Below are 71,722 nucleotides of genomic sequence, written 5' to 3'. Positions count from 1 at the left end.
CCTGGTTCAAGGTGCACATAATGCTTTCAACATAACCTTACTTAGGGACTCCTGCATGAGTATGTGGGATGGACTGCAGAGAGTAGCTAGGAGTCTGTGACTTCCCTAAATAGGCAGGAAAAGGATCTTTGCAGATAGGTCTTCAAATTCAGACTGTCGTGGCATTTTGTTAGGATGTGTTTCAGCAGCCTCATTAACAGCTGTGATATTAAGGCACAGGGGTGCTGTCGTACATGCTCATCTAATGACATCAGTAGCACAAAAGGAGAGAAATTGAGCTTCCTCATCCATGGGTTCTTGCTGTAGTTTAGAATGTAACTCAAACTCTATTTCATCTAGAAAAATATTTGTCTTTTGTAGTTGCTTTTACTTTTAGACTGATAAACACACTGAACTGTGTGGTGATTTTGTTACCTAGACAAATATCTACAAGGGACAAGTATGAAACCACTAAACTGATTTTCACTTATGATTTTAAAACAAGATTTCACAGTCAGTCTCTGGAGGCAAGATCTAACCAAAGATCAATCCCAAGTCACTTGACGGTTTGGTATTAGCCTTAGGAGGTTTATTCTTCATAAAATAAAGCTCTATTTTGATACCAGATGTTAATGCCTTTATGCAAGCTGATCTCAGCTGATAGCATTACTGAAAAAGCTTTTAGCAGCTGGTAGAAATTGAAGCACTATCTCTATTTGTGTATAACTAATAAATACAGTAGACATTGTTTAAAGTATTTCTCAAACGAGATGGCTTGATACTCAATACTCACATAGGAAAGAAAAACTATTCACACTGACCTCCAGAGCAGAATAAAATGAGATGACTAGTGACAGAACAAGCTAGGTTCATGAAAACAATCTTTGAATATTATGGGTTGAATATAAAGAACGCACAGAACAGATAAAATCCAAAATGCGACACTGTATTTCTATTCACTGGGTATCAATGTGCCCCTTTTATTGGTTGTTCAGAATCCAAAGAAGTCGTGATTAGATGGCATGAGTGTTCCATTTTCAAAATAATAGATAAATAGCATGAAAGTCCTCTTAAGAGTTTAAGAAGAAATCCCCCCGCACTATTTCTGGTTCCTAGTAAACTTCGCTGTTCTTTGAGAAATACCATTCCTTCAAGATATCATGCAATTCTACATTTGCAAATGCCAGAAATACTCGGATGCCAACACCACTGAAAACCTCCTTCAATATATTAAATACTTCTCCTAACTACCCTTCTTGTCAAATATTATTCACTATTCATTTCCAATGACCTTTTTGCAGTGTTAGATCAGTCTATACTTTAAACAAGAAGAATCATAGTGTGAGGTTCTCCAATGAAATTTCATGAGATAATTATACAAGAAATTATGAACAGAACTTACCACTACTGTTTTGTGATCATCATCATTCTGTACTTTACTGCTTTTGTTATCGCTACCTTGAAAGGCCTCAAATGGCCCTTTTGAGACATTGCTGAATGCTGCACTTCCTCAGATTGAAAGAAGTCTTTTTTTCCCCCTTTTCTTCCTGGGCTTTTGCAGTCTGAGGTCCTGGCTGACATGAGCGGGGTCATATCATCCCAGTTAAGCACACTTGTAAGTGTTTACTGAAAAAAATACAGATGTAGTGTCCTGTTCAGTTTTCAAGAACAATGAATAGACACAATCCAGTTCCTGAGCAATTAGAAATATGTGTTAACATGAGCAAACTTACTTGAAAGGCATGGTAGGAAGTTACTATTCCAGTACACATGGAATACAAATTATCAGATTTTAATGCTCTAAATCTTCATTAAATCTAGCCCTGAGAAAACTGCAGAAACAGGAAGTTTGCCCAGGCTTCTTCACCCGTTTACTATGTAAGAGGTCTTACTAACTCCAGAATTCCAAGATGTGTTTCAGAAATAAGCTTACTAGTGACTTGATCTGTTATTGAGGTTATGCTCCCCAGTTTGTTTATTCACTGGGGTTCAGTGGGAGGAAGACTTGAACTGCATCTGATACGATGTCCTTATCACAACAGAATAAATCATGAGGTTTTCCACCACTGACAGGGACATAATGAAAATAGATCTGTCTTCTGACCTTGCTATCTCTTGTAGAGCAAGATATCTTCAGAAGAGATGAGAAACCACAGCTCATTTTTTTGGCATAACGTAATATATTTGATCACTAACCATGCCTTTCCCTTTAGCTACTATTTGGTCCTCCATTCTCATTTTTATCTGTTCTGCAGCATTTCATCTGTTCTCTGGGCCATGCACTGGTACACAGCATATTGTCCCATTAAAAGGATATAAAATACATATGTGTCTTCATGATGGGCATGTATTTGACCAAGTAAAGAGGACAAAGCTGTTAATTCTCTTATGCTATATTTTTTTTCCATGTATTGAATGCCTGTTTTGAAATATATTTGATTTGGAGGCAAAAATACTTAAGGAATAGAAATGCATTAATTTGATGATATAGTAATAAATCTAATATGAATCAGAAGTTCGAATCAGAAGACAGATCTATATGTTCTTATTTATATTATTTTAAACTCATCTGCATTTCACTTTTGAATTATTATTTTCCAATTTTATTGCTAAGTGATAAATCCTCTGATAAGCACTATGCAAAGCCAAGACAAATACATATTTGATTGACACAAGTTTTATTTTCTTGCATGAGATGATTCTCACAGGTGAAAAGAATTAGATTTTATGATTTATGCCTGAGGCACCGCTGGTTTAAAAGGGTTGTAAAATAGTCTGCTCACATTGAATAGTTAGAAGTGTACACTGCCACTATAGGACAGTAAGGTCACTAGCAAATGTTATCAATATTCATATTTGTTCTGGAAAAATATTTTTATTTATTTCTTTTAAGCCCAGGTCTTCATAAAAGCAGGTGCACTAGAAAAATATTCTTGAGGAAGCAGGTTTTACATGGGACTGTAGTCAGCTGGGCAGTCAGACCTGTTACTGTTTATCATGTTGCTATACAGTTCTGACAGCATCCTTATCTTGACCATAGACAACTCCAGGAAGTTTGTACCATGTTAACTGAGTGAATAATTGGTGCCCTGTCCACACCTTTTTGCAGATTTCAAGAGGCCAAGCTCCATGACCTAGTCTCTTCAAATTTCAGGCTTCTAGTTTAGCTGTACTTCCCATGCTACTGCAGAAAGGCTGATCTTGGGATTACAGCTGATGGACAAAGTTCTGGCTTGCTTGGCTTGGGTGGTGCCCAAAATAGGTTCAAAAAAGAGGACAATGACTGGGACATTACCTTTGAAAAGATTCAATGACGTTGGAGAGACTGGTGTTTGGAAATTCAGATGACTGCCAAGATTTTACCTTGTGCTTGGAGACAGCACTGACAGACCTTTCTTCTGCCTGATGATTTCTATTGTAAACACTTGCAAGCGGCTTTCATTTCCAGCTCCAAAGTGGGGGCAAGGTTTTAGGGAAATTTTACCCATTTGACTATGGCATCTCATTTTAGTCGCAGAACCTCAGAGAAGCTTTTTTCCAGACACCTCACAAAATGGTTTTCCCTCAGAAATTGCAGAGTACACTTTTGCTTAGAGATTATTAAAAAAAAAAAAAAGCACACAAGTATTTATTTTCCATCTGTTTGAATAACAACTTGTGATGGAGAAACATTTTTTTCTCTAAAAAATTGATAATTATTTGGAATTTTAATGTATCAGCACTATCAGCATTTTTCTTCAGATAACAATAAAAATAACCGCAGATTCAAGGGATGCGGTAAACACCACTGAAAACTTCTTTGTTTTGTGGATATGCTCACAGTGTCCTTTAAACCAAAACAATCATGTCTGATGCTGTTTCATGCCTTCCAACGAATGGATAAACTTAACTGAAACTCTTTAAGGATGATTCAAAGAGAGTTTCTCTTTAACATCCCATGAGGAACCATCAGTGTTGTCAAGCTGCATAAACTTACTAAACTGCATTTTAAGAATATTTAGATGTTTTAATTCCACTCTTCTCACTGAGCTGTTGCAGATTCCGATTGCCTGGTTGGGAGCCTGCTTCTTTTTTCTACTCTAAATACATGAATAGCATTTATCAACTTCAACTTAACTAATTGCATGCCTGTCCTGTTGTTACCTAACAAATACAGAGCATCTTTTATCTTCTCTCAAAATCAGCTATTCCCCTGAAGAATACAACTCTCCATACTTCTGCCTCAGTTCCTTTTTCTTGAACTTCTCTTGCCAGAACTGTATAGTATGCTCTAGATGAGGTTTCATTTGTGCCAATACAAGGACAACAATATTTCCCTATTTCTTCTTATTGCCCAGAGGATCACATTTATCCCTCACATTACCTATCATTCTGACAGCTCTCCTATTCATGCTTTGGCAGTCTGGTAACTCCAGCTCCACCTAGGTTAATGCCAGATGTTGCTTCTTTGCATTAGCAGTTTTCTTGAGACCAAATGGTTCTGATTTTGCATTTAGTACTACTGAATTTGATCTTGTTTCTATTTCTCAAGCCCTTAAGACATCCAGATTTATTCTGCATGATAAAGCAATCTATTTGTCTTGGAGATGCCTCCGATCTTTGCAACACTGCAGATAACCGTATCTCCATACTAATACCTATGCCATAATGCAGTCATGAGCACAATGAACAAGAATAGTCTTGCAATTTATCTTCAAGGAACTACATTAGTAAGGACCCATCAGTCTTTCAATCTTTGCCATCTTTGCCAGAGCCAGTTTTTTACTTACCCCTATAACCCTTCTTCTCCATTTCCAACAGCAGTGCCGCGTAGCACCATGCCATTTGTTTAACTGATGAGATAGCTAAAATCAACTACATTTCCTTTATATAGAAAACCAACTCAATTTGATACGTTTCATAAACAGATACTGACTTTTACCTGATTTACAAGTTAATTATTTTATTTTTAATTGAATGTTACATTAAGAAATATCATCTGTTATGTGTATTTCTCCAGCATGTATCAATTCAGACTGATGTGGCATTGGTGGCAACAGTAGCAACCTCCCTGTCTTCTCTTCCAGCAGCCTACACTTCCAAAAACTGAGATTATTTTCCTCCTGGCATTTTTAAGAGACTTGGGATGGGACTAGAGAAATCCTGCTATAGCATATATAATTTTTATTTTCTTATTTCACCTTGACTTAAGTTCATCTGTGCAGCTAACCTCATTAATCATTTACTTAATTTATTTATGGATATTCTTGGAAAATATAAAAAGCTTAGACAAATATCTTCTGTTTACTCCTTAATATTTTTTAAACCATATCAACTTGCAATTGCTCAGTCCAGGGTTATTTTCAAGAATGGGTTATTGTACAATACTTTTATTATTTCCAGACCCAAGGCTGATGTAGCAGCTCAGCTTGTTGATGCTGTATTGATGAAGAAGTGAGCTATAACACTTTGGAATAGATGCACTGTATGGTTACAGATAACCTGAATTCTTTCATCTGTATCTTAGAAATAAACATTTTTCATAATGATGAAATTCTTGAGAACATTTATTCTGTTATTAACTTCACTGTTACTCATCACTTTAATTTCTATGATTCCTTAAAAGCCTTATCCTTCATTACCCCACAACAACCACGCCTTCTATTCCATCATGTATTTGTTATCCTGAAAATGGTGGATGTCACACCTATCACTAGTTGTTCCAGTTTCTTCATTTTTGCTGCTTAAGACCCTCACTTTTCACAGAATCATACAGGTAACGATTGGAAGGGATCTCACGGGCCAGGTGCTCCAGCCTCTCCCTTGAAGCATGACCATAGCTGAGACTTGAAAACCTCCAAGGATGCCAATTCCGCTACCTCTGAACAATACAATGCTGCATGGGAATTATTCTCTCATTTCTTATTGTCCATCTTCCATTTCTCAAGCACATTCCTGCCTCTAAGCCCACTACCTGCTACACTGTTCTTCTTACACTTCAACTTTCTCCCAATTGATATTCTTTTATCTATGTTAATATATCAATTTTTCTGGCTTTTTTTCTACTTGTGCTAAAATTAGCGTGCAAATTACATCCTTCCCTTTTAATTTGTCCTATTTTAGTTTTTATCCACCCTGCCAGTCTTAATGCTAGAATGCTGCTTAAAATCCCTAACATGAATGACTCTTAGTGGCCAAACATTGTTGTATCTTTTCTACCCCATTCAACCCAACTATAACTGCTGAGGACATCTTCTCATAGCTTCTGCCTCCCCAGTGTGCTATTAGAGGAATTATATTGAGCACTGCCTATATTCCCTTTTCTGTAAGCATCTTTCCTAGGATATCAATCACCCACAAAGTCACTGAATTTTGTTGTAATAGGTGAACTTCCAGAACTTTCTTCTGGCTTCTGTCAGAACTACTTTAAATTTTACACCTGCACATTGGTTTTTATGCAGACAAATGATTCTGAAGAAATCACATGAAAGTTTGTCAGACTTTTTAATATCTGAAGGCTTTTAATAAAGAACTTCTCCCTACTGTCATCCATGAAGATTAAAACAAAGGTGCCAGGCAAGAACTTTTCATACTGGTCTTGGACAAACTGTAATGTAAAGTAATTTTATTTAAGACAAAGATTTTTTTTTCTTTCTTTTTTTTTAATCTCTGTTTTATCTTTTGATTAGGAAAATTAAATCAAGGACATTTGCTTACTTTTCAGAAGTGTGTAACTCGTAAAAAATCCTATCATCCAGAATAAATGGTATAACTCGCCAAAAGTCACATTAAATCTCAGTGAAGAAGTGAAGACAATTTTCTGCAGACATGCCCTGAATTCCCTGTGCTTCTCTTCCTATGCCATTGACTGATACACCATTTACCATTATACTTCAGAAGCTGTCATCCATGTCAATAATCTTGCTCTCATTTAACTCTTCATTTTACTTGTGACCAACTCTAGATTGCTTATAATTTCCTTTCTATAATGTCAGATATTTCCCTTGAACCCTAACTCTCCTGTATTTTACCTTCCTAATAAGGTAATTACTAGTGGCTATATATAAGCAACCAAAGACTGCCAAAGAAGAAATGTAAGATAGCTCTTTTCTGCAAAAGTCATAACATGGAACGCTGAATTCAATAAGAAGTTATGAGCCTCAAAGAATACACTTCCATTACCAGTCGTTGTGGTCAATATATGAATCGGAAGCATTATGACTGAGTGAGAAACTTATCCTTGACTTATCAGTAGACTATCTGACTAATTGGTATCCTTGAGGATTTTTATATCTCAGTAAGAACATTTTCTAGGATATGGGCAGCTTGATTTCATTCAATTTCACGCCACTTCAGCACATGATTAGATCAGATTTAAATGGATGGACTTTACCTATGACTGTTAGGAAGGACAAATCTAATTAACCTGATTGTCTTTCCATGTATTCTTTATCTTTTCTAAGTTCTAAGCTTTTATTGATTATCAGTGGCCACAAAATCCAGTTGGATAAAATATGCATATACTTTTTTTTGGGGCAATGATTATAAACCTAGATTAATCTAATTAAATTATTCAGAATAAAATAAAAAATAGAGGGATTAATCACCTAACTGGAACCCTTGGAACATTTCCCTCCTATTTCTGGATTTGGATATGCTGTGAATGAATAAACACCAAGTAAAAATACCTCAAAAAAAAAAAAAAAAGGCAATAAAATGTCTACAGAAGACGTCAGTCCTCTCTATTTAAACAACTTAATACCAAAAGTTAAAAATATTTCCACATATCCCTATCATGTAATCATCCATTCAGTTTTCTGTGACTGAACTTCTGTATGGCAGTACACAAAGAACATAGAAAGTTACTGATTTCAGAGTTTATCTGTACTACAAAGCACTTTTGAAAATTCAGCACCTGAGGTATGTGGTAAAAGATCAAGAATAATACATGTAATGTAATAAATGAGACCACTGAAACCTACCATGGTTAGGAGGACCTACTTGTTTGTGTAAAAACTGCCCAAAATCAAAGCTTCTCTCTGAAGCCTCCTCTAATTTTAATAAAGATTTCTATATATACCTGTGAAATATTTACTTTCTAGGTACTTTTGCAATGATCTTAAGAGTGCAGACGATACTGACAGACATGAACAAACATCTAAAGATGCTTGTGGCTGAAACTAAAGGCAGCTTCAGAGGTGCAGAGAACAAAATATGTGTTGCCCACACTGCTGTAGTTGTGAGAAAAGTTTTGTATGTGAACGAGGTGGAATTCCCCACATTGTGCCTGGTACTCTTACATCAGAGGAAGCCTTTTGCGTGTGTCACCTTCCAATAAAAGCAGAAAATTTCTTGGTGGTTCATTTTCATTCAGCCTGCAATCCTAATTATTTACCTGCAAACAGCTGTTATGCTGAATGAGTAGCAAAAATGTAACCCTGTTCATGAATAATTCTGCTGAAAAAGACTGGACCAGAAATCATAAAGTTACTAGTCTTCAGTTATTAGTGCAGTACCATGTCAAGTGTTACCCTTGCCAAACTGTGGTTTTTGCTCAGTTCATGTGTAACAGTGTTTCAGAAAGGGAATATTTCTTTGCACGCTTCTATACATACATACAGCTAACATTCTCTGCATCGCACACTGAACTTCTCCTTGGGAAAGCTCTCAGCTTTGGGATTTTGCCCCTTGTCCTCTTTTTATAACCTCACTGTAGCCTGCGATTATAAGAGAAAAGGAGCCTTTTACCAACAAGCTCAGTAGAGTGTTCAGTATTGATCCATATGCTGCCAAATACTTCTTCAAGCTTGCAAGAGGATGCTTATAAATCTTTCTTGCTGCAGTATTTCTAATAAGGCAGTACAGGTAGTCGAAAATTCACATCTATAATTCACCAAGTTCTTCCATTTGTTGATACGGTCTCTTGCTGCAGAATTCTAAAATCTTCCTAACCTGTCTTGCACTTATTAAAAGAACACTTGTCCAGATTTCTTTCCATTCTTGAGTTTCCAAAATTTTTAATGTCCTCAGTGGCTTGGACATTGCAAATAAAATACATTGGTAAGGCTGCTCTCTGATCCAAACACATGCCAAGCCTTGCGCCATACCACCAATCTTTAAAAAATATGTATAAATTTATCATAGTTCTTTTTATCATCTTAAGCTTACATTTGTGGCTTCTGTGTCTTAATAACACAGAGATATAACAAAATGCTGCAAGTTATGAAAATGCTGACACAAAATGCAACTGGAAGGAATTTGCACATTTTCTAAAAGGTTGTAGTTTGTTTTTTTCACTGGTTTGGCAGGCACTCAGTGATTAAAGGGGGTAATCCTTCCAGGAAGGGTGAGTAAATGGAAACTCCAGCTGTGAGGGCAAAGAAAGAAGACCATGTTTGATATTGCTACACACCATTGAGCAAAAATCACACACAAAAAAATATGGTAGAGAGAGACAGAAGACTTCTGTTTCTTTTTCTGAAAAATGTAATGGGCATTGACCCGATGTCCTTTATTGTTTCTTGAGATTTGGACAGCCAGATTGAGATAACCACAAACAAGAACCAAATTGTTCTTTACAACTTTGCATAAAAACTTATTTTAGCTTTGCGTTATACACTACTGATACAAATAATGGAGCTAGTTTGGCTCTGAGGAACAGCAATACTATCGACCTTGGAGGAATGTTCTCTTTTTTATTCGAAATAAATGAAAACTGTATAAAGATGTTAGCAACAGTATCTTCTTTCAAATCAAGAAAGGCAAAATAGATAAATCATTATCTAAACCTCAAGTGCCCCATGCTGCTCGGTGGTGAACACCACCTAAACAATATTACATCAGCTTCTGTTAAAATGATTGAGAAGTAAGGCCACCAGACTCTACAAAAGATTTCATGCTTCTCATGGTGATGCTTTTAAAAAGACAAAAAAAAGTTCAAATTTAAAACAACCTATAATGCAAAATACTGGTTCTATAAAATATTTATTATGGCTGTCAAGATTTGTTTAATAATAATTGTTGTTTATAAAATATTTCCATAGTGTCTGTAATGATGTTCTCAGTAATTAGTCTGAAACACCATAAAAGCCTCCTTCTTCTTCAGATAGTAAAACTGGCTTCAAATTACATATGAAGTTTTGCATACGATTTCATCTGAAAACACATAGTGAATAAGAAGGAAAGCAGCAATGGGGACTCTGGAGTTGTGGATTCCATTTCCAGCCCAGTTACGCTGCTGCTTGTGTGCCTACAATTAAGTTACTAACCTTTTTTACCCAAAACCTTCTTTGAACATCTAATAGTGATGTTGTGAGCATTAGTAAACTTGCACTGTGTCTGGAGAATCTCAGACAGAGCTAAGAACATTGAAAGCATTGCCTATTTTGTTTCATACATTTCTAAAATATGTGATTTTTTTTAGAGACATACTAAGGTGTTTTATGTTTGGATTGTTTGGGGTTTTTTTTCCTCCTAAAACTTCAAAGCAGGCTGTACTAGTACTAGTGGAAGTAGGTGTATATATTTGGGCCCAAAATGTCAAAATATATCCCTTTGCATTCATCATTTTTTAAATTAAGAGAGAACTGATCCTGATATTGCTACTGCCAATAATTCTCTGATAGGCTTATTAAATTTCCAGGGGTGTGTGTGTGTGTGTGTGTGTGTGTGTGTGTGTGTGTGTGTGAATAAAGAGATGTGTTAGTAACAGTTTCAGATGTTTGTGCTGATCTTGTTGGACTGCCAAAAAGGAGAAATGGGACTACATTGCTAATGAGGTACATAAGTCCTCAGCAATTACACTGATATTCTTCTAAACATCTGAACTATCAGTCATCTATGAAAGCAAACTGGTGCCTTGATGGTCCAGAAGAATCCCCTTACAACTGTTGGAAACCAAATCATTAATAACATGGGAATCAATTTCTGCTCTTCCCCTCTGCACAATCAGCAATATTATAGCAGAGGAGAATTGGGAAAGGGAGAAGCTAATAGCTGACACTTGATTTCTTAAGATATAATTTAATGTCTTCTCTAAAGTTAAAGTGAACAGTAGCATGGTCTGAATTGCTCAACAGAAGAGACTGTATAAAACACGAACTGACAACAGATGCAGAACAAAGGTGAAGGGAAAAGTCTAGAAAGGAAAAATTGATATAAACCAGAGGGGACTGTTTGGCTGCAAAGGGCCAAGTATGATGTTCTGTATTAACTTTTCTAAAGTAAGCACCTTTTAAACCATTAACTTTTTTTTTGGACAAACAGTGGTTTAGCATTGTATTTAAATGAAATTAAGGGAAATATGTGAAAGAAAATTTTGCTAAAAGGAAATACAAACTTAAGTGTTATGACTGACAGATAGCAAACCATACTCTAGAAATCAATGCGTTGCATGTGTATGTATTCAGTCCATCCTTAATTACAAATGTTAAGAAATGAATAAGCATTCCTGATGAAGACATGGATTTGCCAACTTAGGTCCGTTTAAAAAATACATGATCTTGAAGGCTGATAAATTTTTTTCACTTGTGACATTCCAGTTTGACAGTCTGAAACATCTGGTCTTTAATGTGTATTTACACATTTCAGTTGCATCTAGATAAATCTTGTGGACATATCAATATTTTATTTTTGTAATAAAATAATCTGGTAATGGTTAAACTTGATTTACAAAGTAAATCATATATATATATATGCAAAGCCTTAATTTTTGTTTAGCATAAATGTTCAGGTTTTTTATTGCACATTTGATCAGACACAGCAGACACACAGAGAGTCCCAATTCTGTGGAGCTTTTTACTTGAGTTTCCTCAACCTGTAGAAAAAATGGTCCCAAACCAGCAGGTAGTTCTTACACCTACTTCACAGCCACTTTAGTGAGAGATGAATGGCTGGGAAAAGAATTGGAAAATCAGTTTCTGCATCTTCAGTTTCAAAAGCGTTAGCTCGCTGAAAGGCTTAGTTTATGTGTAACTGTTATGCTATCACAATCCCAACTCTTCTTTTGCTCCCTCCCCGGCAACATACTTCATTACACATTCACTCGCCCGATGTCTTCGCGACTCTCTTCCCACCAATCTTCACTTTTAATCACCATAAGCCAGAAATGAGGGTGATTGTGGATGTTGATTCCAACATCTTTGGTCACAAAACTATGTCTTTCTTGCTGCTACAGAGTAGTTGAAGTTATCTGGGAATTATTAGGAACTGGAGCAGATGGCTTGCTATCCTGGAACCCTTGCTGCCAGAAGGGGGAACCTGCTGCACGTCCTTGAGAGAAACCCCGGAGTACAAACCACATGAGGCTACAGGAGCTAAAAGTCTAAGGTCTCAATCTTGAGGCCCACAGTCTGTTTTCTTCGATACCACTTCAGCCAAGTTATACTAGATTTACAGACTTCCAGCTCAGAACGGAAACATGCTCAGATAGCTATCTGGCACAGGTCATTAAAACAAACAAAAAAACCAGTGTTAAGACAAGGATCAGAAAGGGCTTTATACTACAAGGGCTTTAAACTAGATGAAGGTAGATTGAAATTAGATACCGGGAAGAAGGTCTTTACTGTGAGGGTGGTGAGGCACTGGAACAGGTTGCCCACAGTTGTGGATGCCCCATTCCTGGCAGTGTTCGAGGCCAGGTTGGACAGAGCCTTGGCCAACATGGTGTAGTGTGAGGTGTCCCTGCCCATGGCAGGGGGTTGGAACTAGATGAGCTTTAAGTTCCCTTCCAACCCAAACCATTATATAATTCTGTAATTGAATTATTATATGAACTAACCCTTTCCCAGACCTTGTAAATAGCCTATGCTACATGTTGCAGAGCGAGCAGGAAGCTTCTGCTTCATGCTATCCAACTCGGACATCGGACAATGTTGCTGATGTATCTGTACTTGATTAAAGCTCCCTGGCTTTAGTTTTAATGATTATTCCCCAACGATTTCAGAAACTTATGTCAAAGCTGCTACATGCTAATGTAGTACCATGCATGTCTGGGCACACAGAGCTGGTTTTCCCCTTTTACATCATAGAGAACCCAGTGCGGACGCGAGCCCAGCAGCAGAGATCGCAAAGCACAGCGCCGCACGAAGGGGTGGGTCGGGCCTCCTCCTCAGCGGCCTTGCCCCGGTAGACGGACTCCCGGCCCCCCCGGGACCGCTCCCGCAGCACCTCCCACCCAGGCCACGGGACGCCGGCCGGCGCTGCTGAGAACGTCTCGCCGCCGGGCCTACATTGCCCAGCAGGCCCCGCGGCTTGCTGGAAGTGACGCCTTGTGGTATCCGGTGAGCGTCCGTTGGTGGCGCTGGCGGCGGGTTGCGGGCAGCCGGGCCGGGAGTTTGAGGGGTGGGGTGGCTGTGTCTGTTGTGGTCGTCTCTTAGCTCCAGCTTCAGCTCCAGCTCCAGCTCTAGCTCTAACTGAGGCGCTTCTCTCCAAGCAGGTGCGGCCATGGCGGACTCCACGCATAATGGACGTATGCCGGGCGGGGCCGGTGGCGGAGCTGTGGTAAGGAGCCCCCGGCCAGGGTTTTGTGGGGAAGGGGACGGAGCAGGCCGCGGCGCCGGCCCGACTCTTGCAGGAAACATGAGGGCTCTGGGCCGGCCACGGCGCTTCTCCAGCAGCGCGGGCACCCCTTGTGGTGCCGGGAGGGTCCTGCGCCGATCGCAGTGTGCCCTGGACGAGCAGCGGGACAGCTCTTGCACTTGTGGAGAGCGTGATGTTGCTGCACAGCCGTTCTTGAAAACGTCTGTACCAAAACTAATTCCGTGTAGCTGTATTGTGCAATCAAGACAGGAGATAATGATATGAAGGCGCTTGCAGGTTACTAAGGGTAATTCCTGGTCATTTTCATTTTAATTTTCAATTTCTGATCCTGCCCTAGGAATGCAGAGGACAAGAGCAGTCTTCAAAAGCAGGTTCAAATTCGGAAGAAAGCCCCTTGAGATCTTTATGGTGAAGGGAAGCTGATGCTTTGACTCTTGGGTACCAAATAGCCAAAAGCATGCTGTGTTTCATTAGAGCCTTTCTGGTATGGACACTGTATTAGGACTGGAGAGGGCTGTCGTTAAGGAGAGCTCCACAACAGGAGAGATGCTGGGTTACTGTTAAAAGCTTTCTGTTTTTTGGAGGCCAAGAATATGTAGGCCAAAATGATGCTGTATTCCTTATGACATAGTTATGCCAACTGTGCCTGACCTCTTAATTTTTTGTTTCAGTAAGATTTGTGGAGATTTAGTTACAGGTGTGTGCAGTGTATTTTAAAAGGAACCTTGAAGCAATAGCAGCAAAAGTTAGTGAGATCTAAAGACTTTGCATGATAACATTTTTGAAGCTGGCAGTCTAGTGAGGGTGGTTTGTGTAGAAGAACTATTTCCACAAAAGATTTTACCACTGTATTTGCTTGTATATAAAGGAGCTCTGTGGTTCTGAGGAAGACTACCTATTGTTGTTCATGTTAGCAACATCATATTGAGTCAAGTATCAGAGAACACTTCAAGCTATGATTTGCTTCTATTCAGAATTGGAGACAGACTTTCAGTTTATTGCAGAAGGGAAGAATGTTCAGTGTATGCATATTAGGATAACAACTTCTGTGGGGTTGTTTTTTTTTCTTTTAATGTAGCAATTTCTGATGGCTAACAAGTTGGATACAGCAATGTGGATTTCCCGCTTGTTCACAGTTTACTGCTCAGCTTTATTTGTCCTGCCTCTTCTAGGGTATGTATAGTAATGTTATAAAATTGCATTAATAATTTACGAAGTAACTGCACCTCCTTTTCATAGAGTTATTTTTAATGTAAGGGTAAATTTCTATTGTTCAGCTTACTTGGATACTTTTTGTCAGAATTTATATTGGTTTAAACCACTTTTAGATGCGTTTGGAAAATGTGTTGATAAGCTGTAAAGTAGTGAGTGTCATCTGGATGTCTTCATGTGTAATGATGAAATAATATATTGTTTTACCTGTGGCACTTACAGTAAGTCAGTATTATCAGTTTTTAGTTGTATTTTGGTAACAGTGCTTATATACAATCATAGAAGTACTTCAGGTATTATGCAATTGTGATGCAAGTCTCAAGAGTGGAAGACTTCTGAGCTGGGGCTTGGTTTATATGGTAACATCTCCTCTGATGATTTGCAGGTTGCATGAAGCAGCGAGCTTTTATCAGCGTGCCTTGCTGGCAAATGCTCTCACTAGTGCCCTCCGACTACACCAAAGGCTACCCCACTTCCAGCTTAGCAGGGCGTTTCTGGCCCAGGCTTTGCTGGAGGACAGCTGCCACTACCTGTTGTACTCTCTTATCTTTGTGAATTCCTACCCTGTTACAAGTATCCTTTACTTGTGTGATCCTGGCAATGTCTTTAAACATCTTATACTTGATTCTCTTCATTACTTGTGCCATGATTTGAAAAACTAGTTTGAACTAGAATGTGTTTGCTATTCATAGAACATACTCTATGTAAAATGGGAGAGGCTTATGTTAATTGATCCATATTCAGGTTAATCACCTCTAACTAGTGCAATGCAGTCTCTGGCTACTTAGTTTTTTTTTTTTTCCTGAGACTTCAGTTTGGTGGATTTTACGACCAGCCTCAAGTGATACTTTGAGAAGTTGGTAACTTTATCATTTATTACCAGTACAGGGTTTATATATGATTCCTCAGTGTAAGTAGGACATGCATTATATAGAGAGGAAGTATTCAGCAGTAGTTTTTTCGGATAAGTTATTAAACAGAGTCTGCATAAAAGGATTCTGTGGCTTGTCAAAGGTCATATGCAAGAACTAATTTTTCTTTGTGCCACTCTTAAAAATGTCCCACTTTTAATGTCTCTGGCAGAGGAATGTCTGTGTTATTGCTCCCTAAAATCTGGATGTCTGGCAACTGCATTTTCTTTGGTAAAGAAATGCATTTCTTAATAATCTTATGACAACTTCTATTTGATAGATTTTAAGTAATAACCTCCTTTGTGTCTTTCATGCAGACAGAATGCATTTCAGTAGAAATGCGCTCGTGTATGTTGTACTTTTGCGTACACACACATTTTGAAGTTAATAAAGTGTAGCTAAGAGGTGTAAGAAGCAAAGGGAAGAGTTATAAATAATAAGCATTAGACACATGCATGTCTTAACACAGTATAGGTCATTCCAGCCAACCTGTTGTGAAGGGCCATCAATCTACGGCTTGTGTGTTAGCATAATGTGACAGAGAAATTAAGTACTTGTGCAGTCTATAATTTTCCTTATCGCTTGCTTCAGTGAGTATTTTTCCAGTTCTGCTGTTCTCTTTGCTTCATGCTGCTACATATACAAAGAAAGTTCTTGATGTAAGTATGATATGATGTATGATACCATTCATACTGCTGATATTCTTGGGGTTTATAAGTGGGTTTGAGTTGCAGCTATAGTTTCCTTTAGCTACACTAGGGGAGTTAAGAGTGAAACTGTAGTTTGAAATCTCAGCACAGAGAATCTGAGAAACCTTTTCTGTTGCCCGCCCTTCCCCCTACTTCTGTTACAACTCAATGATATGTTGACACTAATTATTTTTTTCAATTGCTGTTCTTTGAAGGAAACAAAAGCAGTTTAACAGTTAAGTTGAAACTTAAGACATGTCTTTTCAAGCTAAAACATAGCCTGTGAAATTTAATGTTCTATTTCAGTAGTAAAATAACAAACTGCAGGGTGAGGATAGCAAGCAAAGTACTTACCAGTTGGCCCTGCTGCTCAATGAACTGCTTTGTGCAGTTAATGTAACTCCCAGCTTCTCCTGTTCCTAACTAGGCTATCTTGCTACCATAGGTACTTCCTCCTGGTGGGCAGAGCAAGGCTCGTGGCCTTCTCTATGCAGTTAAATCTAAAATGGGTGGGTGAGGAAATTGCAACACCTCATGTTTTTAATTGAACTCTATATAATTATGGAGTTCCAAGTTTACGGTAGTTTTCTTTGGGGTACTAATCTCAATACCTTGAAAGGGTCTAGTCTTAAACTGCTGAAATGAGTTGTAAATTATAATTGTTAGTATTTTGATTTCCTTGTGTTAGAGAAGATAGGTGCAACTTCTATGTTTTCTGGCAATATTATTACTTTTTTCTTTAAAGGCACGAAGTTCAAACAGCCTGCCCTTTCTGAGAAATATTTTGGAGAAACTGAATGCTAATCAACAGAATATTCTGAAATTCATTGCTTGCAATGAAATTTTCCTGATGCCAGCTACGGTTTTTATGCTGTTCAGGTAAGAATTACCATAAATATTTTCAGGATTAGAAACCTTCTACACGTGATTACTTTTTGAAATTGAGTTTTCTGTGGGTCACAGATTTCCATTTGTATGGTTCTGGCTGACCGAAGCTTGAATTTAATTTGTTTGATTCCTAGACTTTTCAAGTTGGTACATCATGAAATCAAAGTGTTCACTCTGATATAACTCGGCACCAAAAAAAACATTCCCTTTCATAGCTTGGGTGACATTGTTGGGTCAAATCAAAGTTTTTCAGGACTGTAACTTGTGTTCTGCAATTTTTGGTAAGTTTAATTTTGGTCAGTGTAATGGAATATTAAGATCTTCAATAAAAGTCTTAATTTTGATGATCAGTTTCTAGAAATTTAAGTTGTGCGGTATTTAATTCTGCTAAAAGTGTGCAAGCAGGAGTTGGTTATGTCCTTTCCTGTGTTACTTCTGACCAGTGACCCTTGTTTCTATTTTTGATTCCATTTGGTTTTATCTGCTCCGCAGCCTGTTGAATTCATTTTGGGGATATTGAGCATATGTGTGTTGGAATCCTTCTGAAGTCAGATAGGCATAACAGTCTGTCTTTTAATATTTGGAAGGGGGGTACGCTTCTTGGAAGTTGATAGAATGCATAATTTGTCTTTATCTTTTGATAAGTCTGCTGAACATTTCAATGCTTCAGCCTAGAACTATTCCATTTCATTTAAGGTCACTTAGCTGACATATACTTTGTATCCAGTATCTGAAACTTTCAAGTGTTTTAAGCTTCTTTTTAGGAGCCCATTTTTTATTCCCTCTCTCCCTCTTTGGATAATTTAGTATGTGAAGTATTGCTTCTTGATAGGTCATCTAGTAGATACTGAAGCTTATAAAAGATCATATACCAAATTTTAAGATCATAAAATGGTTAAATGCAGCTATTGCGAGAATTTGTTCTTTAAACTGGTTTAACATAGTGAATTGCTTGCAGGTACTCTACAGGTGCAGTATTTCCTCTTTCCCCCCTCCTCTAGCTGACTTCTGTTACTTTTATTTTTCCCCCCCTGAGTAAAGATACTGTTCATACTTGAAGGAGCTCTAGTTACTTGAACTGTCATGTTCAAATTCAGAGCTTTTTATATTGTATTATGTAAAGAAACTTAAGTCATTAAAATGAAACTTGTGGTTCTTCTGTGCTTTGCTGTGTATGATCTGTATGCTACTATTCTACAGCACTGTCACATGAAACAGCAGCTTTGTGAAATATCAAAACCTAATTTCAGTGTAGCTGAAGTAGTCGGATATCAGCTTGGCATTAATGTCTCACTACATCTGTAATAGTCTCCTGCCTGTTCTGAGATGTTCTGCAAAAGATACTACAAATATGGTTGAGATATTCAAAGTGCTATGAATAGAGCTGAAAAAAGTTGCTGTAACTGGACTATTTATGTCCACCAGTTTCTGTCCTTGACCAGCAAGCTTTTCTTAATACTGAAGAGGCATTCACCACACTTCTGTAATCCTTTGCCCACTGCCAGAAATGAAACATACCAAAGACTTCTTAAATATAAAATCCATACAAGAACAGCACTTTTTTAACTGCTTCATTGAGCAGTTTTATTCTATAAGTTTCTGCCTTTGTAAGTGTATGGTTATGTGCTTTTTCTTGTCAGTTACATGTAACCTGAACCAATGTGACTCAGTCTAGATGAAGCCCTGTTTCGTTTATTGTTGCTTTTTGGTTTTTGTTGTTTTTTTTTTTGTTTTGTTTTGGTCAGTCTTAAGCTCTACTTCTGTATTCTCTTTCAGTGGGCAAGGGAGTCTGCTCCAGCCATTCATTTACTACAGATTTCTTACATTACGTTATTCTTCTCGGCGAAATCCTTACTGTCGGTAAGCATTAAACTGATTTTGGAAGTTCATGTTTAACTGCATAGTGTTTAGGCATTCAGAAATTTTTAATTCTAAAATGAATGCATAATTCATAATACTAAGTCTCTATAACTACGTGGAATACACCTGGATGCTGGTTCAAGGTTACATTTATTTTGTGTAACTCAATGTTTCTGAAAGATACCACCATCCTTGAATGGGAGCTTACAGAACATGCTTGTGTAATTAAAACTATGCTTTGGAGAATAAAATCTTTCAGTTGTTCTGCAGCCATTTACCAGAAAGATATCCTTATTTTTACATGGCAGGCCTATCTAAGGGTTAGTCTATACATTGACAGGAACTTACGAACTTGTGTTACATTGACAGGAAAAAAACCCCAACAAACTGTGGATGATCTTAACAGGTTCATTACCTCATTTAGGTAATGAACATAATTCATTAGTAACCTTAATTGTAAGGTAATTCATGAATCAGGTTAACTGTGACTGAAATAGAGCCTTATTGATTTTGTTTGAAAGTTGGTCAAGCCAATACTATTGCTTTGAACTCTGAAACCATATATATTTCTATGAGGATTTACTCAAGTTAGTGCTTTCTTGGCATCTTTCTTATTACAAGTATTGCGTAGCATAAAATTTTGTGAACATACTTTCTGGTCTGATCACTATTCTATTAGAAAATGGTTTGCTACAGTAACCAATAAAGTGTTTTTTGCTGCCATGGTATGCAAAGACGGGTCTGACATAAACTTCATCACCTCCTATTCTGTACTGTTTTGTAAGAAATTATTTGTTCCATCTTGGTTCATGTAGTCTTTTTAACAACAACAAAAAATCCTATAAAGGTGCTTTATTACTTCGGTATCTAAAAATAATTTAAATTGTACAATAATAGAACTAGCTTTCAATAGAGCTAGTTTTAAGGGGAACTGGTGTTGTGGGTTGTATATCTCATGTCTGTCTTCTAATGCTTTTAGAGTGCAGAGTTCTTGCATTCTGGCAACAAGCAGCACAAACACACAGTCGCCTCCCAACTCCTTACACTCTTTGATAAAGCATTACCTTTTTTTTTTGTTGTTGTTGTTGTTGGTTGGTTGGGGTTTTTTTCATTGAAGGTGGAATTTTTCTGTTTCTTTGTGTCTGTCCTCAGCTGGAAGCCAATGAACTAAAATTAATTAAAATGTTAATGTTTAAAGGACTAATTCTGAAGCTCTTGCAAGATACAGTAACACTTGAGTTGATCTGAAGAACTTGTTAACTAGAGTGTATGTTGGGGTTTAGAAAAGAAGTGAATTAAAAGATTTAGATTATACTTACTTCTCATAAATTGTGTAGGATTTTTAAACTCCTTAAATCTGATTTTTCAGGACTCTCTTCACCGAGCTGAGGATTGTTGTTGAACACTTAATAATGAAGCCCTCGTGCCCTGTTTTTGTAAGAAGACTATGCCTCAGCAGCATTTCCTTTATAAGCAGATTGGCACCAACTGTTGCATAGCCAAATTTCAGGCACTTGTGTCTTGTGAACATTATGAGCAGCTAGCACTTCTGCTGTTGATTAAAAATTCCTGGTTTTACACTGATCTCACTCCAGGCTGTATAAAAATGTGTATATGCTTTATTGGAGATAATATGAAATTTAGCATATCAAAAGCAAATCATGGAAACTTAAAATTACTGTGCTGTATTGCTAATTGGTGAAAAAAGTAGCTGCATTCTATCTAAAACATGCCCAGTCATACAAAATTAGTTTTTTTAGGAATTGACAGTTGTTTGAGGCTGATTAAATCTTTAAGGTCTGTACTCAGTAGGTTTACGTTAGTTGGAACTATAGCTGCTATAGGATGTCTCCAGTGGATAGCAGTTGGTATACATAACTATGCAGTACATTTTGGACAGTATTCTTCCACTTCCTAAATTTATCTGTAGAACCATTTCATCTAAATTACTATACTCAGTGTAAAATTATGACCCACTTTGAATTTAACAAAAGGGATTAAAATCTATGAAGCTGACATAGTTAACACCTTTTCTGAAGGAGAGGTTATTTTTATTAATACTACTTAAAAAGAACTTTTCCAAGTTTCTACCTTGTGACATAGTCTCACATTTTGTTGTTGGAAGAAGTCTCAAGACTGATCACAGAAAACTCTGCAGTCATCTTGTCATAACAAAATGTTTTACCAAGCCAAATTGCTGACCTGTAGGCTTTCCGACAAAGATTAAATGCTTAAACTTTTAGCCATCTCTTACATGTACTAATCAATGTAAACAAAGTAACTTTTGAAGAATCATTGCAGATTTGTTCTTGTGTCTACACAAATGTGAGACTGCAGTAATTCAAGCATGTCAGCTTTTTAGAAAATTAATCTGTAGCTAGCTCTGTATAAATGGTTATTCCAGTTTCTGAGACTCTCATTGTGATGGGAAATTTGCATAAAGGATTGCACCAGTTTAGGCAGCTTCTGAAACAAATGAGTGTAGGATTTCTTGGCATAAATCCATCCGATGACTGATCTGAAGCCCGTGTCATGACTACAGACGTGAATATTGAGTGCTGATTATGCATTCACCCAGCAGCTGAAAGGTAGGTAGTGGGGGTAAAAAAAATAAAATTAAAAAATCTGTCTGACCACAACTTCTTTCCATAATTCAGGGCAAAGCATTTGCCGACTCTTGTGTAGTTAATGCTAGTATTCTAATTGCATAAAATTAAATGGGTTTCATTGGCCTTTTGTAAACTCCTATAGCACTGTACTTAACTACTGTTCCTTGTTCAGAGAAGTTTTATGTAAAACAGTTTTGAAAACAGTCTTGAAGCAAAGTATTTTTCTGTAACTATTGAATTATCTTGTTTTTGATGTGGTTATTATTCAGACTTTCCAGTTGTATTAGTTTGTTAGATCAGAGCCATGTATTTATAGACTTATTTGGTTTTTGCTCAACCTCTTGGTACTGACAAACCAATTGGTAATTGAATGTGATATTCTTTGACTACTTGTCTTGCTCTCTGAACATGATTAGCTATTTGTAGAACACTTGCACACTGCAGAAGCAACTGCATGCAGTAATGCTCTACGGCTGCTAAAGACTTGCAATGAGATTCACTATATGTATATCCTGTAATTTGAGGATTTTATAAAAACTAAAATTTCTACTGCAATAAAAGGAGTGTTAAATGTAATTTGTCAAGCTCTTCAAGCTTATTTTCTCTCTAACAGAATATACTGATGCTTGAACCTGGAAGTTGAGCAGAATGCTGTACTGTGTGTATGTGTGCATGTTCTTATATTCCCACTCCTGCTTCTGTATTGGGACACAATGTCTTGTGCATTTTAAAATTATTTTATAGGGAATTTTGCCTTCTAAAGTGCAAAAATGTATGACCCTTTCCTTCAAAATTTAACCTGAGGATAAGCACAGCAGCAATGGTGTCTAGTCAGAGCAGAGATCTAGACCTACTTAATACTGTTTCGATTCTTCAGCACTTTCTAGACCTTCTTTGTGTTACACGGTAGATTTTTTTCGAGTGGTGATGTCAGACTTCAGCTTTTTGCACCACTGTGATTTAAAAATTAATTTGATCATTTAAGTTGGTCCCCTCTACTGGGAGTGGAAGACAAATAAATAACTTCAGTAATGAAAGCAAATCATGTTATTTCTGATCAGATTTTTGTGGTCTAAGACTGCTGTTAAGGGTGCAGTCAACTGTTTCTTTAATTGTATACTGTTATTAAATGAGAGGAGTCTAAATTGGATCTGATGTATTGCAACTGTAACTGAAGGATGCTAAGTTGAGATCCAACTCTGAATTCGCAAGGAGGATTAAAAGGAATATGTGAATGAGATTTCAGTAAGTAGAGAGTTGGAAGACAGTGCCATGAAGTAAAACTTGCATGTGGATACTGAATTTCTTGTTAACTCTTTCTGTTAAGTCTTAAAAATTGGTCAAGTGGAGAAAGTGGGATTTGATTTGGCTGCTAGTGTATTTTTGGCTTTTCATGGAGTTGCTTGACAAATAAGGCCTGGATTTTACTTGTGGCTTCGTAAAACTTAACTCTCTCATGTGCCAAGAAAACATGGTACAAAGGGATAAGAATAACTTCCAAGCAAAATAAATAGGGCAAGTGACCTGCACTCTTCATCAACTTTGATTTTTACTGCAGCCTTTAGGCTGCCTAAGTGATAACACCAAGTTTAATCAGTGCTGGCAAAAACATTCTGTCCTTGTGCCTGCTTCCTTACCACAGTTTGACTGTTTCTCTACTAACAAATTAAACACCTGAAATTCTGTTTGTGTCCTGATAACTTGAGATTTTTCTGGGGAAAAAAACTCTATATATGTTCATGCTGCTGTGCTGTCAACACCTAGCTGTGATGCAGAGGCTGTAATAGAAGTCTGTGGTAATAGAGATACTTTGCAACTGACCAGAAAATGCCTCTTAACCCCAGATGTGAAGCAGAAGAGTTTTTGTCCTACTAACAGATTACCTACCCAATGTGGCAACTGTTTCCACTGGTATAAATCATGCTGGTTGTTGTTTTTTGTCTAAGCTTTCATAGGTTTAAGTGCTTTTGCAGAGATCTGTGGGTAGACCTACCCCTTGATGTGCAGAAGCTTGCTGTAGGAGTGACACTTCAGTGTAAGACTTGTCTGTTCTCCCCTGCAGATAAAGTATCAGGACCCACTGGGTCTGTTGGAGCAGCTAATGCCAGTTGGGATTTCTTACACACAGAGCAATTCGCTAATGCATCCATCCTTTCCTTTATTGTCTTTTATTTAATTTTATACTTCTGTTGTAATTTTTGTGCTGTCAGTTTTATGCTTTGCTCCCTTTGATGCATATTCAAGGGGAGCACTGTCCACTAATGTTTTAATTTGCATGTTTTAAGGATTTTTAATATATTATAATTATGAGCCACTATTTTTTCCAGCAGTTTCTGAGCTGCTAACTATATATGTGATAGCACTGTCCAAACAAATAATGCAGCTGTTTATTTTGTACAATCTGCATTGAATCTTTTTGTTGTTAGGCACCTGTATTGCAACATTTGTTGTACAGACCCCTTGTTAACTAAGGAAGTACAGTTCTTGCCCATTTTACAGGCTGGAACTGAGACATGGAAGGGAAGAGCATAGCTGGAGGTGCTGCAAGAGCTCTGGCAGAGCAGGAAATCAAAAGGAGTTGGACAAGCATCTGGGGGAACTGTGATTTGTTTTTACACCGCATAGGACTTCCTGGTTCTGTTTCCAAAAATGATACTAACTGCTCCTTAAATAGTTTCATAAAGTACCGTACCTTATAGTGCTAAGATTAATGGTAGCAAAGACCATTAAGCTAGAACAGCATGTTCTGTTAAAGCCATGTCAAAATTTGATTTCCATGTGCAAAAGTAGGTATGGCGCCTGGTGTCGTCATCTTCCTGGTGAGGAGAAATAATGCCATAAAGCAAGATTGCAAGCCCTTACGTGCTTGATGTTAGTAGGTTATGCTGATCTGTGGTAATTGTCTATAACTTTTAATGCTGAAGTGCAAGTATGGGTTAAACTATATATACTGAAATTGGTTAGTGTATCTTTGTACTGTAACTTCTGTTGTGCTATATTTTTCTTAAAATCACAGGAAGAGTCAGGCCTTGCTGGTTTATATTGCCTTTTAAGGATAGAAACTTAAGCAATCCATTATTTAAAAAATAATTATCAGTATGATAATAAAATGATTCTAATATTCTGATTCTATGAGTCTAATATGGGTAATATAATTGATTTAAATGTGGATTAAAAAATAACTTTTTTCATAAAATGTCAGCATTACTTATTTTCTGCAGAAGCTAGCTCTGTGATAGTAGCAGATACTGTGCAGGTAAGGAAGTTTCATTGCTTGGTTCTGTGCCATCCAGATGGTACAAACTTTTAAAATAAATAGAAAAATTCATCTTTTACTTGTATTCAAGGACTGAGGCACAAAATGCTAATGTAAGGGCTCAGAGGGGAAATACAGTTCTCCTACGTATTTGAGAAAATGTGAAGGCCTTTCAGGAAAATCTAATAAACATAATAATCACAGGCTGCTGACACTAAGGAAAAAGCACCTCATTCGCTCTTTCTTTTATGTAGCAATTTAGTGGTCCCTACTGATTTTTAAATTGGATCACTGCAGTAAATTATCCATACCAGTACCTGTGAAGGAAAGCACTGGGATCCATATTTGTTTAGTGCTGTGCTTAAATCAGCAAGAATGATAAATTTGATGCTATGAAATTGGGAATATCAAGGGCTTTTCTCGGTGAATGAGCAAGTATCTCCATTTGTAATTTACTGTGACCCTTTTTCACTGTATGTGCTTTGTATGTCAAATATTTATTTTGAAACAAATTAAATTGTTTTCTGTATTGATACAGCTATGGTTTTGTTGATGTTCTTGAAATCGAATTGCATATTTTTTTCCGGATTTAAAATATTACCAGTGTTGTGTTGCAAAACAGCACTTGTTTAAGTTCTAATTTTTGAGTTTTACTGACCAACAGCTTTGCATGCTAAATGTTCTAGGTGTGTGTTGTGGCTTTTCGTTTTGGTTTGTTTTGTGCATTTAAGAATAGTGCAGGATGCAGTAAGCTGCTGTGGCTTCTCATTTGTTTTTTTCTTGAGAAATAGGAAGATTAAGCTATCAAACAGAAAAAAAAAGCTGTCTTTAAATTACTGGAGCTGTTCTGCTTGGTAACACAAAGTCCTTTGAAAAAAGTTACCTACGTGCTCAGTTTACTGGCATATTTTCAGTGCAGGTGTTAATAGAGGAAAGTTGACTGTACACCTGTGTTTTGGCAGGAGTCCTGTCCCTTTAATTTTAAAATAGTTTACTTTGTGACTATGATTACATCCCACTACCTAAGTAAGTGCCACTGCTGAACTGAAAATAAGTCATAGTTAGTGCTTGAGCAGTTGGAATTTCTATCAGTATAATAATGATTTGTTTTGCAAATAGTAAGCAGAATTGTGGGTTAGGCTTAGCTCATTTGTGATGGCATGTTAAATGGCTGACTTCTATTCAGCCCCAGTGGTAACCACATGGGCTTTATTCTACACAGCTGGCTACCACCATATAGCTGTGGCTTTGTAGAAGCAGTAGTGTGGATTGTGTTCTGTGGAACCATGACAGACTTTGCTCTTGAGTTCACCTCTCTTTATCCTTGTTTCCATGTGCCTGACTGTGGTACCTTGCTAATGAGGGAAATGAAGTGTTGCAGCAATCCAGACTACTGCCTGGGGTGAGGAAACTGGTTTCCTGAGATGAAGTGCAGATCACAGTATTCTCATTTGCTGTGTATGTTCCTACAAATGTTCACTTGTGCACCTCTGCCAATGTGAAGAGCAAGAATTTGTTGGATGAAGATGGTGCATCAGCTGGTTAAGGCATTTCACAGGAAAATTAACCTGAAAATTAGAAACTGTAAAGGTGCAGGTCTAGATTTTCTGCAAGGGTTATAGCAATGTCAACTGCAGTTTTCACAAAGGTAGAAATGTAATAGAAGGCAAAGGAAGAAGAGTGAGGAGAAAAATAGAGAATGAAGAAGAGGTCAGCTCAGATAAAAAGAGGTCTGAAAATTCTACGGGGTGTAGTGTTGCTTTCACAAACCCCGATTTCCTATTCATGGTTTTATAAGATCGGCACTCTCTGGACAGTACTTCAGTTTTCCGGCTCTAATTTAGCCTCTATTAAAATACTATTGGAATAGTGTGTTCAGATGCTGCCTCATTGTACAAGAGCCGACAGACTGATCTTGGTTTACTTAAAATGGAAAACCGCTGCAGTAGAATTATGTGTTCTTATCCATTATGTTTGAAGCTCCTGTAGTGGAAAAGTAGAAAAAGAAACACTTACTATGGTCTATATTGCTAATAGCCTTCTTGGTTGCTTTTTATTACTATTTTTTAAGTACTTCTCTTTCCATGTTGCTTTACCGTAGTTCTATATTGGAAATCTAGGAGAAGATGCAGTATGTGCTGCTATGTGGTATTTTGTCTTGATGTATGTTTGCTTCTGTGGGCAAAGACACATAGAACATGATCATTTTAGCTTTTTTTTTTATTTAATTTTTTTTAATCCACAAAATCTGACCAAACTGTTTTGAGATGACACATATTTGCCTATTACAATTCCTTTCAACATACTTCCTGCTATAGTAACTTCAGTTAGGTTCTGACTAAAGCACAACAAAAAACATTGTGAATCCTTTCAGTTATAAAGTTTAAATTAAAGCCCTTTATTATCAAGTTTTTTTGTAATGGCAGATGGAAATCTGAAGTTGACTTTCTGAATTCTCATCAGCATGTGTTTGTTGAGCATCCAGTGGTTCTATTCACATTTTTAATTCTCTCAAATTTTTATTGCTCTGGGGCAGAGGTAAGCAAGACATTTGGTAAGCAAGACATATGCATGAGTGCATATGTGCTGTGGATCAGTGGTGTGTATGTATACTTACAGCAGCAGATAAATGACTAAGAACATTATATTTTGAGGAGGTTTTGCCATTTGGATATGTTAATACACTTTTTTCTTTAATTAAAAAAGCCTCTTTCTGCCCTCTGCCAGTCTTTTTTTCTTTGCAGAGTGCTACATATTTGGAAGGGAAATAGTTTTTAAAAGAGATTCTTGTACTGCAGAGGTGCTTCTAATATCCTGCCTTTATACACTTCCAAAGTACGAGGCAAGCTTATTTCACATTCTTGAAAATCAAGCTGCTTTTAAGCTGGTCCTTGCTTCGTTTGTGTAAAAGATTGTAGGACAGGTGGAGTAGCTGGCAACTGGATGATGCAGGAAGCTTCCTGCAGTCCTGTGTGCTGATGCATGCGTGCATATTACTCAAGAGAGTAAGAACAGTTGTTTCAATATATTATGTATTATGTAGCTAGTATTAAGAATTTTAAGCTAGATCTCTGCTTCAGGAGGAACAAAACTGCTGCTAACCTTAAGAATTCTTTCTCCTTACTCAAAGGCTGGAAATTATATTTGACAACATGATTTGGTCATTTGAAATGGAATTTTTGTTACATGTGCTAATTTTATTCCAAACCACTGACCTCTAGTGGCTGGTTTGCAACTATGAAGCAAAACACTTTAGTCTGCTCCTTGTGTGTCTATTGGCTACGAGAAAGTATTTTCCAGAATAATGTGGTTCCATGGTTTATTGTACTTTGGCTTCACAAGTACCTGTCTGCCTTATGCATTAGAAAGGAGATAAAAGAAAACCAGATTTATAGTTAAGGTTTCTTTAAAGGAGTAACTACTCACAAGCCCAAATGTTTGTTGTGATTGTAGGGAAGATAAAAAATCCTGTTCTGCGAGAGCATCCCGATAATAAAGGTCTTAAAACATATATTGTCAAATCCTTGTAGTATTAGCAGAATTCTGATGCCTTTTTGCTCAGGATGTTGCTGCTTTACAATTGTAGTCTTTCTTACATGTGTGGGTGTGGGATTATTGGTCCAGGAACAGTAATATTTGCATCTTTTGCCTGCATAACCATGAAGTGCATATTTATGGATATATGTTGTATAAATCTTTCCCTTTTCCCCAATTTGACTGTAGCTGCATATGTCCCAGTATAACTCCCATTGATTTTTATTGTGATACTTTATCCCATCTTTCTTCTATCCTCACAGCCTTTCCCTTCTTTCCCTGTCCTATCTCTTTTTCTGTCTGCTCTTGTGAAACCCTTTCTTCTGGAATTACCTCTTCCCTCTGCTTTATTGTACTCCCACTTCAACTGATTCTGCAGTACTGATCTCAGCTCTGCCTCCTAAAAGATACGGTGTGAGTCATCAGGTTCCCAGGGAAAAGGATGCGGTTGCCAATCTGTTCTGTGAGAGGCCTATGAGCTGCTGCAGCAGCAGGTCATTAGCTGCTGGGCTGCTGCTGGGGTCAAAAGGGCTGGCCAAGCACTGCTGCACACAGTTCCAGAAACTGAAGATGACTTTGCTGGTGTTAGGGTGAATGAACTGCGTGTTAATAATTGAAAATGCATATCCACGTGCTGGAAATGAAAGGTATTTGCTTCTAGTTTATGTTTATCTCTGACCCAGTGACCAGGATAGAACTTAACAGACCTATGTGACTCAGTGGTGTTACATGGACTTCTGAAGATTCAACATTTTGTGCTTCGGAAGAGTCATTCCCCTCATGTACCTGCTTGCCACAAAATACTTTCTCTTTTTCTGTTTAAATATTTTACCTGAAAGGCTTAAAGGCTGTTTGGGATCACTGGACACTTTATATGTATTCATACTTTTATTTTTTTAACGGTCAGTATGAATTTTTGCTGTCAACAATATATCTGTAGAATCATAAAAGGTACAAAATCAGAATGGTCTTTCCCTTTTAAAAACCTTGCTATGCTGTATGAAAGACAGAAGGCTGGATATTATGGGATTCTCAGAGTAACTTTATATTAAGTCATTACCTCAGGTCTTGCTGCTGATCTGGGGACATTGCAAGTCTCTGCTGTATTAATTTGAAATCTTTAATGAATTTCAGATTATAAAATATTCAAATTAGCTTTACATCACATCGTTTTTTGTACAAGGAACACTAAAATCCTTCACCGTATACTAGCCTTTACGTATCACAGATTTCTTGCAAGGCAGTAACGATTAAAGAATTTCATCATGATGTACTGTTGTAGCTCAAGTAATCCAGTCAGTTACTTGTTTCTTTAAAAAAAAAACCAGGAACGAGGAATGAAGTCTCCAAAGGTCTATGTTTCAATCCAGCTGCCTTTCTTGATCTGTAAGTAGCTCTAAGCAAACTTTCCAAATGTCTCTGTAAAGCAGGTTCTAAATCTTAAAAGGCTGCACCCACACAGTCCCTGTTTTTCCTGAAGACCTGGTAAAGCAACTGAAACTTTTTACTGGCAAAGTAATATGCTCTTGTCTTGGTTTAAGGTTCTCGAGATTTTGCAAAAGGCTGCCTGAGGAAATGACCCTGATATGGTAGACAGCCTCCCTCTTCTTGTGAGCAATATATCCAGATTTTCACATGATAGGTATATGAGCAACCTCTGTCCCCCAGGCAGTGTTACAGATAGCACAGAAGTCACTGTACAAGCATGGTGTATATAAATATTTTTTTTAATCGGCTAAGAGCATAGCAACTTGATTGTGAATGAGATTTTTTTGGTAATTTTTTTCTTTAAACTGGCTTGATTTTGTGAAATATGGCCTTAAAGTAGCTAATAAGTAACAATTATTCACAATTAAACCTTAGGGTGCAACTCCCAACTATATTAAATGAAAATGTTGTCATTCAGTGAGCACCACAATCTCCCCTATTCACTATGGCTATATAATACAGCAGTCTTTGCCATAGGCAAAAAGGTGTTTAATATAGTTTGGATATGCTGAAATACGTAAACAGGTCCCTATCATTTACTGCATTTCTCCATTCCCTGCTAGTGATTGATAACTAATGGTTGTGATGCTCCATAAATAAGGTTTTGAGAATTTTGTCTTAAAATGCTGCAGCTACATGCGACGAGGTGTGGTAATTCACTGTCAATTGCTTCACGTACCTGGCTTTCCCACACTGAATAGGTTGTTACTGATGCTCTTTCGATTGTCTGTCTTCTTTTCCAGGTTTTAGACTTTATCAATAAAAAGGTTTATGCAGAGCCCTTGGTCATGTAGATCCTGGCTGATCACCACGATGGTAGTATCTATTAAATCTGTTTACGTTATTCCAGCTTTATTATTTTACTTCCTGTTTCAGATTTACAGCAACAAAACCAGACAAGGCAAATTCAGTTACTCAAGTGGATAAAAGAATATGAAATAGTTTAGTAAATCCATTTGGTTTTGCGTAGGAAATTATAAACCTAAGTATCTTTAGAAGTAATGCAACAGTTAGCATCTCTTCTAGCATATAGCAGAGGTTCTTCAGGAATTACAAATGTTTCAAGAATTTATATATTCTTTCAAACCTCTCTATTTAGGGAAAAGAAAGGAAACTCCATTCACTTCATGTTTCTTTTTACTGTTAGGCTCTTGCCAAAATAACAAGCAGCCTGCAAACCATGCGTCAGCTGCATGCTAGACCCCAGCTAAAATTGATGAATTGACCTCACATTTGCCACTTTACAACTTGCAGTGAATTTTGTGTTTAACTCCCTTGCTGTACATCTGGTACTAATGACACAGCATCTGCTGCAATACTCCCAATTCACCTGATACGTCTGCAATTGCACTACTGGGAAGATGGGTGTTAATTATTTTATGCAAGTATTTTACTTCAATCTGCCTCCACCAGGCTTCTAGGAAAACTCCTATTGTCAATGCTAATCACTAGCTGGCTGGTAAAGAAGTTATGTGCCAGCAAGCCTTGTTCAAAATCTAATTGGGTACATTAAAGACAGTTACTGTAATAATTCTCCTTGATGATCAAATGCTTTTTGGATCATCAGGTGCATTAATTATCCACATTCCCTGCCAAGCTAACTTCTGGTGAGCTCCCATGTTCCTCCAGTGTGCAGATGAAGACAAGGAAGCCAGAGACATTTTGTCAGTCATGTAAACTAGTATCAAAGGTATTCTGGAAAAGCTTTTTTATAACAGAGGTCTGTAATCTGCTCCCAGTGGGACTAATGGTCCTGAGCCAGACTGTGGGTGAGAAAGGCCAGGGTGAGTACAAGTAGAGATCGCAACCCTCTGACTGCAGGATCATGTGCAGGGCACTTGCTTACTGGAGAAAGAAGTTTTCTGCGTTGGATCTTGTGTCATGGTTCAAGCCCAGCTGCTAACTCAGAACCATGCAGCCGCTCACCCACTTTCTCCTTTTCCCTCCACCCGTCTCCCGGAGAGATGGGGAGGAGAATTGAAAGAATCTAACTCCCACGGGTTGAGGCAAGAAAGGTCCAGTAACTAGGGAGTAACACAAACCACTGCTGCTACCACCAATGATAATAATGATAAGCCAAGTAACAAGGGGAGAGAAACCCAGACATCCGGTTTTATCAGCACTGACCCGGGAAGCACGTTTTAGGGTATGGGAGCGCATTTTCACATAAAAATCTTGCGAACAGATTTCGCATACGAGTCTTATTACTACCTGAGCTAACAGATTCAGCACACACACACACATTATCTGCTCGTTACGAGCAGCAACTGAGCGGCTCCGGACCAGGAGGCGCTCTCGATGCGCACTTCAGACGCAGACCCGCTGCAGGCAAGGCGCGGGCGCTTCGGGCCGGGCGGATTGTAACCGCCAGCCTGCTGCGGTTAAAATCCTGGGTCCTGACCCGGACCCCCGGGAGCACGACGCTGAAGTAACGTGAACCGAAGTGAAGCGGCGGCTCCGCACATGCGCAGCGCGAAGGGCGGGTGAGTCAGCGGCGGCTAGTGGCCGTCCCGCCCGCCTGGCGGCCCGCGGTCCCTTCGCACATCCGGGTGCCCTAGCACCGCCCACCGCCGGCCTCCCGGCTACCGTCGCCGCTCGGGGCCAGCTGGGGCTCGGCCGCAGCCGCGCCGGGCTTCTCCGATGCGAATCGCCGCCCGCTCGCCGGCCGCTGGCATACGGCGGCGGCGGCGGCGACCGGTCGGGCTCCGCGCGCGGTCCCCGCCATGATGCCGGCCCTGGCCGCCCAGCGGCGGGGCTGCCGCGGCCTCTACCGCCTGTACCTGCGCTGCCGGGCGGCGCCGCTCCCCCGCGCCTGCCACGGTGAGTCCCTCTGCTCTGCGCCGGGGGCTGCCGGGACGCTCCCCGGGGCGAGCAGGGCCGGCGGACCCCCGCCTTCCCCGGTAAAGTCTCGTAGAAAGCTGTCATCAAACTGGGTGCTGGTGCGGGGAACAGCGAGTGCCCGGGCTTGTGGGCGGCTGGCGGCAGCCGGCTTCGGGCGCCGGCAGGGCCGCAAGGGATTCCTGCGGGCATCTCCTGGCCGGCAGCCGTTGGGAGCGCAACCCGCGTGGTGGGTATCGATGTTTAAAAGGGCGATGTTCAGGTGGTAACTGCCTCGGTAGGTGAGGCGTGTCCTGACGAGCGTAATACCTTATCGCGGGTGTTTTTACGGCCGCTGTGGGCCGCCTGCCCTATCGGCTCCCGTCTGGAGTAAAACCGATACGTCAGGTCCGAGTTGGGGCTGAAGTCTGCGGTAACAGTGTAAAATAAAGCGCAGTGTTACAGGCTTTGTGTTGGTGTGAGGAATGAGCCCAGGCTTTTTCTTTAGGCCGCAGGTCCCATGGAGTTTAGATTCCGACCTGTTTTGGCCCTCTCCGTGTAATCGCCTGTGGTTAAATTGCAACAGTACGCGTTTTCTTTAATGATTCTTTGTGTGTCTACGGGTTAGTAGGAAGAACGTCCTCTAAACATGCTGATTTAAGTTTCCCTTTTCCAGTTGGTCTAGTATCACCAAAGGTTAGGAAACAACACTGCTCATCTCATGCCATGTATTTGTTGTAGCATTGTGTAAAGTGACAATAAGTTCACTGAGCTGTATTGATTCTTCTGGGCTTTTGTCACATCAGCAGCATCTAATAATTGGAGTTTATTTTTTTTTTTAGTGCAATTGTTTTTGTATAAGTTTCAAATTAGTCTATGCACATGTGCAGATGCTTCAGTACCATAGAGGATTAAAATGAAATGAAAACTGTTGAGACTTTGATGGAATACAGTTTTATAAAATATTTATAAAATATTGCCATTTTGTGAGCGGTGCATTGCTCATATATGATTAGTCATACTTTGCATGACTCGAGTTATTAGCAGTGCTTACTTTTTTTTTTTTTTTTACTCTATTCTAGCAAGTGCTTTCCAGAGCAGCCAGTTTGGCTGTTGAATTTCTTGTTGGAGGAGTCATTTGCTCTCTCAGGAGAAGTATTTGTGCTGCCTAAAAGAAACTTGTTGCTAATACAGGTTGGCCTGTACTACATGCAATTCTCCTTCCGGCTAGTCTTTTGAAATCAAAGATTGCCTTCCCGGGGTGATTTCTCAGTAGGGATTTTGCATGTTTATCTTGTAATATGTCTGTTGCAACTGTTGGAAAACTTTAAATTCTTCTACATAAATGTTTTATACAATGCAGTGTGCTTTTCTATGTAATTTTTGTACCAAGTTGCTCTTAATGTGTAATGCACACAGTTCAGTTTTTCTTAATTGGTAATCTGTGGTTACAGAGTGTACACAAGGTGAAATGAAATGGCAACACTGGCTGATAGTTCTGAAGTGCTCTGTATTTGCTTTTTCATCAATATTTGGGGTTTTTTTTTAAAAACCTGAGGCAGTAGGACTAGAACAGGGCTTACTTTATCAACCAGTCTTACCAAATAGCTTTGTATCTTTTAAAAGGCCTCTAATGCTAGAATGAAATTTAAAAGTGGGTGCTTGAAGGGAGGCAGTGAAAACATGCTGTCTGCTCCTGTTTGGTAATTCCTAAACATGGGTAAAAAAAGCACAAATTTTAAAAGCTAAATTCCTATAATTTAGGCTGGTATAGCTGTACCACCTTCCCTTCTTTTCCCTTACAAAATGGTTGCCTGAAATACCTTTTTTTTTTTTTTTTAACTCCTCCTGTTAGGATGGAAAGCTCCAGTGAAAAGTGGGAGTCTGTCTTGTTTTCTACCATGCCATCGCCTGCCTGTGCAATTGATGAGTCAAGTGAGAGTTTATACCTCCAATGGTCAAAAAAAAGATCTTGGATCAGAAGATAAAAAAGGGTCAATTCCTGAAGAAATCCTGCATAAAGCTGGAACAGGTAGTACTAAGCTAAAATAAAGAGTATTTCTATAGATGTAAAAAACTTTAGGTATTTAACGATTATTATTTTTTTTCCCCAATTGTGTGATGTTAGGATTGCAGAATTCTTAGTATTTTTTGCTTATGGGCACCTGTATATAAATTTCAAATGCATAAGCAGGGAGGAATGCTGAAGTTTATGTCTTTGTCAGTCTGGTATTTAAAGGATTTAAGTTTAGAGTAATCGGATTTAAAAGTGGTGATGATAAAGCGAGGATATCAGAAGGGATTATTTAATCTAAGAGATAGGAAATGGGATGTATTGCTTACCTTTCACGACTTTGCTTGCTTAATTCTTTTTGTAGTATTTCAGGTTTGTTGGCTGAAATTTACTAGTGATAAAGATTGAATGAGTGAGAATACCAAGCACTCTGACTTCTCCACATCAGGCTATAGATGGCTTGTAAAGAAGGTTGAGCTGTTTCATCTGCTGCAGGTTTCTAATCTGATGGTTGCCAGAACTGCAGCATTCATGTATAAAGTGTTACCATGAACATAACCTGACCTTCCTTCCCGTTCAGTTTGATTCTCAATCTTCTACTGTTTAGGTGCTTGTGAAATTCAGATCTGTCCTGTCCTTGCTCAGGACACTCCATCATAGCATCCTTTATTTTTGCTTCTTATTAGGTGGGAGACTGCACATGTTTGGGAGACTGCTGTTTCCCAAAGAGATACAAATGCTTTTTAAAAGGAAAGCTCTCTTTGTGCTTTTATCTAAAACTAGGTGGTCTACTAAGGAAAAATTCTTTATTGTCAGGTTAGTAGGTATTCATTCTTTCTTTAGTAACTTGTAAATTCCTGAGGCTTGCAGCAGTCTTTAAAAACTAGTAACTTGAGCCAGATAAAAGTCTTAATTTTCTTATGTTTGGATAATGAAAGTGGCTCTTATATATTGTTGTAACAATTTGGTACTATTTCTTAAGTCTGTGACTGGATTTTAGAAGAGGATAATATTTAAGACGGTTTATGTTTCTTGTAAAGTCTTGAGCTGAAGGTGGTTGCTAGAGGGTGAGAATTCTTGCAGAAGAATGTCTGCCTGAACACAGTGAAAGATTGTAGAGCCAGTTATAGTGGTTGGTATTTTCTGGGTTCCTAATGTGAGGTTACCGGTGTTAAAAATCAGACATGAGAATAGGCTAGCACTATTGCTTTCCTATTGTTGACTGTCATCAGAAGGGATGTTCCCACCATGTTCCACCCCTGTCTGTTTAGTCCCTCTTTTGTGCTGGCATTAATGACGTTTAGGCCTGTTTTGTGAAAAATTGCTTTCTTGTTTTGCAGGGCCAGGGTACAGGTAGGATCAGTAACCTGATCCCGTTCATTGTCTCTAAAATGGCTGGGGAGGTGCAGCCCTTTAGTGGTAGCACAGCCCTGAGCTGTATAAACCTCTAGTGTAACTGTGCCACATGGACACCGTGAGGCTTGCTTTTTGTTGAGAATGGGGGCTGGCATATGCAAGTGTATATGAAACTGCAGCCTAGAAATATTGTGCACAGTCACTCTGAAGTTTGTTCTGGAATGCACATTGCTGTCTGCATGCTTCATATAGGGGGTGTTTTCTGGGGTCTAGGGGATAGAACATTTTAACATTTTCTAACTGCATTACAGACATATTAGTACTGTTTATTTAAAAAACTCATAATATTTTGATAAAATTCTGAAAAGGTAATATACTATTTGTAAAGATTGCCATACTTTCCCAGTAATTTAAACGTTTAGCAAATAATGGATCTCTTTTCACCTCCATTCCTTTATCAGTAAACTTGGGAAATGCTTTTCCTGTTAACGTGATATTTAGAGTATTAATGTAGTCATCTTGAAAGTTCTGTGAACCTCTGCTTGTTTGAAAAATAGTAATTGCGAATTGAAGTGAAATCTTATAACCCAATCTTCTGTTAAATAGTGGCAGTGATATTTCTTTTAGTGTCATAAATGGTTGCATGCAATTTTAGAAAAGAAGCTATTACTCAGTTTTTGTTAAGCAATCTTAGCTGAAGTATTTTATCATGAATACTGATAGATCAGCTGCCTGGTTTTTGAAATGAGGTAAGAAAAGAAAGCAACAGCAAAGGGGTTTTCGCTTTTGTTTTCATGTTAATAACTGATGGGGTGATTGTATTAGGAATGCTAGCTATCTATGGTCCAGCCTTATTTGTTGTGTAGTAAAATCAGTTTCATGAATTTGTTATTTTCCAAAGAAAGTATACTATAGTTAGCCTTAGTCCTCAGTTGGTGTTAGGGTGATAACTAATTGCCTCATGGAAAGATAGTTATGTAGTCCAAGCTTCAAGAAAATCTGACCTTTCAGTAATTTGTTTAGCATGTTAAGCTAGGATCATCTCATTAATTAACAGACATGCTTGAGAATACTGTTTTTTTTTTTTGTTTGTTTTTGTTGGGGTTTTTTTGTTTTGTTTTTTTGGTGTATCATTTTCAATAGTGTAAATTTTAATTTTGTTAATGACTGTGGATGTGTAGCAAACCTGCAGTGTTAGGGCACAAAAGAGCGGTTCGACGTGTTAGAATCATAAGGTTATTGTTCTGAAAGCTGTGTCAAGATGTATCAGACAAGGATGCAGTGTTTGTATTGTCAAGTAGAACTTCTGATTTCTAAGTAGAAATCTCACTGATATTAATGGAATTTATTATTTTCCAATTATTAAGTTTCACTTTACTGTAAATTATATTTCATTGGCTTTTTATTGAGTCATATCCTCAAGTTTCAAAACCAGTAGAATACTTTGTCCAGTTTGTGACCCAGGAGTTGAGGGTTTTAATTTAAAAGTTGTGTATTTTAAGGAACAAGATTTTTTGAGGGAAAAAGCTTCAGTCGCTTAAAACTGAATTGCAGCTTGGAAGCTTTGTGAGACTCCAGTAATCAGCAGCCATAAACTATATAGAATTAATTATATCTAGTGGTCTAAGACTCTGCATGAAAATTGTACCAAACTAAAAGTGTGTTGTTAAAATGCTTTTCAGAATTTCAGGGTACTTTCTGAATTGTTGTTGCAACTTGGTGCTCTTCTGCAAGCTACTGGGAGTTTATCGATCAGTGCCTTTTTTTGTTATCTATTTTTTTTGCTATTGCTGTGTTTTTATGTTGAGAGTTTTAAATGTTGGAAATCTAGCAAAAATGTTTTTTAGTTGTCAGGGTGGAAAGCAATATTAAGAGACGTTCCTATTTTATGTCAACAGGACAAGATAAGACCAATGCAAACCAAAAGCAGTCTGTCCTTAAAGAGCCAATCCAAGTAAAAGGTAAAGAAGTACTTTCTGTATTGTGAAACTTCGCTGCTGTGAGTAGTTAAAAAGAGCGTAAGGAAACCATGGTTCCTCTTCAATTGTGTAACAAGCTTATGTGAATAACATTTTAAAACACACTTGTATGTCAGCTTTGTTTGGTACCCAGTTGTTTGAAATTGATTCCTGAAAAATCAAGTACAGCAGTATTCTGTGTAATTACTCACTGTTCCTTGAAGTTTTTGATTGTTTTATTTGAGCTGATGAGTTTGTCAGGAAAAGACTTGTTTTCTTATCTGTTATCACAGTCTCTCCTCCTTTCATGTTTTTAGGCATGTCCATTCACCATCGCAGATCTAATGTTGCTAAGCTGAATACTTGATCTTCCTCTGTTCCTTCTTATTGCTAAGTTAATCTAATCAGTGTTGCTTCTAAATATATTTTGAGCACATGAACTGCCTAATCTGAGGCCTGTTATGTTCCTGTTTGTGTCTGTAGTAATGTAGTGAGTTGACCTGGCTGGATGCCTGGTGCCCACTGAATCTGCTCCATCACTCCCCTTACTCAACTAAACACAGGAGAGAAAATCTAATGAAAGGCTTGTGGGTCAAGATCAGGACAGCAATTACTGTCACAGTCAAAACAGACTTGGGGAAAATTAGTTTTATTTTTTACCAATCAAATCAGAGTAGGGTAATGAGAAACAAAAAAATAAATCTTAAAACACCTTCCTCTTTTCCTGGACTTAAATTTGCACCCAATTTTCTTTACCTCCTCACCTTGCTGGAGAACAGTAATTGTGGTCAGTTTTCTTGTGCTCCTTCCTGCTCCTTCCTCCTCAGAGGAGGACTTCTCACACTCTTCTGCTCCAGTGTTGGGAACAGGTGAAGGCATGTCTCTCATGGCAGATAGTCCTCCATGAACTTCTCCAACATGGGCCCTTCCCATAGGATGTCATTCTTCACAGACTTCTCCAGTGCGAGTCCCTTCCATGGGGTGTAGTCCTTCAGGAGCAGACTGCTTCAGCGTGGGTCCCCTGGGGGTCGCAAGTCCTGTAGCAAACCTTCTCCAGTGTGGGCTCCTCTCTATACAGGGCCGCAGGTCCTGCTAGGAGCCTGTTCCAGTGCAGGATTCCCATGGGGTCACAGCCTCCTTCGGGCATCTCCCTGCTCTGGCATGGGGTCCTCCATGGGCTGCAGGTGCATTTCTGCTCGACCGGGGACTTTCATGGGCTGCCGCGGCACAGCCTGACTCACCATGGTCTGCACCATGGGTCGAAGGGGAATCTGCTCCAGTGCCCAGAACACCTCCCTTCCTTCTGCACTGACCTTGGTGACTGCAGAGCTGTTGCTCTCACACATTCTCACTTCTTTCTTTGGCTGAGGTTGCTCCCGAGCAATAACCTTTTCCTCGTCTTAAACACATTATCCCAGAGGTGCTACCACTATGGCTGAGGGCTCAGCCTTGGCCAGTGGTGGGTCTGTCTTAGAGCTTGCTGACATTGGCTCTGTTTGATGTGAGGGAAGCTTCTAGCAGCATCTCACAGAAACCACCACTGTAGCCCCTCTGCTACCAAAACCTTGCCATGTAAACCCCATAGAAGTAAATACATGCTTTTGTCTTTAGTTACATTATTTAAAAAAGAAAGAAAGTAAGTGCTTAACTTTCTCTTACAATTTCATGTTCTTAGTTTATCATAAGCTGATTTCACTTCATCTTCACTCTGATAGTTTCTATGATGTTATTGTGAGAATTATGCTATTAAAAACTTCTGTGCTTTTGATCACTTCTGGGCTTCTGTGTATGGAAAGAACCTTATCAAAATAGAAATTGCCATTTTTCTTTAAACTCTGTCTAAAAAAAAATCTCTGGAGGGAAGGTGACTCAGCAGGCCATAAACTCTATGAAAATGCCTTTGTGTCTTTTCCCAAATTTAAAGAAACATGAAATTGTAATACTTGTTGGTAACAAGGTGAGATCAGGATCTCTGGATGTATGTTTTCTGCAAGCTTTTGTCTGCATCCTTTATGTCAGTTTCTTTGGGTCTGTTGTCCCTTAGTGTATGCCTGCAGGGGGAGCATACAAGGTAGATAGGAGAAATTAGAGAGGCTGAGAAATAATTGTAAAAAGAGATTTAGCTCTCAGTGGAAAGAGTTTTGCCTCTAGATTATAGGCAAGCAAGAATGTTAAAAGATTTTGATAGTGTTTAGAAAGTGGAATTCTAGTCTTCAGATGCTACTGCAACTTACAAACTTACTGGTACAAGTGTTACTAAGACAATAACATTTTAAAAGGATCACTGATCTTAAAAATTTTTGCAATTTAAAGTGTTTTATTTGTGTCATCTTTTATTTGGCTTTGTCTTGGAAATACCGAGTTGATTTTTTTCCCCCTCCATATTTATTGCCTATTTTATACAGTTAATTGAACTAGGTTCGTTGAGATATTTTGCAATGTACAATTGGTTACAGTATTTTCTTCTAGTGAAATTTATCTGTGCTTCTGAAGGATGGATTAGTAAGTGTTTGATAAATCCATGACTCAATTTTTTACCAAGATTAATATGCTTTGGATATATATGTGGAGAAAAGATGGGAAGCATTCTTCTTGTTTAAAAATATTTGCCCTGTTCTAACCTTAGTAAATGGTGGACTGTTTTTTGGAGAAATCTCTTTTTTTTTTTTTTCTCTTTTTTTTATTTGTCACCTTTGCTCAGGAGCATTGTGGGATGAATGTGAGTGCTCAAGTACTTCAAAATTGTGTAAGATCAAACTGGATGACAGAAATCTGATTATTATGATAAATATTGTTATCTGTATTGTTAGTGCATTGCTGAGTGTCAAGCAATCTCTTTTGCCTTCAAGATTTCAAAATTCAGAAATAAGTGTAGAACTTTGGGAAGTAGTAGCTTTCTGCAAGTATCATGTGACTTAAGGAGTAGTTCTGGACTAACTTCAGAAACCTTATCATCAGTCTTGTGACACACAGGAAATTTATGTGTGCTCGTAAGTCTTCTCACCTGCAGAATTTGAGCTTTTTGTTTTCAGTTGTGTTCTTTAATGTTATATCCTTCAGCAATTGTTGACATTTCTTCCAGTAAATATAATGTTTGTAATGGAAACGAGCATATAGTGACTTACATTTGAAAGTAAGTTGAATTTATTATGTATACAGAATCAGGAAATAATGGCATAAATTTAAAATTCCATTTATCCTTTTTCTGAATATTTTTCCTTGTGCATGAAAATCTGATGTGGTAAGAGTACATCTTCTAGACACAAAGCATTATAAATTTATATTTTTAATTGCTATTAATGCCTAATATTAAGTATGCTAATTTTGAAAATAATAGTTGAGAAAAATGACATATACAGTCTTAGTTCTCTGTAAGCTCTGCAGAAGCTCTTGTTCTCTGTAAGGTCTTACCTGCAGAAGGTGGAATTGCTTAAATATTGGAAAAAATCAGCTGGATCTCTGTGTGGCTGTTTTATTTGCTAAAGCAAGTGTTTCTGAATTGCCGTATTTGAATGCTGTCCTGGTAGCCAAACACCATCTCTGACATGAAGGCTGGAGAAGCAGCTGACAGTGGCAGTTCAGTGGATGTTTGAGAGCCCTGAACTACAATTTAGCATGTAACATTTTTGGAGGTAAATCATTCTACTGTATGCATTTCCACAATGAAGAACGTTCCTTTCTCTTCACTATAAGTTTTTGATCTCGCTGATAAGCATTTTTTTCAGGTCTGTACTTAGAGGTATTGTGATATGACACTAGGTTGAACTCTGAATTTTGAAATATCTGCTGAAGTCTCCATGAGTGATTTAACTTGCTTATCTGTTTCTGTTTTTAAGTGAAAGCAGTCCTTAAAAAAAGAGACTATGGACCAAAATACACAAAGAATAACTTCATCACTGGAGTAAGAGCAATAAATGAGTTTTGTCTTAAATCCAGGTATGATGGAGTTGAGATTTAAATTGTAAATATTTGTTTGTTCATATGTACTTCAAATATAATTATAGTTTTAGGGTGATTTTTGTATAGCAGCTTTCTAAATGCTGTTGTGGTTTATGTCATCATAAGTGGCTGAGGTTAGTTCTTGTTTATTTAGTGTAGGAGCTTGCACTTAGTTTGCATGGTTATGTCACTGCTGCTTAAAGGAATTTATTTGTACGTATATGACCATAAATCTACTTGGGGGGTGTCTTGGAGTGAGCAGCTAGTTATAAGGGGGAATGGCAAATAATTCTTCAGCATTTTGGGGTCATGATGGTTTCATGTGAACATCTGTGAAAGATGAGTGAAAACTTCATAATGTGAGTTCTGTTACTTGGAATAAACTACAATTTTGTTAATTGCAATTTTAACTATTGTTACTTGATTCATATTTACTGCCTTTTACTATGTGCTGTGCCTGCCAGCAGGTCTTACTAAGTATTGCTGTAGTTGAGGTGTCTGTTGGATTGTATGCATGTTATGTGTGTGCCCCATATTAAATCTAAAGGCTTAGCAGCTTTGTTTATAACTTTTTATGCTGTCACTGTTGCTCCCTATTTTTTTCATATAGTATATGTCACCAGACTTGTCTTTGCGGGGAATCCAGTGGCAAATTATTCTTAGTCCTCAGCCTTATTTTTATCGTAACTACCTTGTTGTGCAGAGAAATACCTAGCTCAAGTTTTGCTGGATTGACCGAAAGGGGTAGCGGGGGAAATGAAAACAGGACTAGATAATTGATTGCGCTAAAAACGAAATGTTCTGTTGTGTTTTAAAAAAAAAAATAAAAATGAAACAAATAAAAATCCCTGATGCTTCTCAATGTAGATTCTCTGATATGTAGTTCAGCACAGTAGTTTCCCCAAGTAGCTTTGTTATCTCCAACCTTTTGCAGCTTGTGCTGGGTGTGTAGGTTTTGAGGTTACATTTCTTAACTTTCCATGTCATTTCACTTCTGATTTCCATTTCAAGATGTTAAACCATGAGCCCCCTTGTTTGACACTGGTACTCATTATCAGTTATGTGCAGATTCATTGGATGTCATAGTATCCAATGTTTTATTACTTTCTTTCATGTATAGTATTTCATAGTTTGAGGACATTATTTGAACTTTTGAGTGTGGAGGAAAACACAGTTGTTTTCAATAGTATCATAGAGATTGGTTGCTTCATGTTGTATATCTGTTCTGTTTGGCTTGAGTAAACAACTTCAGGTTTTTGGTCTGCGAAGTAATAATATCAAAATTGAGGAAGATCACGCACATAAAAGTAGAATAATATGAACTTTTTCTTGCACTGAACTGTTTGTCCACTTTCCTTAGTGATTTAGACCAGCTGAGGAAAATTAAACGGCGAAGCCCCCATGATGATACTGAGACTTTCACTGTGTACCTGAGATCGGATGTAGAGGCAAAGTAAGAACATTAGTATGAAAAAAATGTTTGCATCCTTTAAAATGCATTCTATGACAGAGAACCTCTCCCCACCTTCTTTTAGAAGTCAGGTTTACGATGTGAAAGGGCAATAATGTTTTCCATTTTCTGTGTGAACACATTTTATATCCTTATTATTATACTAATTATATGGGTATATACAGTTAGTGTGTCTGTTTAATGTGTCTAAAGATGAAGTGCTTGTCCTCAGCCCCTTCTTGCCCCATGTTGAGTAGTCTGCATGGCTTCTTATGAGAAAGAATGATGTGATGACCTGCTTTTAGGAAAGGAATTTGTAACATAACCAAAATGAAAAGAAGTTGCGTAATAGAAGCATTGCTAAGTTACTTTTACTCTCTGCAGGTCTCTTGAAGTTTGGGGTAGTCCAGAGGCTCTTGCTAGAGAAAGAAAACGACGTAAAGAGGCAGAGATCAAATACAGAGAAAGTGAGTACAGAGTGTTCAAATAACTTACAATGAAAACAAATATCTTTTTTTTTTTTAAGATATCATCTTACTGATAACGTACAAATGTGGAATTAGCAATTGCTGATATAATTTTATAGCATAATGTAGAGTAACACATTAGTATCTATGCAAAAATAGTCTGTTGCTATCTTGCAATTTGCATGTCATACACCAAGAAATGCGTTCAGTTGATAACTATAGCCATACTTCATCTTTTTGGGAGGGGCTTTCAATTTTTAGCTAGTATTACCAGACACTTTGACACACTTTGTCACAGATCTGAAATCACTGAATGAGTCATCACACTGAAGTGTTTGGAGCCACACGTACTTTATGTGAATGTACGACCCCCTTATTAAAAGGGGATCCCAGGGGTTGAACGAACAATTATGGTAGTTTGTGACTAGTGACCACTTCCGTGATTTTTTAGATTAAAATCTTCAAAGTTTTTGTATTTTTTTTTTTTAATTGAGGAGTTTGAAAAGACTTAAACCCAGTCCAAATCTTCATCCTGTACCGTTACTTATTTATGTTTCTTCTGAAATGAATTCAGCTTACCTTTGTGCTTCAGAAGGTGGGGAAAACATCCCCACATCATTGCTTAAAATAATTGTCATCCTTGCTGGTATTATCAGTAACAGGTACAGTCAAATCAGTAGTTTGTAATGGATTTTGACTTATCTAGCCAGTTAAAATCACAGAAGAGGCAATATTGCTTCAAGGTACTTATTTCAATTATGCACCTTAAAATTAGAGGTCTTGTAAATTATTATTATTATTATTATTATTAGTTTTTTTTAAACAGTTTTGCCATTAGAACACCCTTGTAGTAAAAAGCCTAGAGCTGCAGGCACTTGTTAAGGCACCTGTGTTTGTACGGAGAGTGCGGTTTGTACTCTACTGTCTGTTTTAGGCTATTTAAGTTATTCTGTATAATGTATTTTGGATAACTTTGTAGGGAAGAACTTAGCACTACAGCTTCTAGATACTGTAGTATACTAATGTTTATTTTCAAGTTACATCATTAGTGGATGCAAAAATACTGATGTTAAGAGACTTGGTTTGAAGCATCCTTTTCCTTCTCTGTGGTGTAGTGTATTTGGAGTTTTCTGCCTCTTGTGTATCATCCTTTGTTAGTAGAAATGACAACAATGTATAGGATAATAGGTTGTATTTGGCATTTTGCATGTGTATATAACAATAGGTTTCTGATTAACAATACCAGGAGAGTTTATCGCAAAGAAAGATAGACCATGTAGCCCTTTCTAGGAGGAGATACCTGCAGCATAAAAAAATTCCTGAAAATACTGGTTCCAAGTATGTATTTGTGGTGGTAATTTTGTATTGCAGAACTATTTCGAAACCAAAGGCTGTTGTGGGAATACAAGGAGTTCTTTGGCAATACTAAGGTAAGAGATATTTTAAATATTTTTTTTTTTTTGTCTAGAAAAGCGCTATGAGCTGTACTATGACACCTTTAGAAGAAAACAGTTGTGAAATGGTTGCATAAGCTTAACTAGCTGAATATTACTGGAACATTTATTTGCACTATAATGTACAAGATCTGTCTTTGGTTGTAGTGCAGCGGTAAATGTTATGATGCCAGTTCAAATGAGTTCCTATTGTGGCAGTGTAATCCACTTCATTGCACTTAAGTGTAATGTTATTGTGGCCAGTAAGGTGTTTTGTTTAGTCAGTTGTCTTCTTATTCACAAATACAGCTGCAGTTTTATTTTGTGTATAGCCTGTAAACATGTATAGTAAATATATTGTTATTTTAAAGAAGCAAAGTATACTTCTTAATGAAAAAACCACAAAACCTTAACAGTTTGCTCTGTACCGTACTGACCCTTCCTCTCTGTTTAAGCAGACCCATTCCCTAGATCCAGGTGCTCTTCTATGGTAGAATGATGTCTTAATCTTTCTGCTGTGCAGCTGGCTCCTGTCCTTATGTTTGCAGTGGCCCCTGCTGGAGGCTTTCTTGGTGGTTCATCGTTTTTATAGCCATCTGTTTGAAGAAATGTGTAAGGCTTAAATGCAGTTTGAGTGAACATTCAGGCTTCAAGGCCTTGCAGCTTCACTCTCACAGAGCAGGGCAATGCAAAGTTTTTATTAAATAATCTGTATGGTAGGACCTTCATGAGGTCAAGAGTTGGTTATTTTATTTTAATAATCTCTTATTTCTTTATTTAGCCACGCTCCAGTGCAGCAGCTATGTTTTTCAAGGGACCAGGGAAGGTGGTAATGGTAGCTATTTGCATGTAAGTTAAAAAAGCTTTGTTTAAGCAAGAGAAAATTATTTATTTTTATTATCTTGGAAATGAGAAGAGTCTGTGTATTCAAGCTAAAGATACCCGTGTCTCTGTAACTGATGTTAATAGATCTGTTTATTCATTGTTGGTGGGACAGAGTTTAGGTAAATACATTCACCAATATATAGAGATCAGGGTTAAAATATATCTGTGATCAGAGAAGAGCAAATTTTTTGATCAGCCTGAACAATTTATTGAAGCAAAAACTAAAATTTTGAATGATGTGTAGAGGCAGGCATTTAAAGTTGTCCTTTTTTCTTGCTTCCGCTTCATGAGAGGAGCTTCATATGTTTTAATCAATCTTCCATATAACCAACAGAAAAGAATTAACTTCTTTCTACTGTTATTCAGGGATATTTTAGGAAGTTTTTGCCTTTCACGTGTGTTATAAGTTTGAATGAAACAAAGCTATACCAATTTAAAGCAAACACACATATTATCTGGCATGAAATACACAGACATGTGTTACATTTCTGTTGGGAGAAAGCAACATTTTGAGCAGGAAATGTCTCTGAGTTTACCTACAAAACTATATGCTCTTTGCTGGGGAAAGGGGGAGAGCTTCAAGCCATGTTTGACTGAAAACCTCCCTCTTTAATGTTCTACTAGTAATTATTCAGGGCTTTCTAAGTAAAAATGTGTAAGAACTGCTAGTATGGTGTTTATAATGAAAAAAAAAAAATGGGGAGGGGCCCAAATGGTCACTTTTACCTCCTTCACTTTCTTGCAGTCATCTAGAGAAAACAGACCTTTCCTCCTGCTTTGTAAACAGGGCACTGCTATAAACATTGCATTCTGCACTTCATAAGTACCTTTTGAATGATTAGGTAATTTTATAGATGAATGCGTGGCAGCTAGGCCAGCAGAAGCTTTTAGAGCCTATTGTATTGCTCATTCATCTTGATGGGGAACTTTTTAGAAGTGGCACTCAAATACTTCATGTCTTTTCAGAGATATTAGTCAAGACTGCTGTCAGTGCTTCCTTGTTTGTGGCCCTGATCTTCTTGACACCAGCATGATTTTTAGTGGCTTCTGGTTTGGGCTCAAGAAAGGCCAATCTGTCTTTAACTTCTCAGTTGTGATAATTTGGTAGGATTCTCACAAACTTTAGGCTTCCATAGTGAAGAAAAAATGTGGTTCAGTCAAAGGCAGAGTTCTGGCTAGCTTCAAAGGCAGACTAGCTGCATTGGCACCCTCTGTGTTGTTAATAGAATTGCTATGTGCAAGGAAAAACTTTGAAGCTGTGGTAGGGAAACACAGGAAGGTAATGCTTTTAACAAAAAAGGAACAATACCTTTTTAGCAAAACATCCTTCGGACTCTAGCATTGTTGCAGTGATTTCATTGTCATACTAATGCTTTACCTTTTAAACAATACAAAGTTTGCATGGCATACAAGATTTATTAAAAATTACAAGTGGTCCAGTGTGTTAGTAATGTTACTGCTTCTCTAGAAATAGATGTGATGAAATGTGTTTAGTTCTCAAATGTCGAGCCTAAATAGACTATTTTTCCCCATAGATTCATAATGGATCTAAATATTTAATATTTCCAGTTTGATTATTGTCCTGGGTTCCTATGGCCACACCACCCTGAAAACACCTGATCTCGTCCGATCTCGGAAGCAAAGGAACTGTGGTGGTTTAAACCGATCCACACAGCTCGTTCACTCACTTCCCCCCTTTTTTTCTCCCTCTCTCATTTCTAACCCCCCCCCCCCCCAACCCCGGCTCCCGGAGGGATGGGGAGGAGAATTGAGAGAATGTAACTCCCACGGGTTGAGATAAGGACAGCCCAGTAACTAAGGCATAACACAAAATCAGTACTGCTGCCACCAATGATAATAATGATAAGATAACAAGAGAAGAGAATACAATACCACCGCTGAATGAGTTTGACCCCCGCCGAAGAGAGCCCGTGCCCTTCCGGGTAACTCCCAGTTACCTCCCTGGGCATGACGTGCTGTGGTATGGAATACCTCTTTGGCTAGCTTGGGTCAGGTGTCCTGTCTCTGCTTCCTCCCGGCCTCCCCTCATCCCTGGCAGAGCATGAGACTCACAAAGTCCTTGGCCAGAATAAACATTACTTAGCAACAATTAAAAACAGTCGGTGTTATCAGCTCTGTTCCCAGGCTGGAAGTCAAAACACAGAGCTTGCACCAGCTACTAAGAAGGAGAAAAACGGCTACTGGTGAACCCAGGACAATTATTTCGACCTTTTTAAGTAAATATGACCAGGTCCTTCTAGACCATTGCTTATGTGGTAAGATAGAGTATGAAAAGTGGGCAGTCCCATCACAGTACAATTTCCTATATGTATTTTTCAGTTCCTCATAATTTCTGTTCCCCATATACATCTTCGGGTTTTGTTGTGGTTATCCTTGAAAACAAATTTGGAATGATAAATTTGTAGGAAGTGCCCTTTAATTTCTTTCAAGTTTACAGTTCAGTCAGCATAGATTTATTTGAGTTTGTTTTAATTGTAATTTAAATTAAGTTAGGAACCTTGTTTTGAGTAATTGATGTTGATCTAGTTTTGCACTTGTGGTAGTGTTTCTTTTGTCCAGAGAAAGGCCGATTCTCTTCATGTATCAGCACATTTTAAAGTTACCAATTAAGTTTAGACTTTACATTAAAATTGACAGGGTTTCTGACAGCAAGGAGGATGTATATCTTTTTCAACACTTCTTCCTCCTTTACCCCAGTTTTCTTGGTGAATGTTTGCCTGCTCCGTGGACTTTGGAATACTGTTACAAACAGTCGTGTTGAATGAAATTGCTTATTTTCTAGGTGCAGAAGAGAGGCTTATTAGAAAAAGCTGTATAGTGGTAGGTTTAGTAAGTACAACAATAGAATTGTACCTAGTGAAACATGGTGGGCATTATTATTATTTGTTGGCATGATGTCCAAAACATTACTATAAATCTTTTTTAGACTTCACCTATTTTTGGTTTAAGTTCTGTTAAGATTTCCTACTCTTTCAGGTACATGTGGATAAAAGTGAGATAGCTAAATCAGTCAGTCTGGTTTATTTCAGTAAAATAGAGAATACACTTTCTGATTTGGTGGTCACTGATGTAAAAGATGACTTTGTTTCGAACTGATTGAGATATTGAGTATCTGTATTCTCAGAATCTGCTGGTTTCTTCTGCTGTTAGTAGTTATATCTTCAATAGAATTTAGGCTTTCATAGGGATTAGTATTTTCAAATGCAGTGCTGAATTTGTTTTTTAAAGCAGAACATATTACTTGCAGTAAAAGCCTGACTTTGTTTTTTCTTTTCCTCCAAAATGACTTTTATCTTACTATCTTACATTGATGCAAACATCTAGTCAGAAAGAAAACATTAAATAGCCTTTGACTCTATAGACTCATGGATTTTGTAATAATTTCCTGCATAGCACTCTTTCTATCCTATGTCTCCAACTTCTTGGACATCTTTAATACATTAATAGATTGGGCCTGACATTTGGAAATCTTAGTATGGTTTCTTTTCAGATTTCTAGGATGCCAAATTTCCCCACAAATTCATAATTTGTAGGGGTAAAATAGTATCATCGAAGTGCCTACTGTGTCATCTGAACAGGTGGGGGTCGCACAACTGAAATGTACCTTCAGATAAGCTGTCAACTCCATTAATACAACACAGAGAAAAATAAAAGAGACTGTGCTCATGAATCTCACTAATTTGTTTCATTTTCTTTCTGTGCTGAAGATGCAGTATGCTGTGAATTGGAGGAACTTATAATTAACACAGGGAGTTTAAATTATGGTTTAATAATACAACAGCCTTCTGTTCTTCTTGGGATATCCACTAACTTGTGCATTTTCTACTTTCCACCTATAAATTATGGTGATGATTCACCATCTCATGAGGCAATGAGAATAACTCTAAAATTGTGAAGCACATTCAGGCCCTTGTATTGAAGCAGTTATAGAAAACAGTGCTAAAGTAAAATGTGTTTTCACAGAAATTCTTTGAGGATGACCTTGGAAATGAATCTGATTTAATCAACTATATAATTTGGTGTATGGCAAGTGGCTGGACTTGTGCTTCCTGTAACTTAAATATGTTTTTTTGGTATCTGGTTGTTCAAGAATGCAACTGTAATATGTTGTTAGTATTTATTTATAACACTTAATTTCATTCAAATACTTAAAAAAATTACCAATAAGACAAACTGAAATGTATTTCAAAAAGAGGAGAATGTTAATAGTCCTCTAGTCTAATTTTCGTTGCAATATGATTGTAACAATTACCTTGCTGATTCTGATAATGAATGTTTGAAGTGAGAATGTAAACTTGAATTTTAGTGTTGATAGCTACCTTTCTCTGTACAGCATAACACGATGCTTACTCCAGGAAGCCTGTAACCTAAGAAGGCTTGACAGGTCACAGTGGACATCTTAATAGAAAAGTTCCGTAGATAATTTTTACAGTGTAATATGATGAGAGCCTTGCCTTCCTGTCTGTTGTCTTATGTTTGTATCCTACTGGGAATTGCCCATGCTGAGATTAAAGTTGGGAACCTTGGGCTCCAGTATTAGGAGGGGGTGTGTAGGAGGCAAAGGACTGGAAAGCGAAAATTAAAAAGGACTGAAAAAAAGGAAAGAAAGGACTGAAAGAGAAAAGGAAATCATTAAGACTTTTATTTTCCCACTGGTAGGCCATTAGTTGTTCGAAGTAGTGAATGTGATAGTAGTTTTCATGAAGTGTAACTGCTTAGAAGTTAATGATTTTGGAAAAAATAAAAAAATCTTCGCATATGAAGTTTAGTTGAAAGGGTATTTTAACAGTAATCATACAGAAAATCTGAATGCCTTCTCTGCCTGTATAGGTCTGTAATGATTAAACTGATACTTGGTTTCATCACTTGCTGGCAGATAATGCATGATTATAGAGCACTTGTGGTTTTGTTGAAAATATTAAAGACCAGATATTCTGTTGTTCTTTAGCTTATTTCTTCTCTTTGTTTTCAGAAATGGGTTGAATTTTTTCTTTAAGCTACTTGCTTGGGTTTACACGGGCTCTGCAAGTATGTTTTCAGAAGCCATACATTCTTTAGCAGACACATGTAACCAGGTGAGTATTTTTCCTATTCTGTTTAAATTAGCATTTATAATAATTTTTCAGGAATAAAGGTAGATACTTACAGTAGTTGTATTATACTCAAAAGCAATAATTTAGTCTGTTAGTACTCCTTAGTTGCCTATACTGTCTAAATAGGAAACATCAGAGAAATTGAAACAGTATTTTATTTAGGAGGACTAGAATGCATAGCAAAATACGTTTTTCTTTATGAAGTTTGCACATAGATAACACTGACATTGTAGATAAGCCTGAAATTTCCAAGTGTATTAGTCAGAACTTTAAAAATGACTCTCAGGTTTTGCTGTGGTGTGTATTTACAGTGCTCTTGCTGTTCAGTATCCATGATAATGTACTGTTTTGTATGGTTTACATGCTTCCTAGAATTAATAGTAATATATTCTAGGAGGGAAAAAAGCTAGTACTTAATCTAATGACCATTTAAATAATCTGGATGCAAAACAGTCTTAAAGATGTTTTTAAGTAAGCAGTTTCTTCTGGGAGAGGGTGTTTTTGTGTGTTATTATTAAGTGATTTCTGATTTCAGTCATGGAGACTACAAAGCCTGCCCAGAGTCTGACAAGTGCTCTGTGCATGCAGTGGGAGGAAGATGCGGTTTTTTCTGTATGCCTGTAGTGTACACATACATTTTTTAGCTTCCCAGAGACACAAAACAATGTTATTACTATATACAGTTTTTATCAAACTGTAGGCAGATGAAGGCATATTTTGTAAGAAATTCACATTACTTTAGAAAAGTTGCTAAACTCAGAGCTCTTCCTGTTGTTTCCCAATCTGAGTGCAAAGCTATTGTTACTCAGTTGCAGATTTACTTGCCAAAACTGGTGGTTCCAGAAGGTTTATTTAGCTACATTTTATTCCTCTTTTTAATTTGGTGCCAGTGATCTGGAGGGTTTATAAGCTAGCAGTAAAATAACTGACCTAGTCTAGAAGCCTTAAATGCAGCAGGAGTCGCTTGTAATGATCAGGTTTGGACTAGTATTTCTGTTAATATAATACTGTTTATAATACATCTACATTATTTCAAACCACCTGCCCCAATTACTTCTGTTCTTTAGTAAAATATTGGTTTTGCATTGTTCTGTACTTCATTTGCAATTTACTTTCCTTGTAACTATCAAGATTTGAAAGTGCACCGGGAGAGAGTAAATGGGTTATAGTATTAGTCAAATATATAAACATTAGCAAATAAGTCCCAGGACAGGCTTAATTTTGTTACAACGGTATGTGTAATGTGACCAGTCTTATCTTTAGGACATGGTGTTAGAACCAGATCTTGGTAATTTGGGTTGCGTGCTTCTTCCGCTCTGCCTTGTTTCTCCTGGACAACAGTGATGTATCTGTGAGTTATCTTGAAGTAATATTGAGTGCCTGTCCAGATGATAATAAAAAAAAAAAAAAGGGGTGCATTTTAATTTGTATTAATGTAGAAATGAGACATGTCAACGTAGATTCTGAAGTTTTTTCAGAAATTAGTTGAAATTCGAGAGGAGTTGTAGTAAGCAGAACTATACTGAGCTACTTTATGGGTTGTAAGTAGGACTGGAAAGTAAGATGAAGTACGTAGTATGCTTCTTTCTTATTCTGGTTAAATGTTAACTTGAAATACTTTTCCTGTCATGGTAATAGAATGACAGGCTTTGTTGCTTAGTCATCTTGTGGTAGAATAATGATGAGAATTTGAGCATCTCTCTTTCTATTTGTAGGCTGTCTTAGCAGCCTCTCACAGCACAAGTAGCCATGTACTTGGCACATTTATGTCCACAGGTGATGTGGCAAACTCAGAGCTGGGCACATAATATAGCATGCAGAGACAAAATTAATGTTTTGTCTTTTGCTGTTTTCTTTAGTGTGCTTGAGGCATTCATTATGAGATGCTGAAATTTTCCCTTCTTCCACTGTTGAAGGAATTCTTCTTGTTCCTGTTTTTGTTACCAGTAAGGCTTTGGAAACAAAATAAGTACCTCAAGATGAGTGGTTGAAACCCTCCTGCAGCTCAAGCAAGAGAAATCCTTGGATAGCTTTTGACACATATAAAATGCAACAGTGCTCCTCCACATTTGAGGAATGTATGAAATCTTAGAGCAGACTTAATATCCTAAAATGCATTTTAACATAATTTTGGCTACCTTTCTTCTTTGGTTGTACCTAGTATGTTTCTGTGTCCAGAAAGACTGAGTTGAGGACTTGCATTTTGCTTGCTATTTTTCAATAAAGGTTTTCACACAACCTTTCAGCTATTCCGGCTATGAAGTGAGGAGAGGGGCACTACTAACTTAGCTGATAATACTTAAAATTATGGGGAGGCAGCCTTCAGGTGTGTGATTTTCAGTTGGCCAGCTGTGTCAGTTTATAGGTGAGCCAAGTTTGATAGTGGTACTATCTACCACTTTATATGTAGAAGAGCTATTCTGTTTTTTTAACTGTGAAATAACTTCGTAGTGATTTTGGGAAAAACACAGGAGAAAACTTGCTGCCTCAAAGCAGTTTGCTGCTGTGAATACTGAAGTGTCTACATTTTAATCCTGGTTATTATGCTTCAGTAATTCAGACTCCTAAAACAAAGCACATGCTTTGCAAAATCGAGATCTAGATTTATAACTTACTGCATCAAGTTTAACACATGCCTAAATAAATATATCCCAAATGGGCCGTTTAGATAGCAAGAGGTTTTTATTTCTTCCTTCAAAATATTTTTCTTCAGTTTGGAGTATTTCTCTAATGATAGAAGCTGCAGTATAAAATTATTGCTTTAAATGTAGTGTGCCATCACCACAGTCTCTTGTAATTTCTCTTCAAGAGGGATTTATTTAAATAGCTTTGTTCCCTGAACAACTTCATTCCTTCCCATTGAAGTAGAGCAACAACACTTGTGATTGCACATAATCTTCACTTTCAATTGCAATTCTAGAATTATAATTAATAGTAATTATATATATACACACTATGTATATAGTTCCATATATATTTTATATAGGAATAATTTTTTTTGGGGGGGGGGAGTAGATGTAGATGACAGATTTTGATTGTATTTCAGTTCTTGTACAATATCAGTAGCAAAGTATGCGTGCAGATCGGCAAATTGCATCTGCCTTTTATCATTCAAGTTCTGTTGATACAGAATGTTTCTAAATGTTTTCTTATTTTAACAAAGTTTTGCTTCCTTTCATCCTGAATAGGCATTGCTAGCTTTGGGCATCAGTCAGTCTGCAAGGACGCCTGACCCTAGTCATCCGTAAGCTTTTTGAGTAAATAATGATTTTGTAATTTTATGTAGGAGTGAGATCAGTTCTTGTTTGTGCAGCAACTTGTTCTTAATCTCACGTTTCTTATAATTTCTGAAATGCATTGTTTATGATTTTGCAAGAGAGAAAACTGCAGATTTTTTTCAAACTGCAGAAGTTACAGCTTCAGTGGCTTGGTACAAGCTATACTTTTTTTTTTTGTGGTATGTTTTTTGACGTGTATTATTTTAATTGACATTATTTCTTTATGTTATTTTGGTCTCTTCTGCCTCTTCCGATGGATAGTTTTACTTTGGTTTTAAACGATGTTCATGTGAATAAGGTTTTTTTTAAAAGTAAAAAATACTTATTTAAAATGAAGCTCTTTTCTGCAAGGCAGCTACTTGTATCCTAGAGATGTGTTTTTCTCAAATGGCTGTTTGTTTTTTTCTGAGTAATAGGGATATTATTGGTAAGCTCTTACAGCTTCATGAAAGTCAGAAGCTATATGTTCTGTGATACTTTCTTGGTGTTGACCTGCTTTACACTTCACATTATTGGGCAGGTCATTCACATTGTAAGAACTAATTGAAAATACATCTCATTTACAGAATTGTTTTTTTCTTTCTTAAACTTCATTAAGAGCGTCAGGTAATCTGAAAAATATTTTAATCTTACATTTGTCTAAATATTTGTTTTATCTCCTTCCCCTATTTCACTTTTTCCTTTCTTTTATACTACTGTGTTTTAGATGTTGCTAAAGAAATGTACTGTTTGTAGTAGCAGTCAATAGTAAAAAAACAAAGGTACACTTTCAATATTGCTCTAGTTGCTCTTAAAAGCTGAATGTTGAATGTCTGCAGTTAGTTGAACTACTAAAAGATGTCACAAATTTTATTTCCTTTAAATTAGTGTTATAAAATAGGTAGACACGCTGCCTATAAGGCTGAAGTTTTCATTTAGAAGTAGCATTTCCATAAAATGTTTTAAGTATGTTTGTTTTTTTCTTTCTGTTAGTAAAATCCTCAGTGTCTGCATAAAAATCAATATAGCTACGTAAATAGCTTATTTAAAAAAGAATTAGAAAAATATCTATGCTTAATGTCATTGTGTGTACTAGCTGTGTTTTTCCAGATGTCATCTTTTTCCTTGGTTTAGGTTGAATTTAACAGCTTTAACTTAAATAGATGCCTAGTCATATGATGATAAATTAAGACATGTAAAACTTAATGGGAAAAACATGTAGATGTGCTTGCAGATATATAGAATCTTATTTTCCTATATCACTTTCTTTGTTTTCATATAGGTATGGTTTCACAAACATGCGCTATATTGCCTCCTTGATTAGCGGAGTGGGCATTTTTATGATGGGTGCAGGACTGTCTTGGTATCATGGGATCATAGGTTTACTCAACCCTCACCCTATAGAATCTCTTCTCTGGGTAAGATAATGTTGTTTGATATTGCATCTAATGCTGGTGACTTAATAGAAAGTAATGGCACAGTCTGAAATTCACTTCCCGAGTCTGTTTGAATCCCAACACAATTAGCTCAAACCATCCTTAATGAGAATGTGTTTTAAGAAAAAAATCATGTTAAACTATAGCTGATCTTATAGCAAAATGAGCTGTTCTTTAAACTTTGTGTTTTCCCTTCACACATCCGAAGAGGTCCTCCCTTCCTATTTTGCAATACATTGCATAATTCAGATGTTGGCTGCCTTGGGTTTAGGGAAAGCTACACAGCACAGTTGGTAGTGAGGTTCTGAAATGCTGTGTTTGGATAGTTAGTGGTGAAGGGATCTATACAAATACACATATAACATAATAACTGAGACTTTTTTTTCTTTTCATACAGGCATACTGCATTTTAGCAGGGTCATTGGTATCTGAAGGAGGTATGCAATTTCAAGAATTATTTCTATTTAATTATTCATAATCTCTAAGAATTCAATGTAACTGCAGTAATAATTGGCCTTTGCTTTCATAGTAAAGTTTTGAGCTCTACTGCAAATATGTGTGTTATAAGCAAACAAAAAAAAAAGGTGGTAAAACTTTTATTATCTCTCTACATAATGAGAAGCTGAATAACATATAATTTGAAAAGTGTACGTGGAATGCCTTTGAGGTATTAAACTGTCAGTGAATGTAATAGTTCCAGTTTGTATGGGAGACATGCATGTAGAGAAGAAGGTAATTCAGTGTTTTTTTAGTGATTCAAAGTATCACTAATCAGAGCTTTTTTGATCTCTTGCTATTTATAAAGAAAAGTTCACTGTTTTCAAAATGCAAGCAAGTCTTTGCCTCTAACCATTTTAAGCAACTACTTTGTTGTTTCAGCTACCCTTCTTGTTGCTATAAATGAAATTCGCAGGAGTGCTCGAGCCAAGGGTCTGTCATTTTATCAATATGGTATGTATCATTATAGCAGTAAGGTATGCCGTTATTTAAAACAGTATCTATTTACCACTATTTGCATAATGATAGAGACAATTTTCACTGTATTCCTTATCCCTTTCCCCTTGCTTTATTGATCTCTTTTCTATTCGAGTAACACATATGTTTTACAAATTGGGTGAAAACCTGTTAGTTAACACTACTTAAATACTTTTACTAAACTACTTGCATTTTTCAGGATAAATACCCCTTTAAGTTTTTCAGACATTATGGAGAAGCTTCAGTAACAGGCACAGGGCTTTTTCTGTGCATTTATGAATGCTTTCAGAAGTGTGTGCCTATGCAGAAATTCAGTTTACACCTATATACTTAAGGAAATTTTTCTTTTGAGTTGCTGATGTTAGCACAGTTTAAGTACTGTGCATAATGGAGTAAAGGTAAGCATTTCAAAGTAATGTGTGGTTTGTTTTTTGTTTTTTTGTTGTATATGCAGTTGTACAGAGTCATGATCCTAGTACAAATGTGGTGTTACTGGAGGATGCTGCAGCAGTTCTGAGTGTGGCCATAGCTGCTACCTGTATGGGTCTGACTTCTTTAACAGGTAAAATTGTGCCTCAGGCTGAGGCAATCAGGATGTGAATTTACCCCTGTGCATGGTGTGAACGCAGAGCATTTAGTTTATATTGGTTGACTTAAATGCATCTCTAATCTCTTTTTGATGCTTGTACAGTGTAAGCTTCTGGAGGTTTAGACTCCTCTCTGGTCAGATTTCTAGTAGTTTGAGTTGGAAAATATTTAAGATTAATTTAAAGTTCAGCTTTTTTTTTTTTATGTCAAAAGGGTTAAGCTTGAAAGAGTACATGTAGATGGGTCTAACTTCCTTTTGAGCTACTTTGCATACAAATGAAGGTATTTTTTACTAAAGGTATGTTTATTGTAATCAGTTATGTATATCACTGTGATGTGGGATTACGTATCTGAGTTTTCTTATTCAGTGATGTGCATGTGTGTGTGGGGAGGATTTAAAGAAGCAGTTCCTTTCCTCCCATTTATTATGTAGTGGTATTGGTGTTATCTTCAGATTACAATAGCTACTCCTAAACAATGTGGCAAACCTGAGTCAGGCAGGTGGGATGATCTGTGTGGCAACTGATTCAAAGTATGTCTTTGCCTGCATAGTGAAGATTTATAAAGAGGGAAGTTTGTTTATTTGTCCTAAATATTGGCTTTTCAATTAAAAAAAAAAAATAAATACGTAATTTTCTTTGTGGCTTCTAATGAGTTAATTGCAAGTTTCACTTTTCTATATAGAAGCCATTTTTTTTAATTCCATTTCTCGTGTCTTTGATAAACTTTACCCATTATACATTACTGTTTCTGTAAGTATGAATATGAAAACTTGTATAAATACAGTATTCCAGAAATGTTAATACATGCAAGTTTTTGAGTTCCTGGTAATAGAGCACAAACTTTTATGCTACTACCTGAGTTTAGGTGTATATAATTTTATATTAATATAAGGTAAATCTGTACACAGAAGCCTAAGTAATTTACAGTAGTTTACGCTGCTTATTAGTCTGTCAGGAGACAGGAGTGGCTAAGGGACAGAAGGGACTTGAGACTTTATCTTAAAGTAACTTTTTTTTTTTCCAGTTCTTTTTGTTCCTCAGTAGAAAAGAATTGGCAGTGCACTAAAAACAAACAAGGGAACAAAACCACACTACAAAATCTAAAACAAATCCCACCAAAAAACAAAACCAACCAATCAAAAAAAAAACTCTCAAATGATGTCCTCCCTTTCACGTGAAATTTGAATTATCTGCCATGTTTTAGAAATGCTCTGTGAAATTAATTTGACATTATATTGTTTAGGAAACCCTTATTATGACAGTGTGGGGTCTCTAGGTGTTGGAACCTTGTTAGGAAGTGTGTCAGCATTTCTCATCTACACTAACACTGAAGCCCTGCTAGGACGATCCATTCAACCTGAACGACTGCAGCGACTCACTGAGTTACTGGAAAGTGATGCTGTAGTAAGGTAAGAGTCTTTACAGCTGCATCAATACTAAGAACAACAAAAAGCATGAAACATTGAAAAAAATCGTTCAAGCACTTTAAATGAATCTGTTGAGATTGATTATTTTAGGGTGGATTCTTTTGTACTGAGATTTTAGAATCTTAATTATTACTTAATTATTACTTCTATTTCTGTGAAATTTCTTTCTAAAAGTTTCACTAAGTAAATACTCGTGCCCCTCAGATGTTCCACAGCGGAAATAAAACTACAAAAAATGTCCTAAGTTACATAAGTACAGGATCTGACAGTGACTTAATGAGAAAGCCATCACAAACTTGAAAGTGGTTTCAAATGACGAAATGCAAGCAGATAAATTATACTGTTGCTTTTATAGTTTCTGAGCACTTAAATCTTTAAATTCTGTTACTGTTAATATTCAGTATCTGGAATTTCGTAGCACTTGGCAGTGGAGTACTGCAGTAGTATTACACTGTAATAGATTCTCTCTGTTAGATGCTTACAGAATTAACTCAATGTTAATTTCTCTTCTTTGGAAATCCAGAGTTTGTAGTGCAATAAGCTTATAACTCATTGTAATTCTGAAATCTTGTTTAAATGCTTTCTAGGGACCTATTTTAGCTTTAATCCTATTAACCTTGATTTAGAAGCAAAACCCTTTTTGTTTTCTTCTTAATCGTTATTCAGGAATATATTTCTGTGTAAATCAGCTGAAATATTTTAGTGTTTTTTTGTATTCATAGTCATTACTGAGCTCTGGAGACAAAAATCCAAGCCCATTAGTTAACACAAGAATACTTGAAAGAAACTGGAGTGCTGCATCATCTCATTTGCAAGCAACAGGTCTGAATGATATGTCTTTTGTTCCAGAAGCTAAACAAGATTCTTATTTTGGAATAGAATTGTGTTAGAATTTTCACATGTCAGTAACTAAACTGTGGTGGCCCTGGATTAGTCTGAATGGTGGAGCATGTGTCAACAGTGCTGTGTTAGAGTAGGTGAGTTAACATGGTTTTTTTGTACACGACTTCTGTAGTTCTTTTTTCCAAAGTGCACAGGTGGTGTTTGCTTGTCTCCAGCTGGAATCATGAAATTGCTTCTATCCAAGTGCCAGTTTATATTATATTCTATTTTGTAGATGGCTGTAACTTCTCAAGAGAGCAATCTTAGTTTATCTCCATCTTGATGTAGACTTTTTTTTTTTTTTTTTTTTTAAAGAAGAAGTAACTTAATTTTTAAAAGGAACACAGAATAAAAGAAGTGAAGACTTGGTAAGAAACTGTGTTTCTCTGAAACTTAGAAGCTGAAATGTGTAGGTACTTCTTACAATGCTGTTTTCAGGACCTTCTCTATGCACTTTGTCTTGAGTGATCTCTTTCTTAGTTCCATTACATTATCTGCTTTGATTTCTTTTAGCATACACTTCGTCTTTGACCATGTTCTTCTTGTAACAAGCCTAATATTTTGAGCTTGGTTAACTTACATCTACTAAGAAGACACCTGGTCTTGATATCAGGGTTCTCCGAGATGTTAAAGTGTTATTACCTTTGCTTGTAATGAGGAATAATATAGGGAAAAATGTCTTTTTTTTTTTTTTTTTTTTCCTTATTCCAGTCTTTGGTTAGATAGCTTTTTTGGTTTGTTTTCAGCTTTTTCTTGTGAAACTAAGGAGTCTTCTACCATCAGGTATGTCTTCAAACAGCTACTTGTAGATTTTCATCCAACAAAGCTTTGGGCTTTCAGCAAAGTAAGAGTTTCAGCATTTTCTTGAACATTCAGACTTTACTTAAATGGAGGCGTGTACTGGTCTGTCCTACTCTTAAATTTTTCCTACTGATACCAAGTGTAAAAGAAAAAGTTCCTGAAAACTGGCCTGCTTCTAAAGCTGTGACTAATATTTGCTCTTTTTATTTCAGTGTTCCAGTGTTTTCACCTGTCGCACTGTATATGAGTTCTTACTGCAGTCCTTTTTTGCAGCTGCTGCTTCCCAAAACAGGTCTTCCTTGTTCATTCATGGAGGGTTTGCAGTCTTTATTTTTAGGTGTGTTTTCCAAACATGAAGGGGATGTATTTGGGAATCATTCAGTATTCATCAGAAGATAGTTAGTTCCAAATTGACCAAAGGATACAGAGGGTCTGATTTCCACCCTCTCCTGTCCGCATCAGCACCACCACCACTTAACTTGTTCAGGCAAGCTACTGCTGGAATACTGTCATGTTCCACTGCTAATTACAAAGTATTTAATAGGCAATATTAACTGCTGTTGATTTATGTAGCTGTTTGGAAATGTCTACATTCCCTAAAACCTTAGTGACTGGAATTAATGCTCATAATGTATAGTTTTTCCCCCACCCTTTTCACTGTTTTCCCGTGGGTTATGAGATGAAGTTGTCTTTCATTACATGGGTTACCTCATTTATGGTTCTTAAATTTTGGCAGTGTTTTTAATCTACACTTTTAAAAAAACCTTATCGTTATTGCAGGATGAAAAACTTACTTGCCTTCACAGTTACTCTTGGTTCTTTTTACTCTTGAATGAGAGTTACGGAGCCTGCTGAATTATTAACGTTTTTTTCCTTTCAAATATGCAGTATGCTTCTGGGCCACTAATAGGGAAATGCTTTGTTGTACTAATACGTTGTTTTTCTCTTTTGGTCAAGGAAACAACGATTATTACATGTTTTTGTCTATTCTATATTGTCAGTAATAACTTCACCATTTCCATCTAGTAGCAAGCTTCTTTCCAGGTTAATCTTTAGTTTTGCTATACTTATAAACCAACTATTTTTTTTTTTTTTTTTTTTTTTAATCACAATGCCTTTCTTTTATGCTTCTCCTATAATTTTGCTGGATTTCGTAATTTCTTCTTTAGGCTTATGGCTATTTGTTTCCCTTTTCATTTTGCTTGGTAATTTCTACTTTTAGGCCTTATTTAATTTGTCATCCAGAATGGGCTTTTAGTTAGAGTTGTTCTCACCTGGAAAATTACTTGATTTTGGTTTTTGTTATGCAAACATTCCATTCTTAAGTCTCAGAGAAACCTTTGTTACCTAAATCTTTCTTGTGTTCAGCTTAACTGAAGTATAGGAGATGAGGCTTTCAGAACTGTGAAATAAAATACATGATGTGGTACAGACCGTCCTGGTTCTGTTCTTATGCAGTATAATGGTAGATCTCTAGGCGTAAACTATTCTTAGTGGCAGTTTCATCTCTTAACTTTTACTTCATTGTAACAGCTGTTGGGTAATTGTGCTACTGTTGTGCTGGAAAATCTGTCATTCTGGTTTGGAGGAGGAAAAACGGAAAAAAAATTACAACTGATGGCTCCAACCCAGTAACTTGGTGTCCTCTGACAAATTTTTCTTTCATTGGAAACTTTCTCTTTTCCCTAGTTTGAATTGATGGTGTCTGGTAGCCATCCAGAAGCTTCCACAAGCAAGCTTTGTAGCACATGCATTTGTGTTCTTGAATTATTTGTGACTTTTTTTCTCCTCCTGACTCACTGTCTTGTCTTTCCTGGATGGATTATAAGCAGTAAGGTACACCTTTTTCTTCACATTTGCAGAATATGCATCATTCTACTGAATTCTATCAGGTTGCTGCTTAATGAGAATCTTGGATATCTCGTTGCTTAGCTCTGATAGGCACTTGATATATCTTCAACATTTTTTTTTTTTTTTTAATCACATGGATTCACATTCTCTTCATATAGCCCTCATTGCAGCACATCTGCTATCTTAAATACCCTCTTATGTGAGGAGGTAGTTTGATTCCAGTTAGGTTATTCCCGTTAATACTGTTTTGATTTGCTAGCTTCCCACAGGAATAGCTGTGTAAATTTGATTGGAGATGGAAATTCTTTATTGCTATCAGTAAGCTGTAGCAGTTCTTTTAATCTGCTTAAATATTTGCTAAGATATATTTTTTGTGTGTGTGTCTCTATATTTAGGTCATGTTCTATTTTTTTTTTTAATGTGCTTACCCCTCCTCCAGCTTTAGTATTGCCAGAAATACTCCATAAATGTTTCCTCTGACTGCTCATCTGAAATATCTGCCTCCTGTTCTTTGTCAGCTATTCATTCTAGCAGGCTACTTCCAAAATCTGTGTGTTCCACTTTCTTCCCGCACTGCCTGTGAATTTAGTTCTGATTTATAAACACTTAGATGAGTCGGGAATTTGCTTAAGACAAAGGGCATACTAAATTTAAAAAGATGCTGTGAAATTGCACAACTTGGTGAAATGAATGGGGCGGGGGTGAGCTTAGTACTTTCAGTTGGGTGAGCTTTATTGCTGATTCTAAACTTTTAGTTACAGTTTTAAAAATTACAATGATTGCATTTTTCTGCTAATAAACCCAGAGTCCTGGGGATATTTTATAGTTGACCCCAGATACTTATTTTGCATTGGAAATGTCAGAAGGAAGAATTAAAAAAAAAAAATAAAATAGAAATTTCTTTGATTTATATCCCATGTTTTAGTGTCCATTTTTTTTTCTGGCCTTGATGGAAAAAGGCGGAAACTTATTCTGCAGTGGCAATTTTGAATTCTACTTGGCTTTAAAGATAAACTTAAGTTTGTGTTAATCCAATTAGAAAAAAGAAGATGGTATTTTATGATTTTTATTTTATTCTTATTCCAGTGTTAAAATTCATCATAATAATCTGGGTCCTGAGTTTGCTTCGTTTCTTACTGTCCCTGAAAAATAGAGCATGCTTTGTTTATTACCTATATTCATACCTCATAGAGTTTATCTAACAAACTGGAACAAAACTGTGCTGTAGAGAAACAGAAGTTTTCAAAGGACCAAAATAAAAGCATGTTCTAGTATCTATTAGGAACCTTTAAATAATTATACATTTTTCAGCCTTTACTAACAGCTCTCTTGTGATTAGTCGTGATCAATAATTCAGTATGATCAAAAGTGATTTCCAATCACAATATCGATACTTTGTATCAAATATAACTTTGCATAGAAAATTCTCCAGAAGGCCATGCCTTCACAAATTGTAGCTGTCCAGGAAAAAGTACTTCCATAATTGCAATGTGTGCTTTCAGTAGTTGACAGTATTGTCCCTTACCTCAAAAGTGAGGGTACTTGAAGACTGTTAAATATGTGTATGCACAAAACCTACTGTGCAGTAGTGAGTAAATTGAATAGGAAAGGTATCGCTTTCTGTTGCGGGATTTTTTTTTTTTTTATAACACCTTTAGTCTAATTCTAAATCTCTGATGCTTTTTTGCAGTATGTCTTTTATTGCAGTGAGCCATTTATACATGTGTTGGTATAGCAGAAATCTGTGAAAGTTGTATAACCAGTTAAATATAAATCAGTATTTAATACAAATGTGTGGTGGCAAAATGAGGATATGTTAGTCAAAGGCAGTGGCCTTTTAAAATTACAGAATCGTTGTACTGTGGCAATGTTGTTAACATCAGAAGTCAAACTACCTAGTTGTTTGTTTTATGTTGTTCTACATTTTCTTTCAAATTTATGTGTTTCAGAGCAATTCATGATGTTAAAGCCACAGACCTGGGAATGAGCAAAGTGAGATTCAAAGCAGAAGTAGACTTTGATGGACGGGTTGTTACTCGTTCTTACCTGGAAAAACAAGACATTGAACAGCTGCTACAAGTATGTTTTAAAAAATCTTTCTGTAACGTCTAGTATTTGATATTTATTTTCTAATTCCAAATGTGTCTAAACCCTAGATTTTCAAGTAGGTGAGAGATATTCCACTCCTTTTTGAAGGATTGCTCAGCTGGATTCTGCATGGCAAAGCTATGAAATATGAAGTAAAGAATAATTTATCTAAATTACAGGATTTTTAAGTGAGCAAATTGTTTTGCTTGCTTACCCATTTTCACCAGTAACATGCTTACATACGTTTGCTTGCATACCTACAAGATTTATTTCTTTGCTACCCTTTCAAAATGAAAAGCAGATGTCTGCATTTTATGTCTGTCCATTAGATACTACTTAGAAGTTGTTTGAGTTTACATTTAAATTACTGCAATTTTTTTAAACCATTAGTCAGTGTCTGAGTTCTTAAAATGTGCTGCTCTTTAGTGTCAAAATAAGAATGTATATACTTTATATATATATAGTGCAGTAAGTGATGTGTGCATGTGTTGGATTTCAATTTAATACATTTTTAGAGGAAGAGTGCTGTCAGCTTTGTGCAGCTGAGGCACTGCAGGTTTGCTCGATTTTATATTGCCAAACCTCAGATTCTTTGCTGTTGCAGCTGGTTAGTACACTACTTTTCAAAGGCTTTGTTAGCTCTTGTTCTTTACCTGCTGTTCCCTTTGGTGCTGTATACAATGGTCACTGGTTCTTCCAACTAGTATTGTTGGGAAAGTTCTTCCTATTTCTAGGTTGACAACTGTGTCTTACACAGTTCATTGTAGTTTCATGTAGTAAGCTTGTGTCAGCTATAAAATCATTGTTGAAGGTAGCTGTTTTCAGCAGGATTTTGCCCCCTACCTGAAGTGCTTGCCTTTTGATCTATAGTTTTTCAAATAACTAGCTCATTCAACTAGCATTGCTACCAACATTACTCTTTCTGAAGCTGTGAAATCAGTGAAATGCTAGAATTCAAATTGCTCTCATTTCTTGTTAGACTTGCTGTGATTTTAGTCACAGGGTATTGGAGATGGAGTATCTTTTAAGCTCACTCAGTTACATTATTCCTCTTCAGTTTTAGAGTAATAGGGAAGGTGAAAGAAACTGATGTTGTCTTGTAGTTATAGGCACAAAAAGAATTAGTTATTTAATAATTACTTTGCCCATTAGCAGTAATCTATTTGTCCTAAACATACCGCAGTTGTATTGCCTAAGCTATGTCTGAGATACTACAAGTCAAATGACTTCTGGCCAACATCGTATGAGACATCTAAGGAAAGCTCATGACAGTGCTCTAATACCTGCTTTGGTGCTTATGATGTCTGTGGTTTTTTGGAGGGAGGAGCATAGCATCCTGTCTTCCTAAACCTTGTTCTTTGAGTCGCATATAATATGGGTCTCCTGAGGAGGAATTTCATAAGAATTTGCATGGATTTTCAGATTAGTTGGTAATGTGATAGCCAGAGTAAGTGGTGTAATAAAATAGCACGACTGCATGAAAATGAGGAAAGAATACACAGGGGTACCCTGCTCTGCCTTGCTGTGAATAAGGGATACCTCAAACTTCTAGAAAAATAAAGAAATTCTCAAACTTGTTTGGAAAATAAAGGAGGAAATCTGTTAAGCATAGAAGGTTCTATATCAAGTACAGATGTAATAGTAAGCCAGCTGTTTTCATTGAGTAGATACTACTCTTCTGTGTCTTTGAGACGTAAGAACAGATGATGCTTTAAAAGGAAATGGCAAAAGCTGAAGTGTTTGGGGTTCTCTTTGTGTGTATCATCCTTCTCCCCCCAAAAATGTCAGAACCCTCTGTAGTATTATTCCTTTCTTTCCCTCATCTCAGCCTTTTAAATTTGATTTCTTCCTAGGAAATTCAGCAAGTGAAAAACCTTGAAGAATTGGAAGCATTCATGCTTAAGCATGGTGAAAATATCATTGACACACTGGGAGCTGAAGTAGACAGACTTGAGAAGGACCTGAAGGTGAAATTTAGCTGCTTATTAGGGAGTGATTGTTTTGTGACTATGTTTTAAACAATTGCATCGACTTTTGGGACTTTTGGGATTTTGTTTGTAAATATGTGAGGGAAGAGGTTGATAATCCTAATGCAGATTCTCTTGCTGTAGTATCATTAACTAAGTTCTGACCAGCAGTAAACCCTTACTTTGCCGTTGATCCATTTGTTACATATTTTGTTCAATTTTGTACCACTGTAGAACAGTATTTTTGTGATACAAGACCTGGTTGTGTCTTTGTTACTGTATTTGCAGAATACCAGGTTACTTACAGGCTGTTAAATTTTGCTTTGGTTGTAAAGAAGCAAATTTCAGTTTTATTTTTTAATTTTTTTATCTGTTATTTAGCATTCTGTCATGTATATCAGTGTGTGATGAGGGCTTTATTGAACAGTTTTTGCTCCTTTTGAAGCAGTTTAAAACTTTCTTAAAGTGAGATTATAAATATCTTTATTTGAACAGTTTTATATAAAATTTAACTGCCTTTTTTAAAATCAGGAGAGCCGTTTCATACTTTATAAAGTGTGAGAACTAACTTATCTGATGTTGAACAGTATTTGTCACATGAAAAGCTGGCTTAACCTTCAGAAAATTGCTTTATAGTATGGGCAACATTTATTGAAGCTGTTCTTCATTTTAAGATAGTCCATATGTTGCCAGAAAAGGGAATTCATTAACCAGTTGCCAGCATCCAACCAAGAATACATTATTTGTATCCATATGCAAAAATGTGTTTTAATATTCTCTATTTACTTCTTTGTTTAAAATTAATCTTATTTCAGCAACGAAATCCTGATGTTCGTCATGTGGATTTGGAGATACTATAGGCATGGCAGAAGAAATCTTCAAGTTGCTACCATTTTGGAAAGAAGTCGTGTAAAAGGCTGAAAAGCTTCTGAAATTACGGTGACCTCAGCGCCATACCTTGCTTAATTTTTGCTGTAGGCTTCCTGGACTGTTAGCACTGCTTCTGTTTCTGGAAGAGCACTAGACTCGCAGACAAAAATTTCCATGGCAAAATCAATTGAAAAAAAGCTATTTGACTTAAATTCCACAGGAGAGTCTGTCAGAATATATTTACTGCAACTCAGAACTTACGACTTGAGGTTTAGTTAGGCAAATATAGCTGCCTGAAGATACACAACACACTTAGTTTTTCCATTTGCGTCCCTTTGCAGTCAGTTTGCACTTCTATAGTTTCTTTCAAGATACCACTAAAGGTTCTTGGGAGATATTAAGATTAGCTAGGAAGAGTTTGTTCCAGTGGAACCTGCCAACCTTAAACTAATTGTAATATTTCAACTGTGTGATTGTTTCACAGTTTTTCTTTTCTATGAGATAAATTCTTTCAAACAGGCACTGGCCTTTTCTCAAGTACCATGACCTGTAAACCTGCTTTTTCCCACTCTTGTGATTACTAACTGCACTTCACAAAAGTTTTTCTTCTCAGTGGAGTCAGCTGTATGTGGTTATCCAGAGTATGTTAAGTTACTGTGAAGAAATTAGAGATTTTGGTGAACCTCCTCTGTTTAAATTTTGTTATTTTCTCCCCTTACTTTGACAGTTGTTCTCTTATTTGTAAGTATCTTCAGATGTGATCTGGGAGATATACACATAGTGCTTATTAAATGTTACTTGGCATTTTTTGCTTTCCTTGTAGGCTGTATTGCCAGATACGGTCTTTGATAGAAGGTGTGAGAGATGTAAGTGGAAGTTACAATAGTAAAAAATATATTAGAATTATTTATAATTAAACAAATGAATACATTGTATTTTTAATTTATTTACCTCTAGACTTAATCTGAATTCTAAATTTATTACTTTGTGTTTTTTGGTGTTTTTTTTGGTGTTTTGTTTTTTTGTTTTGTTTTTTAAGAATTGGCCTCGCTTTTTGGGAATGTAAAGTAAATCTGTCAGTAGTTCTTAACAATCCTGAGATAAATGCTTAGAGTTTATAACTTTGAAATGTGCAAGTTTAGCATTGTATGTATGAGCCTCAAGGCTTTCTGCAGTGGGCACCCAAGCTGTACCAGATTCTTTGATTTGAGACCCAGTCCTTATTAATAAGGGCATGAGTACTTATCATGCAAATTGAAATATAAGTGAAGTTACTGGATATAAATAACTGAAGAAAATCCTTTATGCACTTTAACATATTTCAGTAAAATGAGAATTGCTCATGGGTAAGAGGTGTTAATAAGAACTTCCTAGTGACTCAGTTGCTAAGTAAGGACTGATTTGCTGAAAAGGAGAAATGTTGGTATGAAACACAAGTCTTCAAAAATCAGTAAAGATTAAATTATAAGCATTGCAGCATATAATAATTGTGAAGACCAGTACATCTAGATTTGGTTAAAAGCTTTTGAAAATGTTTTTTAGGTTTGTTTTTTTTTTTTTTCATACTAAGTCTCACCAGTGAACTGTGAGAATTTAAAATAGTGTACCTTTTGACAACTGCAAAACATTCCAGAGTTTAGTTACAGATGGGACTTCACATACTGTAATTGTGGGTCTCTTTAGTACCCTTGTCCATAATCCCTATTCACCAGTTGCTTCTGTATATTTTATTAGCTATATTATGGGTAATCCAGAAGAATCATAGAATAGTTAGGGTTGGAAAGGACCTTAAGATCATCTAGTTCCAAACCCCCTGCCATGAGCAGGGACACCTCACTTTATCTGGTTTTCTCCTATTGTAAAACTTAGTATGTTTCAGCCTGATGATCGGAAATGCAGTTTAAAAGAAATTTAAAAGTGTGCTATACCAAGTAAGTAAGACATCCTTAGCACATTATAAATCATCTACCTTTCTCCTCACCTTTCCACATAAACTTCATCTCATTATGCACTTTGCTGATGTTAGTCTTATTCATGAAGACCACTGGAATCTGATAACGCATAATCTCTTTCCTTGTTCCTAGAATATTTATATGGATTTTGAATTTGAATAAACAGTTTAAGATTTCTGGAATAATGGGTTTATTAAAAACTGGGAAAATGCTCTTACTGGGGCGCTAGTGAAGATAGCCAATGTGATCCAAGTAGTTTGTATGCTGGAGTTACTGATGAATGAGCAGTGTTAGTGTGCACTTTGCAGGGCAGAAATTTCACTGAAAGGTTAGTAAATGTTACCCCACTACTGAAGTGTTCCCATATCTTGTTTAAGAGAAGGTATGAATTTATATCCTTACACGGCACCTGCTCCAGAAGCCCGTAAAAATGTTTTCTTGTTCATCAGAGATGTAATTTATATGCATTCTGATCTTAATTTCCTTATCTGAGTCAGAAGTACACCCAGCCACATACCATTTGTGTATATTCCAAGATAATATTCAGATCCTTGTCTCCCAGTTATGTTCCTGATTATAGCATAACAATATGTTAAATTTAAGAAGTCAGAGCTTGAATGTTTTTGGGTACATAACAGTTGCATAGTTTGAGGGCCCAGTTCCATATTTTAAAAATGGCCTGGATGGTGATGTACCACAAAAATCTAGGCAGTCTGGTTTTGGCAGTACCTCTTAAGTTTACATGTCTTGCAGTGAGGTGAAAATATTGATTTATTGAACCTGTCAGTTTGGAAAGGAAAAGGAATTCTAAACTGTTAGATTTTTAATATATAGGTTGTTTTTAACAGTTTTGATATTTTTACTGCCTTTTTTTTTTTTTTATTTATCTCTCTTTATGGTCTAACACTTGAAGTGATATGGGTCCAGTACTTAGCTTACTTTTGTTTTAGTGTTTTTGGGTAAACTGTTTAGCTACTACACTTCCATGATAGAATCATCAGAATTAAAGAAAACTCACAGAATGTGGAGGAGTGTGGAGAGATTTCTTTTCTTTGTCACAAAAGCAATTACTTAATATTTCTTTTTTGTTTTAAGGAAGTGAGGAATTAGCTAACAAAGTTATATTCTAGGTTTTTTTCAATTAAGTTGCGGCCTTTTAAAATAGTCCGTTTTGTAGACTTTCCTTGCATATTCTGTTTTTTTTTTTTCAGGTTATGTTCAAAGTATAGCTGCCCTCTGCTTTGTTGAAAGGTTGCTTACGTATTGCAGAATGCTTCTTAAGTCCATAAAACTTGCAGTGTTTGAAAAAATTGTCTTAATGTTCCAATATACTGAGTGATCTTAATGCATTTTAAGTCAGAGTTGTCCAGACACTAACAATACGCATTTTCCTATAGAATTTGTTTTTCTATAAAAGATAAAATTGTGAAGTGATTTTCTTACCCACGAATCAATATCAAGTCTAAATTACCTCCTTTATACACTGTGGAAGTAAGTTCTTGAGTGGTCCGCCTCTACCTCTCCACTTTCTAAAGTATTTATTAAGCATACTGTAGTAGTAAATATTTTGGTGGAATACTGTATTACAAAGACTCTTTGCTGTGTGTTCTGGTTGAGAAGTAGCAGGGACTCAGGGAACAGGAGAACATATTTTTTAAGGACAAGTTGCATTCTTTATCCTCTGTGACTCATACTCAAGCTGGAGTTTATAGCCTCTGCTTTTCTTCTTCATTGAATTCCAACACAGGTTTTATTATTTTTTTTATTCACCAACCCTTGGAGGTGGAAGCCGTTATGAGCATCTCTTGTATTTAATAGCAAGGCTAGATGCTACTTTGGTCTCTGTACTTTATCAGTGAACAAGTGCAGTTGACAGTGATTGCTGTTCTGTTTTGAAAGCTACAAACCATGTAAGCCAAAACTACCAAAGTTTTCTGATTCTGGCAGGTGCAGTTTTTTCAGCTCTATCTGGAGACTCAGTTTTTGTTGAGAGATTTTTACTGGCCCCTCTGATATGGGGGAGTATGGAGAAGAGTTTTGGGTATGTTCTGTCTAGGTAATACACTGAAATTCTATGTTCTCCTAATCATTTCAGCTGATACATTTTTCCTGTAACAAAGGAAATATTATGCACTATGGAAGTAGATCTGCTAATGAGTGCATCAAATACAGGCTTCCTGTAAAGAGTTTTTAGGCATGGCTGTTTTTCAAAGTTCTTAATTAAGTAATCCATTTTCTAAAGTTGATGT

The 71,722-nt window shown here is 36.9% G+C and overlaps 2 protein-coding genes across 6 annotated transcripts; both read left to right on the top strand.

Annotated features, from left to right (window-relative positions):
- The first annotated feature begins 13,219 nt into the window (after window positions 1-13,219).
- On the top strand, window positions 13,220-22,242 carry TMEM33 (transmembrane protein 33). Of its 4 annotated transcripts, none has more exons than XM_065698193.1 (8): window positions 13,220-13,238; window positions 13,394-13,458; window positions 14,576-14,670; window positions 15,095-15,282; window positions 16,212-16,279; window positions 17,055-17,188; window positions 18,974-19,057; window positions 20,427-22,242. In XM_065698193.1, the coding sequence occupies exons 2-8, from the start codon at window positions 13,402-13,404 to the stop codon at window positions 20,554-20,556; spliced, it is 756 nt and encodes a 251-aa protein (XP_065554265.1). In that variant the 5' UTR covers window positions 13,220-13,238; window positions 13,394-13,401; the 3' UTR covers window positions 20,557-22,242. The 4 variants fall into 4 exon arrangements, with proteins under 4 accessions (XP_065554265.1, XP_065554250.1, XP_065554259.1 ...); XM_065698178.1 differs by having other exon boundaries at window positions 13,226-13,264; XM_065698187.1 differs by lacking the exon at window positions 13,220-13,238 and adding an exon at window positions 13,245-13,299.
- A 10,285-nt stretch (window positions 22,243-32,527) lies between these two features.
- Window positions 32,528-68,501, top strand: SLC30A9 (solute carrier family 30 member 9). Of its 2 annotated transcripts, XM_065698158.1 has the most exons (18): window positions 32,528-32,764; window positions 34,617-34,793; window positions 38,030-38,092; window positions 41,926-42,025; window positions 43,389-43,481; window positions 43,863-43,945; window positions 45,317-45,375; window positions 46,160-46,227; window positions 51,257-51,359; window positions 54,566-54,621; window positions 55,917-56,052; window positions 56,468-56,507; window positions 56,950-57,021; window positions 57,500-57,607; window positions 58,879-59,044; window positions 64,546-64,675; window positions 66,538-66,651; window positions 67,467-68,501. In XM_065698158.1, the coding sequence occupies exons 1-18, from the start codon at window positions 32,668-32,670 to the stop codon at window positions 67,509-67,511; spliced, it is 1,710 nt and encodes a 569-aa protein (XP_065554230.1). In that variant the 5' UTR covers window positions 32,528-32,667; the 3' UTR covers window positions 67,512-68,501. The 2 variants fall into 2 exon arrangements, 1 of the variants encoding a protein (XP_065554230.1); XR_010616640.1 differs by lacking the exons at window positions 66,538-66,651; window positions 67,467-68,501 and adding an exon at window positions 59,912-60,039 and having other exon boundaries at window positions 32,550-32,764; window positions 64,546-64,628.
- The last annotated feature ends 3,221 nt before the right edge of the window (window positions 68,502-71,722 follow it).

The sequence above is a fragment of the Lathamus discolor genome, chromosome 1 (assembly GCF_037157495.1).
Source record: "Lathamus discolor isolate bLatDis1 chromosome 1, bLatDis1.hap1, whole genome shotgun sequence".
NCBI lineage: Eukaryota > Metazoa > Chordata > Aves > Psittaciformes > Psittacidae > Lathamus > Lathamus discolor.
This window is presented reverse-complemented; position numbering and strand designations above follow the sequence as displayed.

Excerpts from the sequence above, each read along its gene's own strand:
- TMEM33 (XM_065698193.1), top strand. The coding sequence starts at position 13,402 with ATGGCGGACTCCACGCATAATGGACGTATGCCGGGCGGGGCCGGTGGC. Across the intron at positions 15,283-16,211 it reads GAATTCCTACCCTGTTACAA|TGAGTATTTTTCCAGTTCTG; the intron begins GTATCCTTTACT and ends CGCTTGCTTCAG. Across the intron at positions 17,189-18,973 it reads ACGGTTTTTATGCTGTTCAG|TGGGCAAGGGAGTCTGCTCC; the intron begins GTAAGAATTACC and ends ATTCTCTTTCAG.
- SLC30A9 (XM_065698158.1), top strand. The coding sequence starts at position 32,668 with ATGATGCCGGCCCTGGCCGCCCAGCGGCGGGGCTGCCGCGGCCTCTAC. Across the intron at positions 43,946-45,316 it reads AGAGATCAAATACAGAGAAA|AACTATTTCGAAACCAAAGG; the intron begins GTGAGTACAGAG and ends TTTGTATTGCAG. Across the intron at positions 57,608-58,878 it reads GGGTCTGACTTCTTTAACAG|GAAACCCTTATTATGACAGT; the intron begins GTAAAATTGTGC and ends TATATTGTTTAG.